Genomic DNA, 60,948 nt, shown 5'->3' on the forward strand with positions numbered 1-60,948 from the left:
CCTCTACCACTTCTACTGGAAGCTCATTCCAGACAGCTACCACTCTCTGAGTAAAGAAATTCCCCCTCGTGTTACCCCTAAACTTTTGCCTCCTAACTCTCAAATCATGTCCTCTTGTTTGAATCTCCCATACTTTCAATGGGAAAAGCCTATCAACGTCAAGCCGATCTATCCCCCTCATTATTTTAAATACCTCTATCAAGTTTTCCCTCACCTTCTACGCTCTAAAGAATAAAGACCTAAATTGTTCAGCCTTTCACTGTAACGTTGGTTTCCCTGTTACTTGGAAATTCAGAAGGAATTTAATAAGGTGTCACACAAGAGACTCTTTGACAAGACAAAATCTTGTAGCGTTAAGGGGTGGATACTGCCATGGATAGAGGAATGGCTGCAGGCAGGAATCAGCGAGAGGGAATAACAGCGGCCTTTTCTGGTTGACTGCCGGTGACTAGTGGTGTTCCTCAGCTGTCAGTATTCGAACCACTATTTTCCTATTGTTTCACAGTTATTTGGATAATTATTTGGATGGGTTTCTGGCAAAATATGCGAATAATACGATTATAGGTGAAGGGGTAGGTAGTGCTGAGGAAGCAATGTGATTGCAACAGGACTTAGACAAACTGGAAAAATGGGAAGAAAGTGACCTATGGAATACGGTGTTGGGAAATGTACGATCATGCCTTTTGGGAAAAGGAGCAATCGGGCAGCAAATTATGGAGTAGCTGCAGAGGGATTTAGAATCCCTTGTTCAAGACTCCAAAAAGTTTAATTTATTGGTTGAATCTGGGGTAAGAAGGCAAATGCAATGTTGGCGTTTACTTCAAGGGGAAACGAATAAAAAAAAGCAAGGAGATAACGGGGAGAATTTATAAGGCAACAACAAGGCCGCCCTTGGAGAATCGGCAACAGATTTGGGCCCCACATCGCAGAAAGGACGTGTTGTCGGCGTAGAGAGTCCAGCCGAGGTTCACGAGGATAATTCTGGAAATGAAGGGGTTAACCTATGAGGAGCGTTCGGCAACTTTGGGCCTGTACTCACTGGAATTTAGAAGAATGCGTGATGACCTTGTTGAGACGACCGAAGGTTGAAAGGACTAGAGAGGGTGGATGTGGAGAGGATGTATTCTGTGGTGGGAATGTCCAGAACTAGAAGGCGCATACTCAGAATTGTGGGGCGACATGTTAGAATAGAAACAAAGAGGGGGTTTGTATCCAGAGAGAAGCGAATAGGCGGAGTGCTCTGCCACAAACCATTTGACAGTTTTCTGATTGGTCAGGGCATCTAATTATACTGCGAGAAGGCAGGTGTATGGGATTAAGTGGGATCCGGGATCAGCCATGAACGAAATAGCAAAGCAGTTTCGATGGGCGGAATAGCCTAATGTTTAGCATATGTCTTCTGCTCGTGTGATTTCCAATTTCAGCAAATCCATTTTATATAAGGGCACCAACGTTGCTCATAATGCCACACATGAACCCTCTGCAGTGCCTTGTAAAATTTCAAAAATAAATCTTCACTCTTCTTTTCTTGTCATGTGGAAATGAATGCGAAAATTGCATTTGCCTTCTTCACTACCGACTCCCCCTGTAAATTAAAATTGAGAGACTCCACCAAGACTTCCAAATCACTTTGCGCCGTAGATTGTTGATTTTCTTTCAGAAAATAGTCTATCCTTTTATTTCTTCTAGTAATTTGCATGACCATACACTTCCAGGCAATGTATTCCATCTGCCCTTACTTTACCCATTTTCCCTCTCTGTATAAGACCTGCAGCCTCTCGGCTAATTCAACACTACCTGTAGATGGGAAATGTTATGACCGATCTGCACTGACTGTGGTTTCACGATGAGGAAATCAAACATTATTTTGCAGAGGGAGATGCAACGGCTCAGGATTTGGAGCTTGTTGATTAGAACTGAGGAAATGATTGTGCTGAACTCTGAGCTGTTGCCAGTACATCGCAGCGTGACGTAAGCATTGCTATTGTCCAGATGGTCCAAGGCCCAGAGCAGAACAAGACAAATGGTGATCCTTGTGGGTATCAATGCCATGAATAGGACGTATGGGGAGGCAGTACAGGGAGTTAGGTTCTGAGTTAATGGGCGGGTTGTCCGGAGTATTGATCTCAGGATTGCTGCTCAGGCCGCGCGCTAGTGAGCCCTGAACTAGGAAAACTGTACAGTTGACAGTCATCGGTTTGAACCAGTTGCGGAGGGGTGGGAGCCAGATTGCCAGAACAGATTATGGAGAATTTGTGGAGGCAGATGGTTGTAACACCTCAGACGATGTTCGGAATCATATGGTTGAACACAGTGCAACTCGTGTCCTGATCTGCATAGATTCCAATGTAAAAAAAAAACATGTAGGGAAGCCGATAATAGTGCTGGCGACGAGGTAACTGGTTTACAAACAGAGGCAATGAGTGGTAAGGAGAGCCTATTGATTGCTTGAAATGGCAGTCAATCGGATGAGCTGCAACGTACAAGGTGGACAATATCGAAAAGGATGAATACAGGTCAGAAGGTGTTGAAATTGAATGCACACTCTAACTAAAACACAACGATGAACTTGCAGCACGGTTGCAGATTGGCAGGTCTGATGTTACAGGCATTACTGAATCATGGCTGAAAGATTGTAGCTGGAAACTTAATGCCGAAGGATACACGTTCTACCGAAGACACAGCCGGGAATGCAGAGAGGGCGTCTAGTTCTGTTGGTAAAGACGAAATCAAGTCGTAAGAAAGAGATGACATCCGAGCAACAGACACAAAATGCTGGAAGAACTCAGCAGGCCGGACAGCATCTATGGGAAAGAATACAGACGCCGTTTCGGGCCAAGTCCATTCATCAGTGACCTAGGGTCGCTAGGTGTTGAATCATTGAGGGCAGGGATACGGAAATGCTCGAGTAAAAAATATCTGATCAGAATTGTATGCAGACACACAAACAGTGGTAAGGAAATGGCCTCCAAAGCATAACGGGACGCAGAAAGCACATGCCAAAAGGGCAACGTTGCAATCGACATGGGGGAACTACGATATGTAGGTAAATTGGGAAAGTCAGGTTGGTGCCGGATTGCAGGAGGGGTATTTCTAGACTGCGGACGATTTGGCTTTTCAGAGCAGCCCATGGTTGAACCCAACTGAGGATCAGCTATTCTGGACTGGATGTTGATCTGATTAGAGAGCTGGAGGTAGAAGGGCCCTCAGGGTCAAGTGGCTCCCTTTCTAATGACATTTCAAATATTTCTGTCAGAGCCCCTGCTATATCTACACTAACATCCCTCAATGTCCCAGGGAATATCCTGTCAGGACTTGGAGACTAATCCACTGTTATATTCTTTAAAAGCGCCAGTACTTCCTCTTCTTTAATCATCATAGTTTTCATAACTACCCTACTTGTTTCCCTTACCTTACACAATTCAATATCCTTCTCCTTAGTAAATGCCGGAGAAAAGAAATTGATCAATTTCTCCCGCATCTCTTTTGGCTCCACACTCAGCTGTCCAATCTGATTCTCTAACGGACCAATTTTAACACTCACTATCCTTTTGCTATTAATATAACCGTAGAACCCCTTTGGATTTATTTTCACCTGACTTGCCAAAGCAACCTCGTATCTTCTTTTAGCTTTACTAATTTCTTCCTTAAGATTCTATTTACATTCTTTATATTCCTAGAGCACCTCATTTACTCCATGCTGCCTATATCTATAGTACATCTCTCCCCTTTTCTGAATCAATTTTCCAATATTCCTTGAAAACCATGGTTCTCACAAACTATTAACCTTTCAGGAACATAAAGATTCTGTACCCTCAAAATTACACATTTAAATGACCGCCATTTCTCTATTACATTCTTCCCATAAAACAAATTGTCCCAATCCACTCTTTCTAAATCATTCCAATCACCTCAAAGTTAGCCTTTCTCCAATCAAAAATCTCAACCCTGGGTCCAGTCCTCTCCTTCTCCATAATTATTTTGAAACTAATGGCATTCTGATCACTGGAACCGAAGTGCTCCCCAACACATACCTCCGTCACCGGACCTATCTCCTTCCCTGACAGGAGATCCAACACTGCCCCTTCTCTAGTTGGTACCTCTATGTATTGTTGCAAAAATTTACCCTGCACGCATTTTAAATACTCTAAACCATCGAGCCCTTTTACAGAATGGGCTGTCCAGTCTATGTGTGGAAAATTAAAATCTCACACAATCACAACGTTGTGCTTGCTACAAATACCTGCTATCTCCTAACAAATTTGCTCCTCCAATTCTCGATCCCCATTCGGTGGTCTATAATACACCCCTATAAGTGTTACTACACTTGTCCCATTCCTCAATTCCACCCAAATAGCCGCTCTATCCGAGATATCTAATCTATTCTGCCAAAGCACCGCTGTAATATTTTCTCTGACAAGCAATGCAACACGTCCTCCTCTTGCCCCTCCGATTCTATCGCACATGACGCAACGAAATCCAGGTATATTTAGTAGCCAATCGCACGCATCCTGTACCGATGTTTCACTATTAGCTAAAACATCATATTTCGAGGTATCAATCCATGCTCTAAGCTCATTCACCTTTGTTACAATGCTCCTAGCATTAAAATAGATGCATTTAGGAAACTCTCTACCTCTTACTCTCTCTTTATCCCTTACGGTGCAAATTATTTTAATATATTTTTCTTTCTTCTCCCCTACATTTTCGGTCTTAGCCCTCCCCATCTCTGTCACCTGTCTATCCCCCCCTCACACACTGTCTGTTAGCTTTCTCAATTTGTGAACTAACCTCCTCTCTCCTAGTCTCTTCAATTTGATTCCCACCCCCAACCATTCTAGTTTAAAGTCTCCCCAGTTTGTAAGAACTGGAGTTTGTTTTTAAGAACTGAGGAAATGATTGTGCTGAACGCTGAACTATGGCAAATAAACCGCAGCCTGGCGTAACTATTGTTGTTGTGTAATGGTCCAAGACCCAGTGGAGAGCAAATGAGATTCCACTTGTTGTGGACCTATCGTGGAGAGAGGCAAAGCGCAGCTGGTCAACGTTCTGGGCCCGCTATAGATCCTCTAAGATGTTAACATCCAGGATATTCAAATAATTCTAGAGGTTTTCCGGGTGATAGGTAGGACATATAGGGAGGCAGTTACACCCAAGGTGGAGGATACAGGAAACTGGGTGACAGCGAGACAGGGGAAAGCGGTTAATGAGCCAGTGCAGAGTAGCCCTGTGGTCATCATCATTAGGAGAATGTATAACACTTTAGGCACAGTCCCGCATACAAACTAACAGAGAGAGATCCCAGTGGTCGGCCGTTTAGTAGTGAGTCTGCCTTTTGACTCAAAAGGGAAGGGGGAAGAAGAGACACACTGTGGTGATAGGGGATTCGTTAGTTAGGGGAACAGACTGGAGGCTCGATGTGCCACAATCAGATTCCCGGATGCCATGATGTCTCCCGCGTGCCAGTGCCCGGGATATCTCAAACCGAATCCTCAGCATTCGTAAGTGCGAGGGTGAAAAGCCAGAAGTCTGTTTACTGAAGAGGTATGATTAAATTCATTCTGCAGTTTATGAGGGAGAAACATAGGTCACATGCATCAGTCTCTCAATGGAATAATGGGGTTTAGAGAACCATAAAAGTGGACCCTTGTGCAAGACTCCCAAAAGTTCAATTTACAGGTTGAGTCTGGGGTAAGAAGGCAAATGCAATGGGGGCATTTATTTCAAGAGGAAATGAATTAAAAAAAAAACAAGGATATAATGCTGAGGCTTTATAAGGAATACACGAAGGCCACAGTTGGAGTATTGGCAACAGATCTGGGCCCCATATCGCATAAAAGATGTGTTGTCATTGGAGAGAGTCCAGACGAGGTGAACGAGGGCAGGTTAACTTATGAGGAGCGTTCGGCAACTTTGGGCGTGTACGCATTGCAAATTAGAAGACTGCGTGGTGATAGAACCGGAGAACCACAGAGCATTACAGCACAGAAACAGGCCCTCCGGCCCTTTTTGTCTATGCCGAACCATTTTTCTGCCTAGTCCCACTGATCTGCAACTGGAACATAAACCTCCACACCCCTCTCATCCATGTACCGGTCGACGTTTTTCTTAAATGTTATAAGTGAGCCTGCATTTATAACTTCATCTGACAGCTCATTCCACACTGCCACCATTCTTCGTGTGAAGAAACCACACCCCCATGTTCCCTTTAAACTTTTCCCCCTTCACACTTAACCTACGTCCTCTGTTTTATTTTTCTCGCCGAGCCTCAGTGGAAAACGCATGCTTGCATTCACTTTACCTATTCCCATCATAATCTTATACCCCTCTTCAAATATCCCCTTATTCTATTACGCTCCAGGGAATAAATTCTTAAACCATTCAACCTTTATCTGTAACTCTGTTTCTCAAGTCCCAGCGACATCCTTGTAAACCATCTTTCAAACTTATTAATATCTTTCCTGTAATTAGGTGAGCAAAACTGCACACAATACTCCAAATTCGGCTTCACCAATGTCTCATATAACATTATTCTAACATTCCAACTCTTATACTCAATACTTTGATTTATACAGGCCAATGTACCAAAAGCTCTCTTTTCGACCCTATCGACCTATGACGTCAGTTTTAGGGAATTATGTATCTGTACTCCCAGATCTCTCTGTTCTACTGCACTCCTCAGTGTCCTACCATTTCCCTTGTATGTTCTACCTTGGTATTTCCTTCCAAAGTGCAATGCCTTATGCTTGTCTGTATTAAACTCCATCTGCCATTTTTCAGCCCTTTTTTCCAGCTGATCACATCCCTCTCTAAGCTTAGAAAACCTTCCTCACTGTCCACTACATCTGCAATCTTTGTATCATCAGCAAATTTGCTGATCCAGTTTACCACATTATCATCCATTTCATTGATATAGATGACAAATAACAATGGACCCAGCACTGACCCCTGTGGCACACCACTAGTCACAGGCCTCCACTCAGAGAAGCAATCCTCCACTACCACTTTCTGACTTCTCCCATTGAGCCAATGTCTAATGCAATTTGCTACCTCACCATGTATACCGAGCGACTGAATCTTCTTAAATAACCTCCCATGCGTGACTTTGTCAAAGGCCTTACTGAAGTCCAGGTAGAAACATCCACTGCCTTCCCTTCATCCACTTTCCTGGCAACCTCCTCGAAAAACTCTAATAGATTGTTTAAACAATCTTGTGATCCTGTTGAACCTACCGAATGTTGAAAGGGCTAGGTACGGTGGATGTGGAGGGGATGTTTCCTGTGGTGGGGATATCCAGAACGTGAGGGCACATGCTCAAAATTACGGGGCGGCCTTTCAGAATGGAAGCAAAGAGGAGTGCCTGTTGCCAGAATGAAGCGAATATGCGGAACGCTCTGCCACAAAACCATGCTGGTGGCCAAGCCCGTCAGTAGAGTTAGGGGGAATATGACAGTTTTATGATTGGTTAGGGCATCAAAAATATGGCGAGAATGCAGATTGAGTGGGATCCGGGATTAGCCATGAATGGAATGGCAAATCTGATTTGATGGGCTGAATAGCCATATGCTTCGCAGTATCTTCTGGTCGTATCAACTCCGATGTTGGCAAATCCATTATTTTCTAAAGTGACCCACATTGCTCATAATACAACAAATGTGACCTCTCCAGTGCCTTGTAAAGACTAGAAAATAAACCTTTACTCTTATACTCTGAAATGAATGCGAACATTGCATTTGTCTTCCTCACCACCAACTGCACCTGTAAATTAACCTCGAGGGAATCTTGCACCAGGGCTCCCAAATCCCTTTGAGCCTTACTTTGTTGTTGTTTTTTTTTAATGAAAATAGTCCGCACTTTTATGTCTTCTGGCAAATTGCATGACCGTACACTTCCAGGCACTGAATTCCATCTGCCAGAACTTTGCCCATTTTCCCTCTCTGTTTAAGACCTGCAGCCTCTCTGCTAATTCAACACTACCTGTAGATGGGAAATGTTATGACCGATCTGCACGGACTGTGGTTTCACGATGAGGAGGTCAAACATTTTTTTGCAGAGGGAGATCCAACGTCTCAGAATTTGGAGCTTGTTGATAAGAACTGAGGAAATGAATGTGCTGAACGCTGAGCTGTTGCCAGTACACCGCAGTTTGACGTAATCATTGCTATTGTCCAGATGGCGCAAGGCCAAGTACAGAGCAAGTGAAGGCATGCTTCTTGTGGCTCTCAATGGCATGGATAGGACGTATGAGGACGGATCACAGGGAATTAGGTGCTAAGTTAAAGGGCAGGATGTCCCGGGTAGTGATCTCAGGATTGCTGCTCGTGCTGCTTACTGGTGAGACCAGAACCAGGAAAAACTGTACAGCTGACAGTTATGGGTTAGCACTAGTCGCAGAGGGATGGGAGCCATATTGCCAGAACAGCTTATGGAGAATTTGCGGTGGCAGATGATGAAAGGCCTCAGACAATGTTCGGTATCATATTTGTTGAGCTCAGTGCAACTCGTGGTCCTGAGCTGCACAGTTTTCAATGCAACAGAATTGTCGGGAAAGCCGATAATTGTGCTGACGATGAGGTCTCTGGTCTACAAACAGAGGCAATGTGTACTGAGGAAAGGTTAATGATTGGGGGCATTGCAGTCGAGCAGTTGAATTTCAAATTAAAATCGATATTTATAAATGAAATTAAAAAAAAGGTGAATACAGGACTGAATGTGTCACCACTTTGCTCCACTGAACCCTTCTCCATCATTCTTAGCCTCCACGACACAACTCTTTGTCTGCGTGAACCGGTCTATCAACAACAGCCCTCCACATCTCTGGCCCCAACCCAAGCCGCTCTTCTACAGATCTCCTTCTCTCTATTCACGGGGATCTGTAAGGAGGATAGGGGACAGTTGACGTATGGTTTCACTCCCTTTTCCAACAGACATTAGTCCCTCGGTTCTGAGCCTCTCCACAGTTCTGTGTGAATCGTCCTGTCATGCGGTTCCTGCCGTGTGTGCAATCTCACCACTCCGTCCCTGCCCACTGCTCGCCTCCCCTTCCTTCCTCTTCCGGATACAACACAGCGTCTCTCAGACACACACACACAGTCTTCCGGAACGGCTGGAGGTAGGGAGGTGGTGGGGAAGGGAGAATGGGGAGAGGGAGAGGAGGAGTGGGTGAGGTATGAGGGTGGGGTTGAGGGAGACGGAAAATGTGGAGAGGAGGGAAGGTTGCGAGGAGTACGAATTCCGAGGGCATTTGTTTACCCTCACTCGGAGGGAGGAGCGTTGGGGGTGTGTCTCGCCGACAGATCGTCTGATGTCTGAAACCCAGGCGATGAGCAGGAGCAATGGGTCTGAAATCCAGGACCCAAATGGGGTGGGGGGGGGTGGATGAATGGGGTAAGGCTGGGGTTGCAAATCTTCAGCACAATAGAGGCTTTCTATGGATGACACAAATACCTATTATTTCCTCGCTTATCACCCCTGCCGTCCCCGTCTACACCCTCCTTCCATTCCTTCCCTCCCGCCCTCCTTCCATTCTCTACTCTCTTCCCCAATCACGCTTCAAATCTCTACTCCCCTTCTATTTCTTCCCCTCCCGTCACTCTCATCTCTCACGACCGCCTTCTCACACGCCCGCTATCTCTCTCCTCCCCGCACTTCCTCCCCCTGCTCCCTGTCCCTCTCTTCATCCGCCTGTCATCAGGTGTTTGTGGACGACGGCCTGCCGCTACGGGTTTCCTCTATCGACGGTTCCATCCCTCTCCTGAGCTCGGAGACCCGACAAGATGGCCGAGAACCAGACCGACGCCAACAGACAGTTCACAGGAAGGGATTCACAGGCTACTTTGAGAGGTGAGTGGGGCGGAGAGTGGGAGGGAGCTTAGCGCTCTGTCTGACCCCGGTAGTGTGTACTGGGATACTAGACACTAGACACTAGACACGAGAATACTACAGAAGAGTACAGGCCCTTCAGCCCTCGATCCTGTGCCAGCCTATATTATATTATTTTTTTTTAAAACACTAAACCCACCTACCCCGTAACCCAATACAGGCCCTTCAATCTTGAAATCCTTTTTGTGAACCTCGTTTGAACCCTCTCCACTTTGAGCACAATCTTTCTAAGATAAGAGACCCAAAACTGTTCACAATACTCCACGTGAGGCCTCACCAGCGCTTTATAAAGTCTCAGCATCACACCTTTCCTTTTATGTTCGAGTCGAAATGCTGACATGCATTTGCCCTCCTCACTACAGACTCAACCTGAAAAGGTTACGACATTGTGGGCTGAGGGGCCGGGAACATGCTGTAGATTTCTATCTTTAGGGAATCCGGCACAAGGGCTTTAAAGTCCCCGTGAATCTCTGATTTGTTTTCTTTGTGTTTTCTCTCCATTTAGAAAATAGTCAACCCTTTCATTTTCTCCCAAAGTGCATGACCATATATATTTCAACACAGCAGTACATCTGCCATTTCTTTGCCCTGTCTAAGCCCTTCTGTAGCCTGTCTACTTCCTCAAAACTACCTTCCCCTCCACTTATCCTCCTACCGTCTGCAAACTGTGGAGCCACGTTCATGGAGCTGCATACATGGACAGTAAGATCCCTCTGCTCATCGACACTGTCTTGTCTTTAATAGTGTGCTTTATCTTTCTATTTGTCCGGGTTGAACTCATCTGCCATTTCTCCAACCATATCTGCAAGGGATTTCAGCAGAGCAGCAATTGCTTTCGTTTCTGGGAAAAGATGAGGAAGGTGCAGGACATGTGTATTCCAAAAATAAAGAAGTTCTCAGTACTCAAGAAGTTTTCGATTTTGGCCGAAAAGGGAACTCAAAGCTCTTGTAAAAGCCAAAGAAAAATACCCTGACATCCCCTCTGTACCTACTTCTAAGCAGCTTAGAACTGTGCCCTCTAGTGCTATCCATTTCACTCCTGGGGGAAAAAAGGCCTGTGACTATCCAAACGATCAATTCCTCTCATCATCTCATATACCTCTATCAGGTCGTCTGTCATTCTCCATCGCTCCAAGGAAAAATGGCCGAGTTTACTCTCCCTATTCTCATAAGGCAGGGTCTCCAATCCAGGCAACATCCTTGTAAATCTCCTCTGCATCCTTTCTATCGTTTCCACATCCTTCCTGTAGTGAGGCGACTAGAACTGAGCACCGTATTCCAAGTGAGGTCTGATCATTTGTAATATTACCTCTCTGCTCCTAAACTCAGCTTCACGGTTGATGAAGACCAATGCGCCGTATGCTTTCTTAAGCACAGAGACAACCTGCGCAGCATCGTTGAGTGTCCTATGGACTCGAACTCTAAGATGTCTCTCAGCCACCAAATTGCCAAGAATCTTTCCATCATATTTGACCTACAAAACAGGACTACCTCTCACTTATCCTGGTTGAACACCATCTGCCACTTCTCAGCCCAGTTTTGCATCCTAGGACTGTCCCGCTGTAAGCTGGGACAGACCTCATTATTGGGGGTATCTCACCAACCCCAAACATGTATAGTCCGCAAATTTACGAAGCCACACCTCCACATCTTCATCCAGGTAATTTATAAAATCACGAAGAGTAAGGGTCCCAGAACAGATCCCTGAGGAACTCCACTGTTCACCGGCCTCCATGCAGAATATGACCCATCTAAATCCTTCTGTGGGCAAGCCAGTTCTGCATCCAGAAATCAAAGTTCCCTTCTGTCCCATGCACCCTTACTTTCCCAATAAACCTTCCATGGGTACGTTATCAAATTCTCGTTGAAATCACTATACACTAGATCTACTGCGCTACCTTCATCAATATGTTCAGTCACATCATCAAAAAAAATAAATAAAATCAATCCGGCTATTAAGGCACGACCTACCTTTGCATATCCATGCTGACTATTACTAATTATATCATGCCTCTCCGAATGTTCACAAATCCTGCCTCTCAGGATCCTCTGCTCCTACGTAGCAAACACTGAATTAAGACTCATTGATCTATAATTTCCTGGGCTAGCTCTACTCCCTTTCGTGAATAAAGGAACAACATCCGCGACCCTCTAATCCTCCGGATCCTTACCCGTCCCCATTGATGATACAAACATCATCGCTGCAAGTTCAGCAATCTCCTCGCTCGGCTCGCACAGTAGCCTGATCCTCCATTCCCTGTGACTTTTGCAACTTGATGCTTTCTAAAAACTCCAGCATTTTGTCCTTATTAATGTGTACATGCTCAAGGTTTTCAGTCCGCTCTAAGTCACCCGTACAAACGCCAGAATCCTTTGCCCGAGTGAATTCTGAAGCAAAGTATTCATTATGTATCTCTGCTGTCTACTCCGGTTCCATCCACACTTTTCCACTGTCACACTTGATTCGTCCTAATCCCTCACGTCTTATCCACTTGTTCTTCACATACTTATCGAGTGCGCTGCGGTGCACCTGAATCCTACCCTCCAAAGGGTACTTTTGGCCACTTCTGGCTCTCCTAATTTCTTTCTGAAGCTCCTTCCTGCTAGCTTTATAATCTTCCAGATCTCTGTCATCAACTAGTCTTTTGAACTTTTCATAAGGCCTTCTTTTATTCTTGACATCATTTCCAACAGCCTTTGTTGACCACGGGTTCTGTACCGTACCATCCTTTCCCCTTCTCATTGGAACATGCCTATGCATAGCTCCAACCAAATATCCCGTAAACATGTCCCATAACTCTTTCTTACAGTTCTGAGAACACCTGATCCCAATTTATGCTTCCAAATTCCTGCCTATTAGCCCCATATGTTGGCTTAATTCAATTAAACGCTTTGCTAACTGATCTGTTCCTATCCCTCTCCAATGTTATGATAAAGGAGGGAGAGTGTGATCACTGTCCCCTTTGGAGTTATGATGTGGTGGCCATTACAGCGACTTGGATGCCTCAGGGACAGGAATGGTTATTTTAGGGGCCGGGTATTGATGTTTCAGAAAGGACAGGGAGGGAGGCAAGCGAGGTGGGGTCGTGGCACTGTTGAACAGAGATAGTGACACAGCTGCAGAAAAGGTGTACGCCATGCCGGAATTCTCTACGGAGTCTCTGCGGATGAAGATTAGTAACAGGAATTGTTGGATAACTTTAATGTGTGTTTTTATAGGCCGCCCAATAATAGCAGGGATATCGAGTAGCAGACAGGAAAGCAGAGGTGTACGCCATGCCGGAATTCTCTACGGAGTCTCTGCGGATGAAGATTAGTAACAGGAAGGGTTGAATAACTTTAATGTGTGTTTTCATAGGCCGCCCAATAATAGCAGGGATATCGAGTAGCAGACAGGAAAGCAGAGGTGTACGCCATGCCGGAATTCTCTACGGAGTCTCTGCGGATGAAGATTAGTAACAGGAAGGGTTGGATAACTTTAATGGGTGTTTTCATAGGCCGCCCAATAATAGCAGGGATATCGAGTAGCAGACAGGAAAGCAGAGCCTGGAAAGGTGTGATAATAACAGAGTAGTCGCGATGGCAGAGTTTAATTTCTCAAATATTGATTGGGAGCTCCCTAGAGCAAGGGGTTTAGATGGAGTGGAGTCTGTTACGTGTGTTGCAGTAAGGTTTCGTGACACAACATGTATATAAGCCTTCAAGAGGAGAGGCTGCACTTGATTTGGTATTGGGAAATCAAACTGGTCAGGTTTCATATCTCTCAGTGGGAGAGCACTCTGGAGATAGAGATCATAATTCTATTTCCTTTACAGCAGCATTGGAGAGATAGAAAGAGACAATTAGAAACACACTTAATTGGAGTAAGGTCAATTATGAAGCTATCAGGCAGGAACATGGAAGCTTAATTTGGAAACATATGTTCTCAGGGAAAAGTACGGAAGAGATTTGGCAAATGTTCAGGGGATGATTCATAGTGAGCGATTTCAAGAAGCACTTGTTAGATATCAGCCAGTCTACGAATGCTTCCGAGCGGTGCACAAGTTTAGAACTGTAGTCAGTTCCTCCATTACCACGACAGTGTCGGAGAAAAGTTAACATTACCTCATTCTTGGAATGAAACGTTGCTAACTTTTGTTAGCTCGAACAAGCAGAGCAGCGTCTGCATCTTATCCTGTCGTCTTCGGGGCCTCAGTCTTCAGCTAGTCAAGCTTAGCAACAGCATTTAATGTTTCCACAATAAAACAAAAGAAACATATAATAGGAACGTAAGATGTAGGAGCAGAATTAGACCATTTGGGTAATCGAGTCTGCTCCACCATTTCATTGTGGCTGATCCATAGAACCATAGAACTTTAGAACATTATAACAAAGAAACAGGCCTTTTGGCCCTTCTTGACTCTGCCGAACCATTTATCTGCCTAGTCCCACGGTCCTGCACCTGGCCCGTACCCCTCCATACACCTCTCATCCATGTACCTGTCCAAGTTTTCAATGTTAAAAGTGAGCCCGCATTTACCACATCATCTGTCCGCTCTTTCCACATTTTCACCACTCTCTGCGTGAAGAAGCCCCCCCCCACAATGTCCCCTTTAACCTTTTCCACCTTCACCCTTAGCACATGACCTCTGTTTTTTTTCTCCCCTGGCCTCAGTGGAAAAAGCTACTTGCATTCACTCTCTCTATACCCATCATAATTTTATACACCTCTATAAAATCACCCCTCATTCACCTACGCTCCAGGGAATAATGCCATAACCTATTCAACCTTACTCTGTAACGTAGTTTCTCAAGTCCCGGCCACATCCTTTTAAACCTTCTCTACACTCTTTCAAACTTATTAATATCCTTCCTGTAATTAGGTGACCAAAACTGCACACAATACTCCAAATTCGATCTCACCAGTACCTTATACAATCTCATCATAACATTCCAGCTCTTATACTCAATACTTTGATTTATAAAGGCCAGTCTGTATCCCCAGATCCCTCTATTCAACAGCACTCCTCAGTGTCCTACCTTTACCTTGTATGTTCCACCTTGATTTTCCCATCCAAAATGCAGCAACTCACACTTGTCTGTATTAAACTCCATCTGCCATTTTCCAGTCCGTTTCTCCATCTGGTCCAAATCCCTCTGAAAGCTTTGAAAACCTACCTCACTGTCCACTACACCTCCAATCTTTGTATCATCAGCAAATTTGCTGATCCAATGTACCTCATTATTATCCAGATCAATGATATAGATGACAAATAACAATGGACCCAGCACTGATCCCTGTGGTACACCACTAGTCACAGGGATCCACTCAGGGAAGAAATCATCCACTACCACTCTCTGGCTTCTCCCATTGACCCGATGTCGAATCCAATTTACTACTTTACCATCTATACCTAGCAAATGAATCTTCTTAACTAACCTCCCATGTGGGAACTTGTCAAAGGCTTTATTGAAGTCCATCTCTGCGGGCCATTCTCTCGCACTCTCATTCCCACTCCACGGTACCTCTCACACCCCAGTTCTCGCTTCCTCTCTTTTTTAGCTGTTCAGCTTGTGTTTTTTGGTGTTGGTCTGACTCACTTGTCAAAACGGGCTTACTCTGTCAACGGTTACTTCTCCTTCCTGAGCTCAGACACGCAGAGGATCCTCGACAGGATGGAAGACAGCGAAACTTACATGAATACGAAACGCACAAATACTGGCTCAGGGGCACCTTCTCGAGGTGAGTGGGGCTGAAAGACGGAGGGAGGCAGTTTCAATTTGAATCTGACTCCGAGAGCGTGTGTTGGATAGTGTGGATGAAAACCCCCTCTGCGTTTGACCCTGGGGGTTTGTGATGGCACATTGGGGACGGAGCGTCACTCTGTGTCTAAGCCCAGGACTTGTGAGACGCTGCACAGGGAGATTCAGTCTGTGTTTGACTGGGTCGATGATGAGGGAGCCTCAGCCAATTTCGGAAACCTGATGTATCGTACGTGGAGCCTAAAGCCTAGACCCTCTCTGTGCCCCAGGTCCGTAGAGATGGAAGTCAGTTTCATCGTTGTTGCCTTGACTGTGTTCATGTAATTTGCCCATTCCTGTCGAAAAACCTCAGGGCAAACTTACTGCTGACCCTAAAGATTCGCTGTTTGAGAATATGTTAGAGGGAACGCGCAGGACAGGCGACTAGGAGGGAGCAATGTGAGCGGGTGGGGGCGTCAGTGACGCTGGCATGCTTTGGGAAGCGTGGCGTTGAGCGACCAGCATAGGAGGGCATTATGGAGGCAGCATTGTGGAGTGGGGTGTCGAGAGTGTGATGTGGGAGGACGGAATGTCATGGGGGCAGTGTTGTGGAGTGGGGTGTAGAGAGTGTGATGTGGGAGGACGGAATGTCATAGGGGGCAGCATTGTGGAGTGGGGTGTAGAGAGTGTGATGTCGGAGGACGGAATGTCATGGGGGGGCAGTGTTGTGAAAGTCTCGTGGTCGGGGCGGTGGGGTGGAAGGGTGACTGAGGGGAGAGTGCTGAGACGACGAGAGTGCTGTGGGATGGCAGGTGAATAAGCAGCACCGTGGGAAGGGTGGTGTTTAGAGAGGGCAATGAGAGATACGGTGATGAGGGAGCCCCCGAAAATATATTTTTAATCCCCTCTCGTTTTTCATCTCCCCCTCACTCTGCACAAAACTTATCTCTTCCCCCTTCTCTCTCACTTTCCCTCTCACACTCATTCTTCTGTTTCCCTTCTTTTCTCCCCTCTGTCCCTCTTTTCCCATCTCATCCACTCTCCCCTCTCTTGTCCTCACTCTGCCCCTTGTCCCTCATCACCCCCTCTCTTTACGGTCTAACTATTCTCCCCATGCTGCTCTCTCTCATTCGCTCCCCTCTAACGCCCCCTCCCCTCTCTATCCCTCCTTGAACCTCTCTCTCTTCCGTACCCCCTCTCTCCCTGCCCTGTCTTTCACGCTATCTGTCCCACTATTCCCTCTCTCCCACTCTGTCCCTTTCCCTCCCTCTTTCTCTCCTCTTTTGTCTCCCTCTCGCGTGATTATTCTGTCCGCTCTCTAACTATCTCCCAGCATCTCTCTACCCCTTTATACCCATTAACTTTTCCCTCTCTCATTGCTCACTATCTTAATCCTCTCCCCTCTGTCACCCTCCCCCGGACTTCAACTCTGGATCTCCTTCTGCACTCTTTCCCTCACTCTCTCGCTCCTTTTGACTCTTCCATCCTCTCTCCCACACATTTCACTACCCTTCACTTTATACTCTCTCACCAGTCTGCCTCGCCTCTTAATCCTACTCTCCGCACTGACTACCTCACTCCCCTCACCTCACTTTACCCTCTCTCTCCTATTTCCCCAATTCTGCTCCATTTTCCCACCCATCGCCACTCTTCAGTCACCCCCTCTCAACAACTCAATTAATGCATTTCACTCGCTCTGTCGTTGTACTCCCTGTCTCGCTTCCCTCTCTTGCCTCTCCCTTCAACCCTTTCACTGTCCCTAACCATCTCCCCCACACCGCGTCTCTGTGCTCTCTTCGCTTCCCTCTACACCTCACTGTCCCCGATTCTCTATCGCGCAATCTCATACTTGTCTATCTCTCTCTCGCAGACCATCTGACCTCCACCTACACCGAGCTGAACATTCCGAAAGTCGAACGCCTCACCAATACACAAGCAGGTCAGTGATGCAACAACGACGTCATTCTGGAGGACTCACATGTCATACTGCCAAATGGCCATGTGTGTAATGTATTCTTCTCCACCAATTCCCTGGCAGCTCGTTCCACAGACTGACCACCATCTGGGTAACAAACGGTTATCAATCGGCTCACCAGTTGAATCAATTTCCCCTCTCTCCTTATACCTGTGCGCTCTGGCCCTCGATTTTCCAAATCTAGGGGAAATAATTGCGCCCATTCACTCTGTCTGTGTTCCTCGTGGTTTCATATACCTCTGAAAGGTCATCCCTGCTCTACAAGGAATAAAGTCGCAATCCACCCAACCTCTTTCCCTAACTCAGTCCCTGTAGTCCCGGCAATGTCGTCGTAAATCTCCCCGAGCACTCATTTCCAGTTCTATGGCATCTTTCCGAGAACAGGATGACCAACATTGAATACCGTACTCCAAGTGCGGCCTCATCGACGTCCTGCACAATTGCAACATGACCGTCTTACTCCTGTACGCAATAGACAATAGACAATAAATACAGGAGTAGACAATTCACCCCTTCGAGCCAGCATCGCCATTCATTGTGATCATGGCTGATTATCCACAATCAGTACTCCGTTCCTGCCTTCTCCCCATAACCGTGGACTCCGCTATCTTTAAAAGCTCTATCTAACTCTTCCTTGAAAGCATCCAGAGAAATGGCCTCCGCTGCCTTCTGAGGCAGAGCATTCCATAGATCCACAACTCTATGGGTGAAGAAGCTTTTCCTCAACTCAGTTCGAAATGTCCTACCCCTTAGTCTTAAACTGTGACCTCTGGTTCTGTACTCCACCAACATCGGGAACATGTTTACTGCCTCTAGCGTGTCCAATCCCTTTATAATCTTATATGTCTCAATCAGATCCACTCTCATCCTTCTAAATTCCAGTGTATACAAGCCCAGTTGCTCCGATCTTTCAACATATCACATTCCCGCCATCCCCGGAATTAACCTCGTGAACCTACGCTGCACTCCCTCAATAGCAAGAATGTCCTTCCTCCAATTTGGACACCAAAACTGAACACAATAGTACAGGTGTGGTCTCACCAGGGCCCTGTACAACTGCAGAAGGACCTCCTTGCTCCTCTACTCAACTCCCCTTGTTATGAAGGCAAACATGCCATTAGCTTTCTTCACTGCCTGCTGTACGTGCATGCTTGTGCTCAGTGACTGATGTACAAGAACACCTAGATATCGTTGTATTTCCCCTTTTCCAAATTTGACACCATTCAGATAGTAATTTGCCTTCCTGTTCTTGCCACAAAGTGGAGAAACTCACATTTATCCACATTAAACTGCATCTGCCATGTATGTGCCCACTCACCCAACCTGTCTAAGTCAGCCTGCATTCTCTTAACATCCTCCTCATATTTCACACTGCCACCTTGCTTTGTGCCATCTGCAAATTTGTTAATGCTACTTTTAATCCCTTCATCTAAATTATTAATGTATATTGTAATTAGGTCCGATCCCAGCACCGAACCTTGCGGTACCCCACTAGTCACTTCCTGCCATTCTGAAAAGGACCCGTTAATCCCTACTCTTTGTTTCCTGTCTGCCAACAAATTTTATATCCACGTTAGCACCCTACTCACAATACGATGTGCTTTAATTTTGCCCACTATTCTCCTATGTGGGTCGTCATCAAAGGCTTTCTGAAAGCCCAGATGCACTACATCTATTGGCTCTCCTTTGTCCATTTTCATAGTTACATCCTCAACAAATTGCAGAAATTAGTCAAGCATGATTCCCCCTTCGTAAATCCATGATGAATCGACCGATCCTGTTACTACTATCCAAAATGTGCCTCTATTTCATCTTTTATAATTGACTCCAGCACTTCCCCACCACTGATGTCAGGCTAATTTCTTGTTTTCTCTCTCCCTCCTTTCTTAAAAAGTGGGATAACATCAGCTATCCTCCAATCCTCAGGATCTGATCCTGAATCAATAGAGCATTGGAAAATGGTTACGAATGTGTCCACGATTTCTAGACCCACCTCTTTAAGTACCCTGGCATGCAGACCATCAGGCCCCCGGGATTTATCTGCCTTCAGTCCCATAAGTCTACCCAACACCATTTTCTGCCTAATGTGGATTTCCGTCAGTTAATCCGTTGCCCTGGGTCCTCTGGCCACTATTACATCTGGGATATTGTCTGTGTCTTCCATAGTGAAGACAGATCCAAAGTATCTGTTCAGCTCGTCTGCCATTTCCTGATTCCCCATAATAAATTCACCCGTGTCTGCCTTCAAGGGCCCAACATTGGTCTTAAATATTTTTTCCTCTTCACATACCTAAAGAAGCTTTTACTATTCTCCTTGGTATTCCTGGCGAGCTTACCTTCGTGCCTCATCTTTTCTCGCCGTATTGTCTTTTTAGTTATCTTCTGTTGCTTCTTAAGAAGTTTCCCAATCCAGTGGCTTTCCGCTCATCGTTGCTATGTTATACTTCTCTTTTATTTTTATACTGTCCTTGACTTCCCTTGTTAGCCACGGACGCCCCTTACTCCCCTTAGAGTCCTTCTTCCAGTTCTAGTGTTACCCCTGCTAGGCTATCTTTCCAGTCAACTTTGTCTAGGTCCTCTCTCATGGCTCCATAGTTCCGTTTGTTCAACTGTAATACTGACACATCCCATTTTCCCTACTCCCTCTCAAATTGTAGATCAATACTTAACATATTATGGTCACTACCTCCTAATGACTCCTTTACCTCGAGTTCCCTTATCAAATCCGGTTCATTACACTACACTAGATCCACAATTGCCTTCTGCCTGGTAGGCTCCAGTACAATCTGCTCTAAGGATCCATCTCGGTGCACTCCACAAACTCCCTTTCTTGGGGTCCAGTGCCAACCTGATATTCGCAGTCCACCTGCATGTTGCATTACCTTTGCGACATGCTAATTTTAACTCTTGATTCAACTTGCACCCTATATCCCTGCTACTATTTGGGGGCCTGTTGATAACTCACTTTAGAGTCTTTTTGCCCTTACAATTTCTCAGTTCTATCCATACTGACTCTACATCTCCTGATTCTATGTCTCCCCTCGCAAGGGACTGAATTTCATTCCTCACCAGTAGAGCCTCCCCAGCCCCTCTGCCCACCTGCCTGTCCTTTCGATTGGACGTATACGCTTGAATATTCATTTCCCAGCCCTGGCCCACTTGCAGCCATGTCTATGTTATTCCTAAAACATCCTAGAATTGCCAACTGAGCGCCAAGCTGATCCACTTTATTTCTTATACTTCGTGCATTCATATATAATACTTTTCATTCATCACTCCCCGCGCTTCTCACACGGACCCCTATAGCACTTGGCAATACTCTCCGATCCCTTCCTGAGCTTTCTACCCCTTTAATTCTGTTGTCTTTCTTAAGTTTTCTGTTTCACTCTTTCCCTTTAACTGTATCCTTATATTTCGAGTTCGTACCCTCCCCTCCCCCACTTACTAGTTTAAACACAACCGTGTTGCAGTGGCAAACCTGCCTGTCAGAACGCTGGACCCCCGCCTGTTAAGGTGCAACCCGTCCCTTTCCTTCTTCTCCGTCCACACTGCCTGTTGAATTCCTCTCCTCGTTCTGTCTCCCCATTCTCTCCCAGTTTCCCGCCCAGCGCCTTCATCTCTCACCCTATTTCCCCCCTCCATCCATCCATCTGCTGCTCCGTCTCCATGTCTTTCTCTACTCACTTCCTCATCTTCCTCAAATTTCCTCCCTGTCTCTCACTCCGCCTCACCATTCTCTACCCGTCTCTTGCCCTTCTATTTGTCTCTCTCTCACATTCTCTTCCATTCTGTTCCAGATGGTCTGGACCCCACCTACTCTCAGCTGAACTTTCGCCAAAATGAAATTCCCATCGCTAAGGAAGAAAATCCTCCTATGGCGCCGAGACCAGGAGACATGCCAATGACTGCTGAGGCAGGTCAGAGTTCACGTTTTGAAGGGGTCACGTTCTATACGCTATATATAGTGATAATTCATCTGCATCGACCAATTCCCTTGCAGCTCGTTCCACAGATAGACCACCATCTGGGTAACAAACGGTTATCAATCGGCTCACCAGTTGAATCTTTTTTCCCCCTCTCTCCTTATACCTGTGCGCTCTGGCCCTCGATTGTCCAGGTCTAGGGTAAATAATAGCGCCCATTCACTCTGTCTGTCCTCCTCGTGGTTTTATATACCCCTGAACGGTCACGCCTGCGCTACAAGGAATAAAGTCGCAATCAACCCAACCTCCTTCCCGAACTCAGCCCCTGGAGTTCCGGCATCGTCGTCGTAAATCTCCCCGTGCCCTCATTTCCAATTTGATGGCATCTTTCTGGGAACCGTACGTCCAACACTGAACACCGTACTCCACGTGCGACCTCACCGGCGTCCTGTACAACTGCAACATGGTCACCCGACTCCTGTACTCGGTGACATTCTGATGAAGGCCTGCGTTCAGACGCATTCTTCACCGCCCTGTCTACCTGTGACTTCACATTCTGCGAATCGTGTTCCTCTACCGCGGGTCCTTCTGTTCTCCAACACTCCTCAGTGTTCCTCCGGATCGTTGTGAAATTCCAACCCTGGGCTGTCTGACTGAAATACCATAACTATCACATATCCGATTTAAATAGCATTTCCTTCAGCTCGCGACGGGCGCCTAGTCTGAGAAAAGAACTGCAACATTAAACCTTTGCTCCGGACACCGAGCCATTTCTATATCCAGTTAGCCATCCGGCCCTGCGTCGCGCCCATCTTCCAGAGCATATACTATATGGGACCCTGTTAAAATATGGGTACAGTACATCTACCATCCCGACTTAACCAGTCCCCCGCAATCCAGTTAGTCAGATATATCTTCTCGATTCCACATCATCCTCCAGAGCAGATAACCATCTGAGCATTTGTTAATAGCCATGTTAAATATGATACATACACTACTAGTGCTTGACCTGTCATCCCCGGTTAAATCAGTCCGACAATTCACCTCGGGTCTCATATAATCTAGAATCTCCCTGTTTCTTCTATCTTCCACGGTCCCAATCTTCCCTTCTCTCCCCCTCTGTCACTGCTCCGTTCCTTCTCCGTCTATCCCTGCCTCCCTGCCCTCCATCTTCCTGAGCAATCTACCAACTGGGACCTCGTGCTTGGACTTGTTATATTCAGCGTACATTATGCCTACAAATCGGCACAAACCAGTCAGTCAAATCTCTCTGGGTCCCACACCAATCTACAGAGTAGCCAACATAGTGGAAACATTAAACGCCTTATTGAGTTCCCTTCACATCACGTCTACCACCCTGCTCTCATGAACCGTCCGGGTTCCTGAATCCTAATATAGACACTGTTCCTCCCCTGAGCGCAAGAAACTGCAGAACACTGTGGACACAGCTGAGCACATCTCGGAAACCAGAGACTGCAGAACACTGTGGACACAGCTGAGCACATCTCGGAAACCAGAGACTGCAGAACACTGTGGACACAGCTGAGCGCATCTCGGCAACCAGAGACTGCAAAACACTGTGGACACAGCTGAACATATCTCGGCAAAATGCCTCCCCTCCAGGAACTCTGACTATACTTCCTGCTGTCATCGTGATCAAAGAACCAACCCCACTACCCGGTCATGCTGTCTTCTGCCCCCACCCCATGGGAAAAGATGTCTCACTAGAACATAGAAATCTACAGCACATTTAGGCCCTTCGGCCCACAATGTTATGCCGACCATGTTAACTATTCTATAAACTGCCTGGAATTTCTATGGCGCAGAGCCGTCTATTTTTTTAAGCTCCATGAGCATATTTAAGAAGCTCTTTATTGAACTTATTGCACGCTCTTCCACCACCGTCGGCGGCCGTGCATTTCACGCACTCACCACTTTCTGTGTGAAAGTCTTACCCCGTCACCCCCTCGGCACCTATTTCCAAGCACCATAAAACTCTGTTCCGTCGTGTTAGCCATTACACCTCTGGGAAACAGTGTATGGCTATCTACGTGATCAATGTCTCTTCTGATCTTAAACTCCTCTATCAGGCCAATTATTATCCGCCGTCTCTCTGAGGAGAAAGAGCCAAGATCACTCAAACTATTCTCATAAGGTACGCTAGCCAATCCAGGCAACATCCTTGTAAATCTACTCTGTACTCTCTCTATAGTATTCCCACAGTGAACACAGTGCTCCAAGTAGGATCTAACCATAGTTTTATATAGCTGTAACTAGGCTCAAGGACAGTTTCTATTCAACTGTTATCAGACTATTGAACGGTCCCGTATTAGAATATCAGGTACGCTTAACCTCACAATCGTCACCTCGTGGCCCTTCAACCTTATTGCGTTCCTCCATGCACTTTCTCTGTAACTGTGACGCTTTACTCTGTCACTTTCTGTGACTGATGGACCGCGTTATATTCCAGCGAAGTGATCTGTATCTGTGGATGTTGCTAAGACCTGTCCTGTTGCTGATGAAAATAAATGATATGATTGAAAATGTAGATGGAGGGTTGGTAAGTCTGCACATAATGCGAAGTTGAGTGGCGTTAGGGACCGCGTAGAAGATCTGCAATGAATGCAGTAGGATATGGATCGGTTTCAGATATGGGTTGGGGAAATGGCAGATTGAGCTTAACCCGGACAAACGCACAGTTTGCACTTTGGTAAGTAAAATGGTAACTGATAACACACTATTAAAGACAAGGACCAAAACAGTGTTGATTATCAGAGGGATCTTGTGGTGCAATGTCATTGCTCGTGGCCATGCGTACTGACAGGGATTTATGAAGGCATATAGGATTTTTGTCTTTATTAGGCTGCATCAGGCATATTATATGAGGATTGGGAAGCTCTTAAAAACTTGCAGAAGGAAATTAAGAAGGTCATTAAGAAGGAAACGATGAATTATGAAAGGAAGCTGGTGACTAATACCAAAGAAAATACTAAAGGTTTTTTATGTATTTAAAGGGTAAAAGAGAGTCAAGGGTAGATACTGGACCAATAGAAAATGATGCTGGGTATATTGTAATGAGACACGTAGAGATGGCAGAGGAACTGAATGTAAATTTTGCGTCCGACTTCACAGCTGAAGAAGTCTGCAGTATGCGGACATTCAAGAATGTTTGTGCAGTGAAAATTATGAATGAGAAGGTGCTCAGAATGCTTAATGGTCTGAGGGTGGATAAATCTACTGGACCCGATGGAATACACCCTCGGGTTCTGAAGAAAATAGCTGGCGAGATTGCGGAGGCACTAACAATGATCTTTCAAGAAACGATAGATTCTGGCATTGTACCAGATGACTGGAAAATTGAAGATGCTACTCAGATATTTTGGAAGGGTGGGATGCAGCAGAAAGGAATCTATAGATGAGTTTACGGAATACCTGCAGGCAAATGCTAAGGTAGGCAAAACCCAGCATGGTTTCCTGGAAGGAACATCCTGCCTGATTAAACTACTGCATTTTTTGAGGAAACTACAAGCAGGGTAGTCTAACGGGATGCAGTAGACATGGTGAACTTGGATTTTCAGACGGCATTTGGCAAGCTGCCGCGCATGAGGCTGCTTAGGAAGATAAGAGACCATAAAAGTATAGTGGGCAGATACTAGCGTGTGTGGAGCATTGACTGATCGGCAGAAAAGAGAGACTGGAATAAAGGGATCCTATTCCGTCTGGCTACCGGTTACCAGTGGAGTTCCACAGGTTCGGTGCTGGAGTCGCTGCTTCTTGCGATGAATGTCAATGATTTCCCGCTGACACAAATACAGGTGGAGGAACGAGAAGAGTTGAGGAAACATAGATCCTGCAGAAAGTCGTAGATAGTTTAAGGGAATGGGAAACGAAGTGGCAAAAGAAATACAATGTTGGAAAGTGTACGTTCATGCAGTTTGTTCGGAAGAAATAAACGGGCAGACTATTATTTAGATCGGGGGAGAATTCAAAATGCAGAAATGCAAAGGAACTTGGCAGTCTTTGTGGAGCATACCCTAAAATTTAACCTCCAGTTTGAGTCAATGGTGAAGAAGGCGAATGCAATGCAGGTATTAATTTCTAGAGTTATAGAATATAAGAGCAGGGATGTGATGTTGAGGCTCTATAAGGCACTCGTGAGACCACACGGAGTATTGTTTGCAGTTTTGGACTCCTTATTTTAGAAAATGTATACCGTCATTGGAGAGGTTTCAGAGAAGATTCACGAGAATTACTCCAGGAATGAAGGGGTACCGTATGAGGAACGTCAGGAAACTCTTGGGCTGTATTCCCAGGAATTCAGGAGAATGAGGTGAAATCTCATAGAAACATTCCGAATGCGAAGAGGACTGAGCGGATTACATACGGCAAAGTTATTTCCCATGGTAGGGGAGTCGAGAACAAGAGGGCACGAGTCAGGATTGATGGACCTCTTTTTTGAACTGATATTAGGGAGAAATTACTTTAGTTAGAGGTTGGAAAATCTGCGGTATTTGATGCGACAAACAGCTGTGGAGGACAAGTCATTGGATGAATCTAAGGCAGAAATAGATAGGTTCTAGTTTAGCCAAGATACCAAATGATATGGCGAGAAGGAATGGGAGTGGGGATTGCTGGAGAACTGGATCACCACATTATTGAATGGCGGAGCAGACTCAATGGGTCAAATAGCCTCCTTCTGCACCTAAATCCTATGGTGATAGGGTCTACTAATTTTAGCAGCCAGCCATCTCCATTTTCATTCAGATCAGTCATTGACATCACAAAACACAAGCAGCGACTTGTATATGTAAATGATAATCAACCATGTGATTCATCTTTTTAAAAAATATATTGAGATTTTTTTCACTCGGGTCTCTGGTACTGTAAGCCATGACTTTACGTACCGCTCTTCCTCTTAAAATCAGCTAGGAAAAAAAGAACCCCCGTGGAGCGCGAAAATCCCCACAACATTTTAATCCCCAAAAGACCATCATATTTCCAATGTTTGACAAAACAAGTGTTGCAAACAAAAGTACAACCACGACCAAAATAATAAAACCTTAACCCTCTCTCTTTCCCCCTTTCACCTATTGTCTCTCTCTCCTTCTGTCCCTCTCGCAACCTCTGCCATTTTTCTCCTCTCACTCTGCCCCTCTCTCCCTCACTCTTTCGATAACGCTCTTACTCTTCTCACTGCCACTTCACTCATGACCTCGTTCCCACTTCTCCCTCCCCACAGCTTGTCGAATTCCTCTCCTCGTTCTGCCTCACCATTCTCTCCCATTTTCCCGTTCATCGCCTTCATCTGTCACCCTATTTCCCGTCTCCATCCGTCCCCCCATCTATTGCTCAGTGTCCACGTCTCTCTCCACTCACTTCATCCTCTCCCTCATATTTTCTACCTGTCTCTCAATCCGTTCCCCCCCCCCCAGTCTCTACCTGTCCCTTGCCCTTCTATTTGCCTCTCTCACACATTCTCTTGCATTCTCTCCTAGATGATCTGGATCCCACCTACTCACAGCTGAACCTTCTCCAAAATGAACTTCCCATCGCTAAGGAAGAAGATCCTCCTATTGCGTCTGGACCAGGAGAAATGTCAGTGACTGCACAGGCAGGTCAGAGTTCACATTGATGATGCCATTCTCAGGGGGGTCACGTGATGTACGCAGAACTGTACGTGTTAAAGGATCCTCATCGACCATTTCCTCTGGCAGTTCCTTCCACAGACGGAGCACCGTCTGCTTAAAAAAAAAATGTCACTCTGCTCCGCAGATAAATCTCCTTCTGCTATCACCACAGAACTGTGCGCTCTGATCCTCGATTCTCCAAGTCTACAGAAAAGGACTCTGCGCATCCATATTGTCTGTGCCCCACATGGCTCCATAGTCCCCTTTGTTCAACTGTAATACTGACACATCCCATTTTCCCTACTCCCTATCAAATTGTAGATTAATACTTATCATATTATGGTCACTACCTCCTAATGGCTCCTTTATCTCGAGTTCCCTTATCAAATCCGGTTCATTACACAACACCAGATCCACAATTGCCTTCTCCCTGGTAGGCTCCAGTACAATCTGCTCTAAGGATCCATCTCGGACACACTCCACAAACTCCCTTTCTTGGGGTCCGGTGCCAGCCTGATTTTCCCAGTCTACCTGCATGATGAAATCCACCATTACAACGGTGGTTTTACCTTTGCGACATGCTAATAGTAACTCTTGATTCAACTTGCACACTATATCCTGGCTACTATTTGGGGGCCTATTGATAACTCACATTAGGGTCTTATTGCCCTTACAATTTCTCAGTTCTATCCAACTGACTCTACATCTCCTGATTCTATGTCACCCCTCGCAAGGGACTGAATTTCCTTCCTCACCAGTAGAGCCTCCCCAGCCCCTCTGCCCACCTGCCTGTCCTTTCGATTGGATGTAAACGCTTGAATATTCATTTCCGAGCCCTGGCCCTTTTGCAGCCATGTCTATGTTATTCCTATAACATCCTAGAATTGCCAACTGAGCGCCAAGCTCATCCACCTTATTTCTTATACTTCGTGCATTAATATATAATACTTTTCATTCATCACTCCCCGCGCTTCTCACACGGACCCCTATAGCACTTGGCCATACTCTCCGATCCCTTTCTGAGCTTTCTTCCCCTTTAATTCTGTTGTCTTTCTTAAGTTTTCTGTTTCACTCTTTCCCTTTAACTGTATCCTTATATTTCGAGTTCGTACCCTCCCCTCCCCCCACTTACCCGTGTTTATAAACGCCCCCGTGTTGCAGTGGCAAACCTGCCTGTCAGAATGCTGGTCCCCCGCCTGTTAAAGTGCAACCGGTCCCTTTCCTTCTTCTCCGTCCACACTGCCTCTGTCTCCCCATTCTCTCCCATTTTCCCGTCCATCGGCTTTATCTCTCACCCTATTTCCCCTCTCCATCCATCCATCTGCTGCTCAGTCTCCACGTCTTTCTCTGCTCACTTCCATATCTTCCTCAAATTTTCTCCCTGTCTCTCACTCCGCCTCACCATTCTCTACCCGTCTCTTGCTCTTCTATTTGTTTCTCTCTCACATTCTATTCCATTCTGTTCCAGATGGTCTGGACCCCACCTGCTCTCAGCTGAACTTTCTCCAAATTGAAATTCCCATTGCTAAGGAAGAAAATCCTCCTATGGCGCCGAGACCAGGAAAAATGCCAATGACTGCTCAGGCAGGTCAGAGTTCACGTTTTGAAGGGGTCACGTGCTATACGTGCTATATTGTGATCATTCATCTGCATCGACCATTTCTCTGGCAGTACGTTCCATAGACGGAGCACCGTCTGCTTAAAAAATATGTCACTCTGGTCCGCAGTTAAATCTCTTTCTGCTGTCACTTCAGAACTGTGCGCTCTGTTCCTCAATTCTCCAAGTCTATAGAAAATGGCTCTGCGCATTCACCTTGTTTTTCCCCACGTGGATTTATAAACCTCTGTGAGGTCACCCATGAGTTCCAAGGTATAAAATCCTAACCTGCCTGAATTATCTCCATAACTCAGTCCCTCGAGTCTCGGCAATATCCCCGTAAAGTTCCCTCTGCAAACTTTGCTGCTCAGTGGCATTTCACCTAGAGCAGGTGGACAAAACCTGAACACTATACTCCAAGGTGCGCCTACCCTACGTCGTGCACAACTGCAAAGTGACCTCTAGACTTCATCACCGCCCTATCTAACATTGACCTCATTTTCTGGGAACCGTTTTCCCGTATCCCTGGGTCCGTCTATTCTATAACACTCCCCGGGGTTCATCCTCTTCACTGTGAATGTCCATCCTGGCTTGTCTTAATGAAATACCACGCGGTTGGCTTATACAGAAAGTCAGAAGGTATGGGATCCAATGAAGTTTGGTCAGGTGTATTCAGAATTGGCTTGCCTGCAGAAGGCAAAGCGTCGTGGTGGGGGGCGTACATTCAGATTGGAGGATTGTGACTCGTGGTGTCCCACAAGGATCTGTTTTGGGACCTCTACTTTTTGTGATTTTTATTCATGATGTGAGGTTAGAAGAGTGGGTTGGTAAGTTTGCAGACGACACAAAGGTTGGTGGTGTTGTAGATAGTGTAGAGGATTGTCGACGATGGCATTGAGACATTGATAGGATGCAGAAGTGGACTGAGAAGTGGGAGATGGAGATCAACCCGGAGAAGTGTGAGGTGGGACACTTTGGGAGGACAAACTCCAAGGCAGAGTACAAAGTGTATGGCAGGATACTTGGTAGTGTGGAGGAGAGAGGGAACTTGGACTACATGTCCACAGATTCCTGAAAGTTGCCTCACAGGTAGATAGGGTAGTTAAGAAAGATTACTGAGTGTTATCTTTCATAAGTCGAGGGATAGAATTTAAGAGTCACGGGTAATGATGCAGATCTATGAAACTGTTAGGCCACACTTGGAATACTGTGTCCAGTTCTGGTCGCCTCACTATAGCAAGGATGTGGATTCATTGGAAATGGTACAGAGGAGATTTACCAGGATGCTGCCTGGTTTAAAGGAATATGCATTATGATCAGAGATTAAGGGAGCTATGTTTTTTCTCTCTCTCTCTCTCGCTCTCTGGAGAGAATGAGAATGAGAGAAGACATGATAGAGGTATACAAGATATTAAGAGGAATAGATAGAGTGGACAGCCAGCGCCTCTTCCCCAGGGCAATACTGCTGAATACAAGAGAACATGGCTTTAAGGTAAGAGGTGGAAAGATCAAGGGAGATATTAGAGGAAGGTTTTTAACTCAGAGAGTTGTTGGTGCGTAGAGTGCACTGCCTGAGTCAGTGGTGGAGGCAGATACACTAGTGGAATTTAAGAGATTACTATACAGCTATATGGAGGAATTTCAGGTGGAGGGTTATATGAGAAGCAGGGTTTAAGGGTGGGCCGAAGTGCCTGTACTGTGTGTACTATTCTAAGATATATGTTGTAACATTGTCATGCATTTCGTGTTCGTCATTTCCACCCATAAAGCCTCACTTAGACGAATTATCTTGCCTGTCCTGATTGTCCACTGCGGTAACATTTTCTAAGCCTAATAATGTCACCCCTCCTCCATTAATTCCTTCTGCCTTCTCACATCGAAATTTGGTGCTCTCCTGCTTGCTCTTCCTGCACAGAATTCTCAGCAATGGCTACAATCTCATAATACACTGTATTGATTCATTCCCTCAGCTCAACCGCATTTCCTTAAAGCTTCTTGCATTGAGATATACCCCAATCCTATATGGGATATTGCCTGTGTCTTCCCCATTGAAGACAGATCCAACTGTTCATCTCTTCTGCCATTCCCTTGTTCCCCATAATAAATTCAACCGTTTCTGTCTTCAAGGGCCCAACTTTAGTCTCAGCTAATATATTTCCTCTTCACATACCGAACGAAGCTTTTACTATCCTCTTTTATATTCTTTGCTAGCTTACCTTCGAACCTCAACTTTTCTTCCCTTATTGCCTTTTTAGTTATCTTCTGTTGCTCTTTGAAAGTTTCCCAGTCCTTTGGCTTCCCGCTCATCTTTGCTATGTTATAATTCTTCTCTTTATTTTTATACTGTTCTTGACTTCCCTTGTTAGCCTCGGTTGTCCTCTACTCCACTTAGAAACTTTCTTTCACCTTGGAATGATCTGATCCTGCACCTGCTGTATTATTCCCAGAAATTCCTACCATTGTTGTTCCACTGTCATCCCTGCTTGTGTATCCTTCCAGTCGGTTTTGGCTAGTTCCTCCCTCATGGCCCCATAGTTTCCTTTGTTCAACTGTAACACTGACACTTCCGATTTAGAGTAGCCCACTAATTGGAAGCATTAAATGCCTTATTGAGTTTCCTATTCATCAAGTCTACTACCCTGTTCTCATGAATCGCCCTGGACCCTCACTAAAAATATAGAAACTGCAGGACCTGTGACCGCAAAAAACTGCAGAGCGTTGTGTAAAGAGCTGAGCCCAGCTCCGAAACCAGCCTCCCCTCCATGAACTCCGTCCATAGATCCTGGCGCATCGATGAAACAACCAGCAGCATCACAGAACCACCTCCTGTCACGCCGGCCATTATGTCTTCTGCACCTGCCCATCGGAGGGAAGATGCGAAGGCATGTCTCACTAGGCTCAAGGACAACTTCTACCCCACAGTTATCGGACTATTAAACTGTCCTCTACCATGATAAATATACTCTTGACCTCGCAATCTGCTTACCCTTTGCTATGGCCCCTTATTCTCTATCAGCACTGCACTCTCTGTGTAACTGTGACCATTTATTCTGCATTCTGTGATTGATTTACGTTGCTTCAGTACCATGAAGTGATCGGTATCTCTGGATGTCTTACTGAAATCCATACAAACAACATCTACTGTTTATCCGCGTCAACTTTCCTAGTAATCTCTTCAGAAATTCAATAAGATTTGACAAACATGACCTTCCACGCAAAAATCCATGTTGACCGTTCCTCATCAGGCTGTCTATACAGATAATTATATATACCATCTCCAAGAATACTTTCCATTAATTTACCCACCGCTGACGTCAAACTGACAGACCTACAATTGCCAGGTTTATTCTTCGAATCCAGTTGAAACAATGGAACCGCATGAGCAATACGCCAATCCCCGGCACCATTCGCGCTTCTACTTACATTTGAAATATTTCTGTCAGAGCCCCTGCTATTTCTGCACTAACCTCCGTCAAGGTCCTACTGAATATTCTGTCAGTACTCAGAGATTTATCCACATTTATATTCCTTAACAGCGCCAGTCCGTACTCCTCTTTAATAGCCATAGTTTCCATAGCTTCCCTACTTGTTTCCCTTACCTTACACAACTCAGTATCCTGCTCCTTAGTAAATACCGAAGAACATAACTGTTCAAAATCTCCCCCATCTCTCTTGGCTCCACATATAGCTGTTCACTCTGATTCTCTAAGTGACCAATTTTATCCCTTACTATCCTTTTGCTATTAATATAACTGGCGAAACCCTTTGGAATTATTTTCACCTTATTTGCCAAACCAAACTCTTTTCTTATTTTAGCCTTTCTAATTTCTCTCTTGAGATTCTTCTTACATTATTTATATTCTTCGAGCACCTCATTTACTCCATGATGCCTATATTTATTGAAGATCTCTCTTTTTTTCCGAACAAAGTTTCCAATATCCCTTGAAAACTATGGCTGTATCAAACCTTTAACCTTTCCTTTTAACCTAACAGGAACACAAAGTTTCTGTACCTTCAAAATTTCACCTCAAAATCCAGTAGGATATGTATCAGTTAAAGCTATGGGTTGGACAAATGGCAGGTGGAGTTTCACACAGAGAAATGTGACATGTTGCGACTTGATCGGACAAGTGTTAAGATATAGAACACTCTTAAAACCAGGAAACTAAACAGTGTTGATTTTCAGAGGAAGATTGGGTTCCAATGTCACTATCCGTGGTTAAGGACTCAGAACGTAGAACATAGAATAGTACAGCTCATTAAAAGCCATTCGGTCCAAACTGTTGTGCCGACCCCTCAGACACTGCCTCCCATATAACCACACCCCACTTAAAATTATTCCATGTACCTGTCTAGTAGTCTCCTAAACTACACGAGTCCAGCTGCCTCCACCACTGACTCAGGCAGTGCATTCCACGCACCAGCCACTCTCTGAGTGAAAAACCTTCCTCTAATATCCCCCTTGAACTTCCCTCACCTTACCTTAAAGCCATGTCCTCTTGTACTGAGCAGTGGTGCCCAAAGGAAGAGGCGCTGGCTGTCCTCTCTGCCTATTCCTCTTAATATTTTGTACATCTCTATCATGTCTCCTCTCATCCTCCTTTTCTTCAAAGAGTAAAGCCCTAACTCCCTTAATCTCTGATCATAATCCATACTCTCCAAACCAGTCAGCATCCTGTAAAACTCCTCTGTACCCTTTCCAATGCTTCCACATCGTTCCTTTTCTGAGGCGACCAGAACGGAACACAATACTCCAAGTGTGGCCTAACTAGAGTTTTATAGAGCTGCATCATTACATCCCGTCTCCTACACTCTATCCCTCGATTTATGAAAGCTAAAACCCCATAAGTTTTCTTACCTACCCTATGTACATGTGAGGCAACTTTCAGGGATTAGTGGAAACGTACCCCCAGATCCCTCTGCTCCTGCACACTTCCAAGTATCCTGCCATTTACGTTGTACTCTGCCTTGCAGTTTGTCCTCCCAAAGTGTCCCACCTCACACTTCTCCGGGTTGATCTCCATCTCCCACTTCTCAGTCCACTTCTGCATCCTATCAATGTCTCAATGCCATCGTCGACAATCCTCTACACTATCTACAACACCACCAACCTTTGTGTTGTCTGCAAACTGGCCAACCCTCCATTCCACCCCCACTTCACGGTCGTTAATAAAAATCACAAAAAGTAGAGGTCCCAGAACAGATCCTTGTGGCACACCACTAGACAGAACCCTTCAATCTGAATGCATTCCCTCGACCACGACCCTCTGCCTTCTGCAGGCAAGCCAGTTCTGAATCCACCTGGCCAAACTTCCCTGGATCTGATGCCTTCTGACTTTCTGAATAAGCCTACCGTGTGGAACCTTGTCAAATGCCGTACTAAAATCCATGTAGATCACATCCACTGCAGGATCCTCATCTATATGTCTGGTCACCTCCTCAAACAACTCTATCAGGCTTGGTAGGCACGATCTGCCCTTCACAAAGCCATGCTGACTGTCCCTGATCAGACAATGATCCTCTAAATGCCCATAGATCATATCTCTGAGAATCTTTTCCAAAAGCTTTCCCACCACAGACATAAGGTTCACTGGTCTATAATTACCTGGACTATCCCTACTAACCTTTTTAAACAAAGGAACAACATTCGCCACCCTCCAATCCTCCGGTACCATTCCCGTGGACAACGAGGACATAAAGATCCTAGCCAGAGGTTCAGCAATCTCTTCCGTTGCCTCGTGTAGCAGCCTGTGGCATATTCCGTCAGGCCCCGGGGACTTATCCGTCCTAATGTATTTTAACAACTCCAACACCTCCTCTCCATTAATATCAACATGCTCCAGAACATCAACCTCACTCATATTATCCTCACCGTCATCAAGTTCTCTCTCAGTGGTGAATACCGAAGAGAAGTTTTCATTCAGGACCTCGCTCACTTCCACAGTCTCCAGGCACGTCTTCCCACTTTTATCTCTAATCGGTCCTACATTCACTCCTGTCATCCTTTTGTTTTTCACATTGACAAATTGAAGAATGCCTTGGTGTTTTCCTTTGCCCTGCTCCCCAAGTCCTTCTAATGCCCCCTTCTTGCTCTTCTCAGCCCCTTCTTAAGGTCCTTTCTTGCTACCCTATATTCCTCAATAACCCCGTCTGATCCTTCCTTGCTAAACCTCATGTATGCTGCCTTCTTCCACCTGACTAGATTTTCCACTTCACTCTTCAACCATTGTTTATCTTCCCCACCGGGACAAATTTATCCTTAACATCCTGCAAGAGATCTTTAAACATGGACCACATGTCCATAGTACATTTCCCTGCAAAAACATCATCCCAATTCACACCCGCAATTACTATCTTTATAGCCTCATAATCTCCCCTTCCCCATTCAAATATTTTCATGTCCCCTTTGATTCTATCCTTTTCCAAGATAATGCTAAATGTCAGGGAGCGATGATCACCCACTGACAGATCTGTGTTAAGCAGGCATATTACACGCATGTCTTTATTATTGAGGACACTGGTTTCAAAAGTCAGAAGTGATTTTGCAACTTCATCAAAATGTCTGTTAAGGCTGCATCCGGCGCATTATACATAATTCTGTTCACCACATTGTTGGGAGGATTAGAAGGCCTTGGATAGCCTCCGAAGATGTTGAACGAGAGATCCGACAGAGGTTTCTAAGATCACAAAAGATATAGACTGAGTGGACAGACAGTTCCTTTTTCCAATGTCGAAATATATCATACCAGAGGGAGTGCATTCGGGACAACATTGTAGGCCTGTTTCTGTACTCTGCTGGGTAGTCTCTGTTCCTTAGGGTCCCTCTGTTTTGCAACACTCTCAACGGTCCCTGTACCTGTGACTCCACTTTCAAGGAACCGTGTACCTGTAGCCCTGCGTCCTTCCGTTCTTTAACATATCGCACGTTTCCTCACTTTGACCGTGCAAGTCCTACCCTGTTGTTTGCCCTTCTGAAATACGACAGCGCAAACTAACTTGCAAGTGCTCCTGTTCAGCCGACTTCCCCGGCGAATCGAGATCCCACTGTAAGAGATAACTGTCTTCACTGTTTAAAACGCCATCAACATTAATGTCGTCTGCAAGCTCACCTACCGTGTATTGTATAATCTGCAATAAATGGTCGATATAATTGACAAAGATCACTGGTCCCACCACCGACCACCCTTGGGCAACGCTAGTGACGGGATTCCAGTCTGCGAAATGGACTGCAATTCTAAACTTTGTCCCATATCGCTGAGCCAAATATATACCGGATCAGCCATCCCTCCCTGAGTCGCACACCATCCCCAGGGCGGTATACCATCTGGGTTCTTGTTAAATTCTATGTACATTACATCCAGCACGTCGGACTGAGCAGTCCTCCTTAATGAAATCGGTCAGAGAGATCTCCTTCGGTTCCAAAACATCTTCACACCAGTCTCTTATCTGAGCCCTTGTAAATAGCCTTGTTCAAGCCTCTGTATGGTACATCTTCTACCAGTTCCTGGTCTGTCCTCCACAGTCAAATCCGCCCGAAAAATCTACCTGGGTCTCACGTCACCTGTCATCTCCTTCCCCCTTCTCTGGTTTATTTTCCCTATCTTTCCCTCTCCCGCCCAATCTCACTGCTCCATTCCTTCTTCGTCTCTCTCTACATTCCTCTCTTCCATCTTCCAGAGTGATCTACCATCTGGATTTTGATACGGGACTTGTCAAGCATCCATTATGCCTATCAATTCGGACATATCAGTCAATCAAGTTCCCCTGGGGCCGATACCATTACACGGAGTAGTCTATCATGTTGAAAAAAAAGTCTTATTTTCTTCTCTGTTCACAATGTCAACTTCCCTGTTCTCATGAAACGCCCTGGTTCCTTACTAAAAATATGAACGCTGCTCCGCCCATTACGCTGGAAACTGCAGAGCGTTGTGGAAAGAGCTGAGCCCAGCTCCGAAACCAGCTTCCCCTCCATGAACTCTTTCTACACATACTGCTGTTTCGATAAAGCACCCAGCATCATCAAAGGACCCCGGACATTCTGTCTTCTGCACCCTCCCATCGGAGGGAAAATGCGGAAGCATGTATCAGGAGGCTCAAGGACAGCTTCTACACTACAGTAATCAGACTATTGAACGAAGCCCTAATACGATAAGATGTGCTCTTGACATCAAATCTTCCTCTTCGCGGCTCTTGAAATTTAAAGTCCGTCTGCACTACAATTTCTCTGTAATTTTGATACTTTATTCTGCATTCTGTGATTGAGTAACCTTGTTCTACTCTAATGAAGTGACCTGTGTCTATGGATGTGGGTGGGATCTCTCCTATCTGTGATGTTTATATGGATTACTTCAAATTATCTGGATAAACAGGGTCTGATTAGTAACAGTCAACATGGATTTGTGAGTGGAAGTTCATGTTTGAAAAATCTTATTGAATTTTTTGGAAAGGTAACTAGGAAAGTTTACGACGGTGAAGCAGTGGATGTTGTCTATAAGGACTTCAGTAAGTAATTGACAAGGTTCCACACGGAAGCTTCGTTAGGAAGGTTCAACTGCTAGGTATTAATATTGAAGCAGTAAAATTTATTCAACGGTGGCTGGATGGGAGATGCCAGAGAGTAGTGGTGGATAACTGTATGTCATGTTGGAGGCCGGTCACTAGTGTTGTGCCTCAGGAATCTGTACTGGGTCCAATGTTGTTTCTCATATACATTAATGATCTGGATGATGGGGTGGTAAATTGGATTAGTAAGTATGCAAACGATACTAGATAGGTGGCGTTGTGGATAGTGAAGCAGGTTTTCAAAGCTTGCAGGGAGATTTGGGCCAGTTAGAAATGTGTGCTGAAAGATAGCAGATGGAGTTTAATGCTGATAGGTTTGAGGTGCTAAATTTTGATAGGTCTAATCAAAATAGGAAATACCTGGTAAATGGTAAGGCTTTGAGGAATGCAGTAGAACAGAGTGATCTGGGAATAATGGTGCACAGTTCCCTGAAGGTGGAATCTCATGTGGATAGGGTGGTGAAGAAAGCTTTTTGTATGCTGGCCTTTAGAAATCAGAGCATTGAGTATAGGATTTGGGATGTAATGTTAAAATTGTACAAGGCATTGGTGAGGACAAATTTCGAGTATTGTGCACAGTTCTGGTCACCGAACTATAGGAAAGATGTCAACAAAATCGAGAGAGTACAGAGGAGATTTACGAGAATGTTACCTGAGTTTCAGCACCTAAGTTACAAAGAAAGTTTGAACAAGTTAGGCCTTTATACTTTGGATCGTAGAAGGTTGAGGGGGGACTTGATAGGGGTATTTAAAATTACCAGAGGTATAGATAGAGTTGACGTGGATAGGTTTATTTTTTCATTGAGAGCAGTGGAGATTCAAACAAGAGGACATGAGTTGAGAGTTAAGGAGCAAAAGTTTAGACGGGACATTTTTACACAGAGAGTGGTAGCTGTGTGGAACGATCTTCCAGTGGAAGTGGTGGAAGCAGGTTCGATATTGCCATTTAAAGTAAAGTGGATAGATATATGGACAGGGAAGGAATGGAGGGATATGGGCTGAGTGACTAGGTGAGAGTAAGCGTTCGGAACGGAGTAGAAGGGCCGAGATGGCCTGTTTCCTTGCTGTAATTGTTATATGTTTTTACATATATGAACGAATTGGATGAAAATGTAGATGTGTGATTTGGTATGTTTGCAGATGATACATTGAGGGGTGTTGTGTTCGTTTAGAGGACCTGCAAAGAATTCCGTAGGACATGGATCGGTTTCTGATATGGGATGGAGGAATGGCAGATGGTGTTTAACCCGGACAAACGTAAAATTTTGTACCTTGGTAGGCAAAATGCTCAGATATAGCACAAGCTCATAAGAGTAACAGAGGGTATCATTCACAAAAGTGAAATGTCTAAAACCAGAAGGAATGCATCCTGGACAGCGTTGCCGGCCGAAGGGCCTGTTCCTGTGCTGTACTGGCTGGTCTACGATGCAGGATGTTATAAACACACAAAGCCTTGTTAAATGTCCAGGTTCTCACTGGTCTTGTCCACAGACAGCAGAGGTCCCAGTGCGGATCCGTGGGTAACAGCACCAGTCACGGACGTCCGCCGGCCTCTGTGTCCAGTGGACAAGCCAGTACGGAAACCAAATTCCCAATTCACTGTGAATCCCAGTCATCACAATCTTGTGAATGGATCTCCCATGAGAGAGACTTTGTCAAAGGCCCGTCTACAGTCAACACTTTATCTCTCCATTATCTCAACCGGAGATCCCTTTCCCTGTCAAGAGTTTAGGGTTCTGTCGTTAACTGTCTCCTGTCCCTTCACATTTAACGCCCCAAAGGAAAATACCTCACACTTACCTGAGCTAAACTGCGTTTGCCATTTTCCACCCAGATCTACAACTGATGCATACCCCACCGAATCTATTGACGATATTCCGCCTGTCCACAACATCACCAATCCTTGTGTCTTCTGAGATTTTACAACGATCCATTTCTATTTTCATCCAGGACAGTCACACCCATCACAAACACCGGATTGTCCGGTTGTATATGTATACCATTTCCCACCATCTTTTCCCTTTTTTCTCAAAATATATTTTGTTTTATTTTTTGTTGAAAAACATTTCGGAACAGGCACTTCCGGCCATTCAGGCCGCGCTGCTCAACAATTCTCCGAATTATTCCGTTTTCTAATGACTGTTCAATTTACAATAACCAAATAACCAACCTACCGGTATGTCTTTGGACTGTGGGAGGAAACCAGAGCGCCCGGAGGAAATCCACTCACTCATGGGGGAGAAATTGGAAACACCCTGCAGGCAGCGACGGGAATTGAACCCGGGTCGCTGGTACTGTAAAGCGCTGCGCTAACCATCATGTGCCCTTGCCGCCCTTCTCCTTGCCAGCAGCCACAAAACAAAGAAACACAACGGAGTCCACGAAAATCCCCACAACATGTTCATCCCCACAAGACCGTCGTTTATCCCATGTGTGAACAAGGAACAAAGCGGGCAAACAACAATACAGCTACGAAAAATGATAAAACCGTGACACTCTCTCTTTCCACTCTTTCGCACCCTCTCTCTCGCTGCATTGTCTCTTTCTCCTCTCTCTCCCACTTTTTTCTCCCCTCACTACCGCTCTCTTCCCCACTCTTTCTCTGTCTCTCTCACACATTCCACTCCCTATTCACACAGAACATCGCTTCCTCTTCTCACCCGTCCATTTCCCCTCCCCTCTCTCTTCTCGTTTTCTCTTCCCCATTCTCTCACATTTTCCTGCCCATCGCTCCCCTCATACCATCCCCTGAGTTCTCCTTCTGTTTATCTGAATGGTCTCTCCACAGGTCCGCATAAACAGGAGCCGAACGAGAACATCGGAAATAGACCGGACCGTAAGATTTGCCTTCTCTGCCTAGTTACATCCGCCCTCTTCGTGACAGTGGTCGGGCTGTCGATCCCTGGTGAGTCGAAACAACTCCGGTTGGAGTCAGACCGTAAAATAACAGAGTGGAATGAAACGTGAGTGTAAAACCTCACAGTGACACAGACTCGCCGCTCAACGTGTACCTCAACACGTACCTCACCATGACACTGACACATACCGTTCCGTGACACTGTCAAGTACCTCACTGTGACACTGCCACGCCCCTCACCGTGGAACTGAAACTACCCTTCCTGGACAGGAACATAACTCCCACCATGACACAGTTACGTCCATATCGTGACACCGAATAAAAGCAACTCTGTATCCAGTCGGCCAATTCCCCGTGCATTCCATGTGTCATAATCTTCTGGATAAGCCTCCCCTGAGAACTCAGTCAAACACCCACGGCTCCAACTTAATCGATCACATTTGGCAGACGTGACAAAATCTCTGAAATCAGAGAGACGCTTGTCGGCCCTGGGAAGTCAAGGGATTTGAACTCTCAGCGATGAGGCTCAATGTAACTGGGATTGAGAGAGGGACGGGTGATTGTGGTGGAAGGAGAGACCACGGTTGGTGGGTGGAAGGAGTCCCAGTGGGGGACACGGCTGAATACACCAACACAGTGAAAGAGAACATGAGAAATAGATTGATCCAAAGGATCTGCCTACGCCACCTCGCTACTGGCGCCATTATCGTGATTGTTGCCGCGCTATCGACCAATGGTGAGCCGAACGGGCTGAAAATGTAAATAAATTGTTATTGTAAAACATTACATTGATACCGACACGCCCTTAACAGTGACACTGAGACACCACTCACTGTGACATCTATACGCACCTCAACCTGACACGTCCATCTCCGCACCGTGACAAAGACACATACGTCACTGTAACACCCCTTAACGAGACGGTATTGTCCCTCAAACTAACACCAATGCAATTACCCACACCTCACCCTGACACAGACAAATCCCTCAACACTGACGCAATTACCCACACCTCGCCCTGACACAGACAAATCCCTCAACACTGACGCAATTACCCACACCTCGCCCTGACACAGACAAATCCCTCAACACTGAGGCAATTACCCACACCACACCCTGACACAGACAGATCCCTCAACACTGACGCAATTACCCACACCTCGCCCTGACACAGACAAATCCCTCAACACTGAGGCAATTACCCACACCTCACCCTGACACAGACAAATCCCTCAACACCTATGCAATTACCCACACCTCACCCTGACACAGACAAATCCCTCAACACTGAGGTAATTATCCACACCTCACCCTGACACAGACAAATCCCTCAACACTGAGGCAATTACCCACACCTCACCCTGACACAGACAAATCCCTCAACACTGAGGCAATTACCGACACCTCACCCTGACACAGACAAATCCCTCAACACTGAGGCAATTTCCCAGACCTCACCCTGACACAGACAAATCCCTCAACACCAATGCAATTACCCACACCTCACCCTGACACAGACAAATCCCTCAACACTGAGGCAATTGCCCACACCTCACCCTGACACAGACAAATCCCTCAACACTGTGGCAATTACCCACACCTCACCCTGACACAGACAAATCCCTCAACACTGAGGCAATTACCCACACCTCACCCTGACACAGACAAATCCCTCAACACTGAGGCAATTACCCACACCTCACCCTGACACAGACAAATCCCTCAACACTGAGGCAATTACCCACACCTCACCCTGACACAGACAAATCCCTCAACACTGAGGCAATTACCCACACCTCACCCTGACACAGACAAATCCCTCAACACTGAGGCAATTACCCACACCTCACCCTGACACAGACAAATCCCTCAAAACCAATGCAATTACCCACACCTCACTCTGACACAGACAAATCCCTCAACACTGAGGCAATTACACACACCTCACCCTGACACAGACAAATCCCTCAACACTGAGGCAATTACCCACACCTCACCCTGACACAGACAAATCCCTCAACACTGAGGCAATTTCCCAGACCTCACCCTGACACAGACAAATCCCTCAACACCAATGCAATTACCCACACCTCACCCTGACACAGACAAATCCCTCAACACTGAGGCAATTGCCCACACCTCACCCTGACACAGACAAATCCCTCAACACTGTGGCAATTACCCACACCTCACCCTGACACAGACAAATCCCTCAACACTGAGGCAATTACCCACACCTCACCCTGACACAGACAAATCCCTCAACACTGAGGCAATTACCCACACCTCACCCTGACACAGACAAATCCCTCAACACTGAGGCAATTACCCACACCTCACCCTGACACAGACAAATCCCTCAACACTGAGGCAATTACCCACACCTCACCCTGACACAGACAAATCCCTCAACACTGAGGCAATTACCCACACCTCACCCTGACACAGACAAATCCCTCAAAACCAATGCAATTACCCACACCTCACTCTGACACAGACAAATCCCTCAACACTGAGGCAATTACACACACCTCACCCTGACACAGACAAATCCCTCAACACTGAGGCAATTACCCACACCTCACCCTGACACAGACAAATCCCTCAACACTGAGGCAATTACCCACACCTCACCCTGACACAGACAAATCCCTCAACACTGAGGCAATTCCCCACACCTCACCCTGACACAGACAAATCCCTCAACACTGAGGCAATTACACACACCTCACCCTGTCACAGACAAATCCCTCAACACCAATGCAATTACCCACACCTCACCCTGACACAGACAAATCCCTCAACACTGAGGCAATTACCCACACCTCACCCTGACACAGACAAATCCCTCAACACTGAGGCAATTACCCACACCTCACCCTGACACAGACAAATCCCTCAACACTGAGGCAATTACCCACACCTCACCCTGACACAGACAAATCCCTCAACACTGAGGCAATTACCCACACCTCACACTGACACAGACAAATCCCTCAACACCAATGCAATTACCCACACCTCACCCTGACACAGACAAATCCCTCAACACTGAGGCAATTACCCACACCTCACCCTGACACAGACAAATCCCTCAACACTGAGGCAATTCCCCACACCTCACCCTGACACAGACAAATCCCTCAACACTGAGGCAATTACACACACCTCACCCTGTCACAGACAAATCCCTCAACACCAATGCAATTACCCACACCTCACCCTGACACAGACAAATCCCTCAACACTGAGGCAATTACCCACACCTCACACTGACACAGGCAAATCTCTCAACACTGAGGTAATTACCCACACCTCACCCTGACACAGGCAAACCCTCACCGTGATAGCGACACTGAAATTCACAGTGAAAACTACACAGTACGCCCCGTGACGTTGACGCATACCTCTGCTTGACATTGTCACACCTACCGTAGCCCTGACATGCCTCTCACCGTGATACAGACACAACCCTCTCTGTGAGACCAGCACACCCCAAACCATGATACAGCTATTCCACTCACCGTGACGTCACCACGCCCCTCACTCTGACATTTCCCTGACCGTGACATCGAGATACACTTCATTGTGACCAGGTACACCTCTCGCCGTGGCACAGAATCTCCTATCACAATGAAAGCGACAAGTCCCTCACAGCAATTCGGACATGCCCCGCACGATACTGACGCAGACCTCACTGTAACGTCAACAAATCTTCACCGGGACATTGATGACACAGACAATTGATGACAATTGATGACACTGATGACTCAGCGTGACAGACACACCCCTCAAGGTGGAGCCGACGCCTCTCACTGTGACACCCTTCACCGTGACACTGACACCACATTCTCTCTGACCTGTTCGGTAGCGTGACGCTGACTCACGTGGCACTGTAAACGCTAAACATCATTCACAATCTCTCTCAGTTTCACAGATTCGTCAGTCTAAGGAAACCTGCAAACGAAACGATAGTGAATTAAACTCAGCCCTTCAATCCATGGTTTCTGCGCTCAACTCTAATCTGTCTGTTCTTAAACACAAACACAGCGATCTCCGTCACCAGTTCTGTGAATTGTTGACCAGCAGAAGAGGTGAGGCATCATCCCACTCTTTAACCCACTCCTCATCACAGTCCAGGCATGGAGACAGGAGGCGTCACTCTGTGCTTGATATCGGGAGTGTGTGAAGAGATGGTATGGAGGGTGATTCACTCTGTGTTTGACCCGGTGAGTGTGTGATGAGACTGCGGGGAGGAAGTTTCACTCTGTGTCTGACACCGGGTGTGTGTGATGAGACGGTGTGGAGGGAGTATCACTCTGTGTCTGACACCGGGTGTGTGTGATGAGACGGTGTGGAGGGAATAACACACAGAATCTGGAGCCGGGGGAGTGTTGACTGGACAGTGTGTAGGAAACTTCACCGCACATCTGACCGCTAGAATGTGTGATGAAGCGATTGAGAGAGAGATTCATTCTGTGTCTGACCCAGACAGTGCGTGACGAGGCTTTGCAAACGGAGCTAAACTCTGTGTGTGACTCCGTGAGTGTGTGATTGGACAGAGCGGATGGGAGTATCAATCCGCGACTGACCCCTGGAGTGTGTGATGTGTCCGTGGAGAGACAGATTCAATATGCATCTGACCACGTTAGCGAGTGATCGGATTGTGTGCAGAGAGCTTAAATCTGTGTCTCAACCCCCGTCTTTTTAATAGGACTTTATGTTTGACATAGTGTGCCTGTGATGGGAAGCTATGGTGTGAAGGGGGCGTTGGGTGAGTGCGTGGTCATGTGTGTGTCTGACACCGGGACCGGTTACACATGGCACGATGGTGTTCCGCTGTCTGTCTGATGCCAGTGGTGTGTGATAGGACGGTGCGGAGGGAGCTTCTCTCGTTTCCTGAACCCTATATTCTGTGATATCACCGGGTAGAAGCAGGATTTGTGTCTGACCACGGGAGTATGCGGTGGGATGGTGAAGAGAGTGTTTTAGTTCCTATCTGGTCACGGACGCGTGTAAGAGGGTAATGTGGGGGGAGGTTCACTCTGTATTTGTCCGCAGGACTGTGTGATGGGAGAGTGTGCAGTGAGCTTCATTTGATGTCTGACCCATGCAGTGTTTGACAGTGTGGTGAGAGAAATCTTCAGTCTGAGACTGACCCGGTCCTGTCTGATGGGACAGTGTGGAAGGAGCATCACTCTGTGTCTGACACCGGGAGAGTATGATGGGAACGTAAGACAGGAGCTTCATCCTTCGTCTGTCTCCGAGAGTGTGTGACGGGACATTGTGGATTGAAACCCAAATTGTGCCTGCCAATCAGGAAGAGTGGTTGAATGGCCTGCAGGGACGTTCACTCTATAACTGACACCGGGATCCTGTGATGGGACGGTGCCGAGGAAACTTCAATGCGAGTGTGATCCCGTGTGAAAGTGATGAGACGGTGCGGAGGGAGCTTCACACTGTTTCTGACCCTGCACCTGTGTCAAGGGACCGTGATAAAGAGCTTCACTCCCTGTATTTTTCCGGGTGTCTGTAGGAGGGTGCTGAAGGAGCAACATGTCCGATCCTGGAGTGTGCGATTGTACATTGCGACAGTAGTTTAACTCTGTGTCTGACTCCTCCATTTTGTGGTGAAACGCTGTGGAGGAAACTTAACACTGTGTCTGTCCCCGGGAGTCTGTGAATGGACGGTGTGGAAGGAGCTTCACTCTGTGCCTCTCCCAAGAGCGTGTGATTTGACAGTGCAGTCTGAACCCATGAGTGTGTGATGGGGCCGTGGAGAGAGAGAGTGCTTCACTCTGTGGCAGACCCCGGGTGCGTATGATGTAACAGTGTCAGTGATCTCCACTCTGTGTTTGCCCCTGGATTCCGTGATGGGACAGTGTTGAAAGATATTCCCTCAGTGACTTGCGTGATTACGTCCGTTGCGTGATTGGAAATTCCGGAGGGAGCTGAATCTTGTGTCTCACCCCGGGACTGTGTGACGAGACGGTGTGGATAGAAGTTCCACTAGTGTCTGTTCGTCAGGAAGTCTGTGATATGATGGCTGGAAGGAGTTTGTAACAGACTCTTGAGGATAGTGATGGGATGCAGCTGAGGGAGCTACACATTGTGACGGGTCAGGCGAGAATATAATGAGATGTCGGAGCGGGAGAATCAATTTGAGTCTGACACCAGGAGAGTGTAATGGGACGGTGCGAACGAGCATGAATTTCAATCTGATCACGGGAATGCGTGATAGGAGGGTGTGAGGGAGTTGTATCTGACCCCGGGAACGTGTAATGGGACAGATTAGAGAGAGTCGCAGACTGTGTGTCACTCGGGAGGGTGTGATGGGATGGCGTGGAGGGAGATTGATTTTTCCTTATTCCCGCTTTTCAGAGGAATATTGTTCCAAGGATTTGGTCAGATATGGAGACCGGTGCTACTTGTTCTCCACGTTTGAAACATTTTACAATGAAGCTCGGCAAAAGTGTTCAAACATTGATTCAAGGCTCCTGGAAATCAATTCACAGGATGAAGCGGTAAGGGTCACACCACGAGAAAGACTATAAGACCATAAGACAAGGAGCAGAAGTCGATAATTCGTCTCATTGAGTCTGCTCCGCCATTTTATCATGAGCTGTTTCATTTAGTCCCACTCTCCCGCCTTCTGCCCTGGCTACTCAGATACCTATCAACCTCTGCCTTAATTACACACAATGACTTGCCTCCACTGCCGTCCGTGGCAACAAATTCCACAGATTCACCACGTTCTGGCTAAAAGAATATTCTCGCTTCTCTGTTGTGAATGGGCGCCCTGCAATCCTCAAGTCATGCCCCTTCCATGGGAAACAACTTTGCCACATCCACTCTGTCCAGGCCTTTCAACATTCAAAATGGTTCTATGATGCCACCCTATTCTTCTAAACTCTAAGGAGCACCGTCCAAAAGCGGTCAAACCTTCCTCATGTGTTAACACTCTCATTCAGGGAAATATTCTTGTGAATGTTCTCTGAACCCTCTCCAACGTCATCACATCCTTTCTTAAATAAAGAGCCCAAACCTGCATACAGTGTTCCAAGTGAGGTCTTACCAGAGCCTTATAGAGCCTCAACATCACATCCCTGCTCCTATACTCTATTCCTCTCGAAATAAATGCCAACATTGCATTCACCTTCTTCACCACCGACTCAACCTGGAGGTTATCCTTAAGGGCATCCTGCACAAGGACTCCCAAGTACCGTAGGATCTCAGAACTTTGAATTTTCTCCTCATTTAAATAATTGTCTGCCGGTTTATTTCTTCTACCTTAGTGCGTGACTATACACTTTCCAACAGTGTAATTCATTTGCCACTTCTTTAACCATTCCCCCAATCTATCCAAGTCTCGCTGCAGACTCTCTGTTTCTTGAGCACTACCGGCCCCTCCACCTATCTTTGTATCATCAGTAAATTTAGCCATAAAGTCATCTATTCCATAATCCAAATCGTTGATATACAACGTAAAAAGAAGCGGCCCCATCACAGACCCCTGTGGAACAACAATGGTAACCTGCATACAATCAGAATGGGATCCCTTTATTACCACTCTCTGTTTCCTGCCAATCGGCCGTAATTCCAGGGTCTCTTATTTTTTTCAGCAGCGTCAATTGCGGCACCTTGTCAAAGGCTTTCTGACAATCCAAATTCACAAAGTCCACTGCATCTCCCTTGCCTAGCCTACTTGTAATTTCCTCAAAAAATTATCCACACGGCTCCCACGTTTACCAGAATTCATCGACCATCACATGGCCTTGAGTTAAAGAACAGATTGAAGCTTCCTTCTCGCCTTCCCATCAGACACACCCGTGGTCAGACACAGAGAGAAGGACCCAGCAGACCGTCCCATCACAAACTTCCGGGGTCAGAAACAGAAACAGAATACAACTCCCTCCACACTGTCCCATGACACATTTGCGGGGTCAGACACAGAGTGAATCTCCCTCCACACCGACCCATCACAAAGCCCCTGGTTCAGACACAGAGTGAATCTCCTTCCACTCTCCTATCACACACTCCCGGGTTCAGACACCGAGTGAATCTCCCTCCACACCGTCCCATCACACACTCCCGGCGTCAGACACAGAATGAATCTCTCTCCACACCGTCCCATCGCACATCCCCCTGATCAGACACAGAGTGAAGTTCCCTTCAGCGAGTCCCATAACACACTCCTGTGGTCAGACACAAAGAGAATCTCCCTCCACACCGTTCCATCACACACTCCCGGGGTCAGACACAGAGTGAATCTCCCTCCACACTGTCCTATCACACACTCCCGGGTTAAGACTCAGAGTGAATCTCCCTCCACACCGTCCCGTTGTACATCCCCCTGGTCAGACACAGAGTGAAGCTCACTCCACACCGTCCCATCACACACTCCCGGGATCAGACAAAGTTTGAAGCTCCCTCCACACCGTCCCATCACACAATCCCGGGGTCAGACACAGAGTGAATCTCCCTCCACACCGTCCCATCACACTCTCCCGGTGTCAGGCACAGTGTGAATCACCCTCCACACCGTTCCATCACACACTCCCGCGGTCAGACACAGAGTGAATCTCCCTCCACACTGTCCCATCACACTCTCCCGGTGTCAGGCACAGTGTGTATCACCCTTCACACCGTTCCATCACACACTCCCGCGGTCAGACACAGAGTGAATCTCCCTCCAAACTGTCCTATCACACACTCCCGGGTTCAGACTCAGAGTGAATCTCCCTCCACACCGTCCCAGCACACAATCCCGGGGTCAGACACAGAGTGAATCTCCCTCCACACCGTTCCATCACACACTCCCGGGGTCAGGCACTGTGTGAATCACACTCGACACCGTTCCATCACACACTGCTGGGGTCAGACACAGAGTGAATCTCCCTCCACACCGTCCATCACACACTCCCGGGTTCAGACTCAGAGTGAATCTCCCTCCACACCGTCCCGTTGTACATCCCCCTGGTCAGACACCGAGTGAAGCTCACTCCACACCGTCCCATCACACACTCCCGGGATCAGACAAAGTTTGAAGCTCCGTCCACACCGTCCCATCACACAATCCCGGGGTCAGACACAGAGTGAATCTCCCACCACACCGTCCCATCACACTCTCCCTGTGTCAGGCACAGTGTGAATCACCCTCCACACCGTTCCATCACACACTCCCGGGTTCAGACTCAGAGTGAATCTCCCTCCACACCGTCCCATCACACAATACCTGGGTCAGACACAGAGTGAATCTCCCTCCACACCGTCCCATCACACTCTCCCGGGGTCAGGCACAGTGTGAATCACACTCGACACCGTTCCATCACACAATCCCGGGGTCAGACACAGAGTGAATCTCCCTCCACACTGTCCCATTGCACATCCCCCTGGTCAGACACAGAGTGAGGGTATCCTGCACGACGACTCCTAAGTCCCGTTGCATCTCTGAACTTTGAATTCTCTCCCCATTTAAATAATAGTCTGCTTTTTTATTTCTTCTACCAAAATGCATGACCATACTTTTTCCAACATTGTAATTCATTTGCCACTTCCTTGCCCATTCTCGCAATTTATCCAAGTCTCTCTGCAGACTCTCTGTTTCCTCAGCAAATCAGCCAACCCTCTAATCACGTATGTAACTTTCCCATTATTCCAGGTGCTCGTAACTCGTTTAACAGCCTCATGTACGGCACCTTGTCAAAGGCCTTCTGAGAATCCAAATACACAATATCCACTGCATCTCGCTTGTCTAACCTACTTGTAATTTCCTCGAAAAATTGCAATAGGTTTGAGAAGAGATTTTCACACGGATCCCATGTTTACAAGGATGAGAAAAAATAGTGGAGGCCCATGTTTATCGATCATCACACTCCCGGGCTAAGAAACAGAATGAAGCTTTCTCCATGCCGCCCCATCACACACTCCCGGGGTCAGACACAGAGTGAATCTCCGTCCACACCGCCCAATCACACACACCCGGGGTCAGTCACAGAGTGAATCTCCCTCCACACCGTCCCATTACACACTCCCGGGGTCAGACACAGAGTGAATTTCCCTCCACACCGTCCCATCACACACTCCCGGTGTCAGACACAGAGTGAATCTCCCTCCACACCGTCCCATCACACACCCCCGGTGTCAGACACAGAGTGAATCTCCCTCCACACCGTCCCATTACACACTCCCGGGGTCAGACACAGAGGGATTCTCCGTCCACACCGCCCAATCACACACACCCGGGGTCAGTCACAGAGTGAATCTCCCTCCACACCGTCCCATTACACACTCCCTGGGTCAGACACAGAGGGAGTCTCCGTCCACACCGCCCCATCACACACTTCCGGGGTCAGTCACAGAGTCAAGCTCCTTCCACACAATCCCTTCACACACTTCCGGGGTCAGATATACAGTGACGCTCCTTAAATTTTACTCGAATTCAATCATTAATTATAGCACTTTAATTTCACAGAATTTTATTGAGAAAGCTGTCCAGGACCAAGGCGGTTCATACTGGATTGGAAAATGCGAAGATGGGTGAGATTTGGGATCCTGCAAGTTTCTGAGAAGAGAGCTGTCGTGGGATTGATACAGGCTGCGAATAGGGAGTGGGGCAGTGGGATTAGTTTGGGGACGGACACGGGTTGCTAGAGGGAGTGGCAATTGCCATTAACTTGTGGACTGACAAGAGCTGTGGGAAGAGTATTGACAATCAGGGCATTTTGGGGACAGAGAGAGTTCTGCGTGGAGAGAATGGGCAATTGGATTTGTTTGGCGACCGACACGGGAAGTTGGTAGAGACGTTATCCGTGAATTAATTTGGGCATTGACAGAGATCTGTGGGAAGAGGGTGGGAAGTGGTAGTGTTTTGGTTTCTGACACAGGTCTCGAACAAGAAGGCTGGACAGTGGGATTATTCCAGGGATTAGCACAGGGCTGTGGGGAGTGAGTGGGAAGTGCGAGTGTTTTGGGGACCGACAGAGTCCTCTGCGGAGAGATCGAGGCAGTGGGTGTACTTTGGACAGACACTGATCTGTGGGGTGAGAGTGGGAAGTCAGGGTATTTTGGGGTGTAAAGCAGACATGTGGGGAGAAAGTGAAGCAGTGGGAGTATTTTGGAGACTGACATTGGGCCTTGGGTTTATGGGTAAATTTATGGCCTGTGGGATCAGGTGGGGTACTGGGATTATGCTGGGTTCGGACACCGGTCTGTGGGGAGAGGGTGGGACATGGTATTATTTCCGGGACTGACACAGGGTGGCATGGAGCGTGTGGGTCACTGTGAGTAATTTGGAGACTGGCTCAGGGCTGTGCTGGGAAAGTGGAATAGTGGGAGATTATGAGGTCTGCCACAGGTCAATGGTGAGGGAGTGTGTCTGTGATTTAGGGGACTGACACAGGGCTGCCTGGGAAGGTGGGGTAGTGGGAGATTTCGGGGTCTTCCACAGGTCAGTGATGAGGGTGTGCGTCAGTGGTTTCGGGGACTGACACAGGGCTGTCTGGGAAGGTGGGGTAGTGGGAGATTTTGCGGTCTTCCACAGGTCAGTGATGAGTGTGCGTCAGTGGTTTCGGGGACTGACACAGGGCTGCCTGGGAAGGTGGGGTAGTGGGAGATTTTGGGGTCTTCCACAGGTCAGTGATGAGGGTGTGCGTCAGTGGTTTCGGGGACTGACACAGGGCTGTCTGCTGGAGTTGCGTTGTCCCTTTTGAACTTGTTTCCCCCTCCTTGTCAGGAAAGTGTTCTCAAATGTCGTGTACAAGAAGAACGCTGGGAAGCCTGAATGCAGTATTTGTAAATCCAGTTGCAAAGCTGAGCGGCACCGTTTCATCTGTGAGAAGTCTGCTCCTTTGTGGCCGGATATTTCAGAAAAGATCCGGGATCTCTGTCAACAGGCCGTGGAGCCGACTTGAATCAAATGACTACACCCTCTTTCTCTATCTCTCTCTCCGAATCTCACTAACCCATTCTCACTTCCCCTCGCCCCTACCCCTATTCTCCTCCCTCCTTCTATCGCTCTTTACTCGTCATCTCGCCTTCTCTTTACCCTCGTTCCAAACTCTCTCTCATCCGCCTCCCCTCTAGCTCACCCATTAGATCCTATTTTCCTTCCTCTCACTTTCTTGCCTCCCTCTCCTCCAACTCTTCTCTCTTCTCTTCACAGTCTCTCCCCTCATTCTCTACTTCCTCTCTACCACTCTCTTTCCATCCCACTCTTTCATTTATCTAAACCCACTCCATCTCCATTTTCTCTTTCCAGCTAATCTCACCTCAATCATGTCACTGATGTTCTCGATACCCCAGTCCTGGGGAAATAGAGCGCACGCATTCGCCTTATCTCTCTCCCTCGTGGTTTTATACACCTCTGTAAGTTCACCGAATCAAGCCTAAAAATTCCCGTCCTCGCTTCATAAATCCATCCCTTGTATCCCGGCAGCATCCTCGAAAGTCTCTCGCTGCAGTTTTTCCAGCTCAGCGGCATATTTCCTACAGCAGGGCGACCAGATCTGAACACCGTGCTCCAAATCTGGCCTGACCGACGTCTTGTACAACTCCACCGTGACCTGAGACTCCCGGACTCAGTGTCCTGACTGATGAAGCCCAGCGCGTCAAATGTCCTGTCCAGCTGCATTGCATGATTTCTGCCGGATTCACTGTCTGTTTTATTATCTGTGACTTATACCACCTGGGATTTGGTCTTTTAAATTATCAGCAGGGAGCAAATTTATAAAATTAATGTAAAATTCATAAAGCTAATAAATGCCGCAAAAATGTGGAGGTGTTACTGATGCGTTCAAGAATATGCTGGTGGGGGAGGGGAAGAAGGTGTTCCTGGGTCATTCAGATTGCGGGCGGCTGTGCCTCATTCCCGATGGTAGAAATGAACAGGGAGCCTGTCCCCGGGTGTGCGGTCTCAGTGATGGATGCAGCTTCTCCATCTTGAGTCCGCCCCGCTCTGCCGCCTCTGGCGACATCGTGCGTTGCAGCTTCCACACTAGGCGGCGATGCAACAAGTCAATGAAAGACCAAATCTTCTCAAACTCCTGACCTTGCAATCCCGTCACGAGAGGGTTATGGACGGTTGGGATGTTGATGAAGTCAATTGCTGAAACTTAGACTGGAAACAGACCAGACGACACTAACGAAACCAAAGGTAAAATCGCAGGCTGCAGGACGGGAAATGGATCTCCTACGGTTGAGCACAGAGTGTTCGGCACGAGGCCTTTAACGGCAGACATTTCGTGAAAGTGTATTACAGGGCAATAATTGGACGTCTGAGGCTTAAAGGGAAAGCAGCAGCTATCCAGACTCCGGCGAAGGGCCGTGCCGAAACTGGGATGCCTGTACCACTTCAGTCGGGAGCATGACACTTTAGTGTTTGCATGAATGTGTTGGACCGAGGATAGATCCACTGATATGCTGACATCCTTGTCGTGAACCTGCTTTCAAACATCTCTAATGTAAGCTCATCTGGCTGGATTATGTAAGAGTCCAAACCAGCTTACAATATCCCAAATAAGACCTCACAAGTGCCTTAAAATAAAATCCTTCCTCTGGAAATCAATGCTAGCCTTGTATTTGCCTTCCACACCACCGACTCCTCAGACAATCCAGACTGTTGCTCGACAAAGGATTTCAGTGCCCTCCCAGGTACATCATCGGAACCCGATGACTTGCGAGGGTTCACCCACCTGAAGGATCATTCCTACATCTGTCTTCGAGACAGAGGTCACAGAAGAGAAGGGGGCGAGCAGAGCCGAACAAGGGGCCCCTCTCTTATCTCTTGTTCAACTGCAACGTGACTTCCCAACTCGTGTACTTACTCAAACACCACGAGTCCACCGTGTCCTCCCTCCACTTCACCCTTATTGTTTTACGTCAACCATCCGTCCTCTAAAATCCTCCCCGTCTCCATGACTGTCTCCATCTTCTCCACAGCTCCGCGGTTCAGTTACCCAGTCCCCTCCATTCACCTCTTGCCCGTCTCCATGTTCCCCTCACTGTTCCACACTTAGCCAGTCTCTGTCAACGCCAGCAGTCCCTGCACCCTTCCTTGTCTTTTTTCCTCCCCTACGATCCACTTCGTCGTCGACCCTCCCTCCGAGACGACCATCCTCGTCACCGTCAGCCACTTCCCCTACAGCCCTCCCCGTCTCCGCCACCGCCATCTTCTTCTACACATCCTGTCTCCATCAACCCTCTCTCCGCTACACTCCGTGGAGTCTCCGTTATATCCTCCTTCCCCAACTCCACTCCCCGTCTCCCTGACCCGCTCCATCCCCTGCAGGTCCTCCATGGTTCCATTAACCCTCTCCCTCCTCCTCACGTCTCCCTCTCTCCGTTTATATGGAATACTGGGGAGGAAGGGGGAGAGGTTGCGTCGTTTGTTACACCACCCAGCTCACTTCCACCGGATATCGATGTCTCGTTTCTGAGCCTCTGCACTCTTCTGTGTGGACAGGCCGAAAGTTTGGTTCGATAACACTTCAGCCCATTGACTGATATCTCACCACCACCTCCGTTCTCCCACCAAAACCACCCTCTCTTCCAATTCTCTCCTATTCCAAACGTATCCTCTGAACACAAACACATGTACATTCTCCGAGCCGGACTCACAATTCAAGACGTCAGGAACGGCGGAGTTCTGGGGATTGGAGAGAGGGAAGGAGCTTCTGAACATGGGAGTTTCTGAAGGGACCCAGGCGGAATAGACTTCATTTTGTGTCTGAACCCGGGTGTGCGTGATAGGACGGTCTACAGAAAGCGTCAGCCAGTGTCTAAGTTCAGGGGTTTGTGACGCGTCGGTATGGAGGGAGTTTCGATCTGCGTCTGACAACAGGAGTGTGAAATGGGTCAGTGTTGAGGGAGCTCCACTCTGTGTCTGAACTCGGGAGTGTTTGATGGGAAGGTGTGTAGGGAGCTTCACACTTTGACAGACCACGGGTGTGTGTGATTAAACAGTATGGAGGGAGCTTCAGTACTTGTCTGACAACGGGAGTGTGTGATGGGACAGTGTGCAGGGAGATTCACTCTGTGTCTGACCCCGGGAGTATATGATGGGACGGTGTGCAGGGAGATTCGCTCTGTGTCTGACCCCGGAGTATATGACGGGGCGGTAGATTCATTCAGTGTCTGATCCAAGGAGTGTGCAATTGGGTTCACAGTGACTAGTGATTGGCAAAACAACAGTTCAAAAGTATGTTGTCCAAGAGGGAGAAGCGATATTTTCTGTACGAAACACTGAAGGACAGAATGGGAACACAGCAAGATTGGGGAATGTAGAATCTGTGGAGGGAGCTTTTCACTCGGTGTGTGTGTGTGTGTGTGTGTGTGTGTGTGTGTGTGTGTGTGTGTGTGTGTGTGTGTGTGTGTGTGTGTGTGTGTGTGTGTGTGTGTGTGTGTGTGTGTGTGTGTGTGTGTGTGTGTGTGTGTTTCGGCGATGAGCCGGAACTGAAGGAAAGAAAGGCGAGAAATCGGATCAGAGTGGAATTTAGAGGGTTTATCTTTTTGAATCTCCAAGGAGGAGATTATCGGGACGGAGACGGCACAGAACTGTTGGTTGATTTGTTTTAGTTGTTTTCAGTTTAATTATTGTTTCTTTATTTATAATCGCAAAATCAGAGCAGTAGCAGTGTCTGGCAGGAGAGTTGAATACTCCTTTGCGAGATGTGGGAAGGCAGGGAGAACTCAAGAGCTCCTGACAGCTTCACCCGTGAGAAGGACATCCAGCTGCACTTTCTAACACTCTGCGTTACAGAGTTGGAACTGGAACGGGATGAACTCGGGATCATTCGGGAAGCTGCGGGGGTGCTAGGAAGGATATACAGAGAGGTATTTACAGATGTAAGATACAGGAATCTGGGTGACAGACAGGAGGTTGAAAGTGGTTAAGCAGCCAAAACCAGTGCAGAGACCCCCTGTGGCCAACCCGCTCAATAACAGGTAGACCACTTTGGATACTTCTGGATGGGAGGAGACAGGTACAAATGACCAAGCAGGGGAAAGTCTCACCGGTCAGGTCTTTGGCACTGACAATGATTCTGTGGCTCAGCAGGGAAGAGAGTGAGTTGTGACGAGCTGTATCGATAGAGTTGTCCTTGTTACGTGAAATGGGAAATATGTTCTGTGGACGAGATCGAGATTCCTCGAAGGTTTGCGGTCTTTATAGTCGCCTGTATATAGTTAGTAAAAGGGAGCCGGTTCTCCAAACTTATGTAGGTGCAGGTGTGGCCAAAACTAGAAAGAACATTCAGTTTAAAATGTGTCTGAAGAGTTAGGTTTGGAACGAAGTATTTAGATATGTTTATGACTGGGCTCTCTTCCTCGGAAAGTGCGACCCCTACAGATGAGACGGTTTTATTTCATTTCAATTGAATTCAATTTAAGTTTAATTGCAATTCCATCAAACATGAATGCCCATTAATACAGCCAGGACTACGCTGCTAAACACAACAGCAACAGTCCCAAAGCGGCACACAGCACACATAATATGTATACAGTAGAAACATAGAACATGGAGTAGTACAGCACATTACAGTTCCTTCAGCCCACAATGTTGTGCTGACCCTCAAACCCTGCCTCCCATATAACCGCCCACCTTAAATTCCTCCGTATACCTGTCTAGCAGTCTCTTAAACTTGACTAGTGTGTCTGCCTCCACCACTGACTCAGGCAGTACATTCCACGCACCAACCACTCTCTGAGTGAAAAACCTTTCTCTAATATCCCCTTTGAACTTCCCTCCTCTTAAATTCAAGCTACGTCCTCTTGTACTGAGCAGTGGTGCCCTGGGGAAGAGGCGCAGGCTGCCCACTCTGTCTATTCCTCTTAATATCTTGTACACCTCTACCATGTTTCCTGTCATCCTCCTTCTCTCCAAAGAGTAAACCCCAAGCTTCCTTAATCTCTGATCATAATCCATACTCCCTAAATCAGGCAGCATCCTGGTAAATATCCTCTATACCCTTTCCAATGCTTCCACATCCTTCACATAGTGAGGTGACCAGAACTGGACACAATACTCCAAGTGTGGCCTAACCAGAGTTTTATAGAGCTGCATCATTACATCGCGTCTCTTAAACTCTGTCCCTCGACTTATGAAAGCTGACCTGTGAGGCAACTTTCAGGGATCTGTGGACATGTACCCCAAGATTCCTCTGCACCTCCACACTACCAAGTATCCTGCCATTTACTTTGTACTCTGCATTGGAGTTTGTCCTTCCAAAGTGTACCACCTCACACTTCTCCGGGTTGAACTCCATCTGCCACTGCTCAGCCCACTTCTGCATCCTATCAATGTCTCTTTGCAATCGTCGGCAATCCTCTATACTATCTACAACACCACCAACCTTTGTGTCGTCTGCAAACTTGCCAAACCACCCTTCTACCGCCACAACCAGGTCGTTAATAAAAATCACGAAAAGTAGAAGTCCCAGAACTGATCCTTGTGGGACACTTCTAGTCACAACCCTCCAATCCGAATGTACTCCCTGCACCAAAACCCTCTGCCTTCTGCATGCAAGACAATTCTAAATCTACCTGGCCAAACTTCCCTGGATCCCATGCCTTCTGGCTTTCTGAAAAAGCCTACCGTGTGGAACCTTGACAAATGCCTTACTAAAATCCGTGTAGATCACATCCACTGCACAACCCTCATCTATATGCCTGGTCACCTCCTCAAAGACCTCTATCAGGCTTGTTAGGCACGATCTGCACTTCACAAGGCCATGCTGACTGTCCCTGATCAGACAATGATTCTCTAAATGTCCATAGATCCTATCTCTAAGAATCTTTTCCAACAGCTTTCCCATCACAGACGTAAGGATCACTGGTATATAATTACCCGGACAATCCCTACTATATTTTTTGAACTAGGGAACAACATTCGCCTCCCTCCAGTCCTCCGGTACCATTCTTGTGGACAACGAGGACATAAATATCCTAGCCAGAGGATCAGCAATCTCTTCCCTCACCTGGTGGAGCAGCCAGGGGATTATTCCGTCAGGCCCCGGGGACTTATTCGTCCTAATGTATTTTAACAACTCCAACACCTCCGCTCCGTTAATATCAACATACTGCAGAACATCGACCTCACTCATATTGACCTTACCGCCATCAAGTTCCCTCTCATTGATTAATACCGACGAGAAGTATTCATTGTGGACCTCGCTCACCTCCACAGCCTCCAGGCACATGTTCCCACTTTTATCTCTAATCGGTCCTACCATTACTCTTGTCATCCTTTTGTTCTTCACATAATTGAAGAATGCATTGGGGTTTTCCTTTACCCTACTCGCCAAGGCTTTCTCATGACCTTGCGCTTCTCAGCCCCTTCTTAAGCTTCTTTCTTGCTACCCTGTATTCCTCAATAAACCTATCTGATCCTTGCTTCCTAAACCTCATGTATGCTGCCTTCTTCCACCTGACTAGATTTTCCACTTCACTTGTCACCCATGGTTCCTTCACCCTACCATTCTTTACCGTCTTCACCGGGACCAATTTATCCCTAACATCCTGCAAGATATGCATCGTACATTTACCTGCAAAAAACATCATCCTTATTCACACACGCAAGTTCTAGCATTATAGCCTCATAATTTGCCCTTCCCCATATAAATTTTCCTGTCCTCTCTGATTCTATCCTTTTTCCATGATAAAGTTCAGGAAGCGGTGATCACTCTCCCCCAGATTATCACCCACTGACATATCTGTGACCTGACCCGGTTCGTTACCTAATACAAGATCTATTATGGCATTCCCCTTAGTCGGCCTGTCAACATACTGTGACAGGAATCCATCCTGGACACACTTAACAAATTCTGCCCCATCTAAACCCTTGGAACTAATCAAGTGCCAATCAATATTAGGGAAGTTAAAGTCACCCATGATAACAACCTTGTTATTGTCGTACCTTTCCAAAATCTGCCTCCCAATCTGCTCCTCAGTATCTCTGTTGCTACCTGGGGGCCGATAGAATACCCCCAGTAGAGTAACTGCTCCTTTCCTGTTCCTGACTTCCACCCATACTGACTCAATAGAGGATCCTGCTACATTACCCACCCTCTCTGTAGCTGTTATAGTATCCCTGACCAGTAATGCCATCCCTCCTCCCCTTTCCCCCCACCCCACTCTATCTCTTTTAAAGCACTGAAATCCAGGAAATCCAGGAATATTGAGAAAGATAGCAAGAATATGTAGGTTATCAGGAAAATACATTCACACATTATGTCCAAGTGTACACATGCTTAGGCGCGCGCACACACAGACAAACACGCACACACACACACACACACACACACACACACACATTTATATATTGTATATTGTTTTAGTTTATATATATGCAGCTTGAAGTTTATATATATGCAGCTTGAAGTCCTGGGCGGTTTACAGAGAAGCAAAAATCTACAAACTACAATTTGTTCCAGTCTGTCCGGAGAAATTGATAGTCGACAAACGTGAAGGCTTTCTGGAACAGCATGTTGTTTTACCTACAATGGAACATGATGCTACTTCGGCAATCCCATTCCCCGGAGTATGGAGAGCTGTAACTTTTTCATTTGAGAGTCAGACTGACAATTATTGCCTGCCATATTCCTTCGTGGAATGCCTGTAGTTAAGACTCTCGTGTTGTGCACTCAGTGTCCAACCGTAAGAGTTTCATGTCCTCTTTGAATGTATTTACCTTAGTCTTGGTTATTTCTAGTCTGAGTCTGAATGTATTCTGGACCTGACTCTGCACGTACCTTCACCACCGTCCATATCTCTCTCTTTACAGAAGAGATTACAACGTCAGGAGTTTGAGGAGATGTGGTCTGTCATTGAAAACCCGCGCATTGGATCAGCAAATTTCCTGATAATACAAAGATTGGAGGTGCAGTGGACAGTGAGGAAGGATTTTAAAACTTGCAAATGGATCTGGATCAGCTAGAAAAAAATGGCTGATGGAATTTCATACAGACAAGTGTGAGGTATTGCACTTTGGAAGGAAAAACCAAGGTAGAACATAAAAGTTAAATGGTGGGGCACTGGGGAGCGCAGTAAAACTGAGGGATCTGGGAATATAGATGCAAATTTGCTTAAAATTGGTGTCACAGGTAGATAGGGTAGTAAAAAGAGCTTTTGGTACATTGGCATCTATAAATCAAAGTACTGATTATAAGAGTTGGAATGTTATGGTGAGGTTGTATAAGGCATTAGTGAGGCCGAATTTGGAGTATTGAGTGCCGTTTTGGTCACCGAATTACAGGAAGGATATTAATAAGGTTGAAAAGCAGATGATGTTGCAAGGATTTTGCCGGGACTTGTGAAACTGAGTTACAGAGAAAGGTTGAATAGGTTAAGACATTATTCCCTGGAGCGTAGAAGAATCAGGGGAGATTTGATTGAGGTGTATAAAATTATAATGGGTATAGACAGTGTGAATGCAAGCAGGCTTTTACCACTGAGGCTACGGGAGAAAACAAAACAGAGGGCAAAGGTTAAGGGTGGAGGGGGAATAGTTTAACGGGAACATTGGGGGTGGCATCTTCACGCAGAGAGTGATGGGAATGTGAAATGAGCTGCCGGATGAATTCGGGCTCACTTCTAACATTTAAGATAAACATGGGCAGGTACATGGATGAGAGGTGTATGGAGGGATGTGGGCCAGGTGCAGGTCAGTGGGACTAGGCAGAAAAATGGTTCGGCACAGCCAAGAAGGGCCAAAAGGCCTATTTCTGTGCTGTAATGTTCTATGGTTCAATGGCTCTATATCAGGTAATACAGAAAGACAAGCAGAAGGTCGAAGTGGTCGGGTAGCAATC

The 60,948-nt window shown here is 46.7% G+C and overlaps 1 protein-coding gene and 1 long non-coding RNA gene across 2 annotated transcripts; both read left to right on the plus strand.

The window, feature by feature from the left end:
- The first annotated feature begins 13,297 nt into the window (after positions 1-13,297).
- On the plus strand, positions 13,298-40,254 carry LOC140720727 (uncharacterized). The gene is made up of 7 exons (XM_073035558.1): positions 13,298-13,349; positions 15,425-15,604; positions 17,474-17,542; positions 21,376-21,495; positions 26,997-27,116; positions 28,597-28,716; positions 40,076-40,254. Exons 1-7 carry the CDS (start codon positions 13,298-13,300, stop codon positions 40,252-40,254), a joined length of 840 nt encoding a protein of 279 aa, XP_072891659.1.
- A 3,824-nt stretch (positions 40,255-44,078) lies between these two features.
- LOC140720716 (uncharacterized) lies at positions 44,079-50,684 on the plus strand. Its single transcript, XR_012097245.1, has 3 exons — positions 44,079-44,238; positions 46,526-46,668; positions 50,619-50,684. It is a non-coding gene; the product is annotated as an uncharacterized lncRNA (long non-coding RNA).
- The last annotated feature ends 10,264 nt before the right edge of the window (positions 50,685-60,948 follow it).

Source organism: Hemitrygon akajei, unplaced genomic scaffold (genome assembly GCF_048418815.1).
Source record: "Hemitrygon akajei unplaced genomic scaffold, sHemAka1.3 Scf000046, whole genome shotgun sequence".
NCBI classification, from domain to species: Eukaryota; Metazoa; Chordata; class Chondrichthyes; order Myliobatiformes; family Dasyatidae; genus Hemitrygon; species Hemitrygon akajei.

Bases quoted from the DNA above. Each gene is read 5' to 3' on its own strand.
- LOC140720727 (XM_073035558.1), top strand. From the start codon at position 13,298: ATGCCGGAATTCTCTACGGAGTCTCTGCGGATGAAGATTAGTAACAGG. The intron at 15,605-17,473 runs GTGAGTGGGGCT...TCTCTCTCGCAG, and splicing joins CTCAGGGGCACCTTCTCGAG to ACCATCTGACCTCCACCTAC. The intron at 17,543-21,375 runs GTCAGTGATGCA...ATTCTGTTCCAG, and splicing joins CCTCACCAATACACAAGCAG to ATGGTCTGGACCCCACCTAC.